Genomic DNA, 70,172 nt, shown 5'->3' with positions numbered 1-70,172 from the left:
AAAGCCCAGTGCTCTCCCCTGACAGGAAGTCTCTGGAGTCTCACTTGGGTGTCCCCTCCCGTGCAGGTCATGTAAAGCTGCCACCCGAGAAATTCGCCCTGAAGAGGCAGGGTGACGGGCAGGACCTGCCCACAGAGTCCAAGAAGCTGCCGCTGAACTCAGCCGAGGAGCTCTACGCTGAGATCCAAGACCGCAACTTCAACGCCGTGGGCGCCGTGCTCAGCAAGAAGGCCAAGGTGATCTTGGACGCCTTTGAGGTGACTGGGGCCTGGCGCCAGGCGGCAGGCGGGCTGTGGGCGCCCGGGGAAAGGTGGTGCCATGCCCTCTCCTGGTGTCAGGTCCTTTGCCAGTCATCATCTGCATTCCCTGTCCCTCCCTCCTTCCTCCCAGCTGCTGGCGGTGGCGGCATCTCCACTAGCTCCTGCATCTAGGGAATCCGGGTTCAGCCGGAGCAGGCTGGGAAGGCGTGTGATAATGAGAGCACAGTCCCCGGCCCCCAGCTTCCTTAGCACCTCGCGCCCTCCTGCTGCTCATTTATTTTGGGTTCAGCTCACTTTTGAAACCTGAATCAGTAAAATGATAGAAGCTGAATGTTTTAACTCTGGGGGAAGTTTTTAAAAATCACTTTTTCCCTTGAAGGCTGATTTCCTGATTTCATCTTTTTTAGGAGTTATCTCCACAATATCAGTATTTGTATTTCTTTGGGTTTTTTTTTGTTTGTTTTTTGAGGGGAGGCACACCCAGAGGTGCTCAGGGCTAACTCCTGGCTCTGCGCTCAGGGATCACTTCTGGTGGGCTGAGGCAACCACATGGGATGCTGGGGATCGAACCCAGGCTGGCCGCATGCAAGGCAAGCGCCTCGACACTGTTCTGTCACTCTGACCCCATGGTTGTTGTATTTCTGAAGTTGCTTTTGTCTCAGTTGGGTTTTGTTCCTCAATTTTTTATTTCCTCACCGTGACTTATAAAACTATGGATAAGAAGTGTCAGGCATTCACTGTTCCAGCTCCGAGCTCGCCATGGTGTCCAGTTCCCTCCCTTCCCGCTGCCAGTGCTCAGGGCTGGCTCCTGGCAGGCCTCGGGGTTCTGTGGGGAGGCCGGGCACTGAGCAAGCGCCTCCCACACTGTATAGCTTGGACCCAGTAAACGTTTTACACTTGATTTGCTATTGTTGAAGTCTCAGGCTATACGAGCGTTAGCTTTTGTGGCTTCAAGGCACAGTTTGCTGAGCTCCACATCTGTGGCAGGAACCATGCAGTGTCAGGTGTGGCCTGCGTGGGCCCTGGGCTCCCTCCCGTCCACATGGTCTCCCAGTGCTGCAGGATGTGGCTGTCGCAGTACCTGGACCCACCAACCTGCCTTTTCTATTTTCCTGTGGCTGTGGGATCTGGTTATAGCCTAATTCGTTTTGTGTCCATTTCTCACACTAAAAATTAAGTTGGGGGAGCCGGAGTGATAGCACAGCAGGTAAGGCGCTTACCTTGCATGCAGCTGACCTGGACTCACTCCCCAGCCTTCCATGTGGTCCCGGTGCATGCCAGCAGTGATTCCTGAGTGCCAGGCCAGAAGGAAGAGGGCAGAGCCATGCGTCAGCTCTGCACCACCAGGTCTGATCCATAAAGCTGTAGGGGCGGGGGTGGGGGAGAGAGAGAGAGAGAGAGAAGGAGAGAAGAGAGAGATTGGGAAATTGGGTAGAGGGTGGAGATGGCAGGGCTGAGCGGGGTAGGCTGGAGCACACTGTGTTCCTCCCCAAAGTCAAATCCAGGATGGCAGCGTGGAGGACGTTTGCCTTTAATGCGGCCAACCCAGGTTGTGATCCCTGAGTGCAGCACCAGGAGGGAGCCCTGAGCACCGCAGGGTATGGCCTCCGCCGAAACAAACAAACAAAAAGAGATCCCATGGCCCATTGGGCAGAGAGGAGTTGGTTGACTCCAGGTGTCGCTCTCGAATCCTCCACAGAACCCCACGGACATCTCGGCTATGCCTCCCTCAGCATGCGGCTGGCCCAGCTGCTCTCCCGGCCTGGTTGGCGCAGAATCGAGGAATTTCTGCACATCCTCCCGGGTCCCCACTTCGAGGAGTGGCAGCCGCTGCCCAGGTGCCTGCAGAAGAAACGTAGGTTTGTGAGTGATTTTGTTTTCGTGACCCGCCTTTCCCCTTGATTGAGTCTTGGCAAGACCTGAAGACTTTCATCTTACATTCTCATTTTTAGAAATAAAATTGCTTACATTTTTCATTCAAACTCTTGAGGTTCTGCAGTGTGACCTCAGGGCTGGGTGCAGGGTGTGCGGGAAATTCTGTTTCTCCCACACGCCCGTCCCAGCCTGTTTCCTACTGGTTATTTTCAGCACATATTTATTTGTTTGCTTTGCTTTGGTTTTTGCTTGGGGCTTCACCTGGTGATGCTCAGGGATTGCTCTTGGTGGTCCCCAGGGGTCCATATTTGACTCTTTGATGCCTGGGAAGCACCTTCGCACTGAACTATCTGTCGGGTCCCCGGGACATTTTCTTTTTTAAATGTTGTCTTTTTCTGAAAGGTGGATTTTTGTTTACAAATATGATTTTATATGTTTTGTTTACTATCTTTATGACAGGGAGCACTTCTGAAAACTTTCTCATTCGAAGTGTCAGCTTGGCTCTTAGGGGCGCCCAGGCCAGAACTCTGGCTCTATCTTCTGTGCGGTGAGGTTTCTCCATGCTTAGTCCCTTAAGAGTATCTGTAGACCCAAAAGCATTGATTTATGTGAGTTTTCAACCAGATGTTTTTCCTATGGCATATTCTTCACTGGAAATAGGGAAAATTGGGCATGGCTGGAGTTCTGGCAGGCCGAGTGAGACCCCCCACCCCCCAAGTGGGTAACCGCCATCTAGAGTGTGCGACCCTCAGCCTCAGCGAGAAAGGGAGGGAAAGGGAAAATAAATACTGGAATGAAGGGGAAGATGCAAGGGGGAAACACATCGGCTTGATAATATCTTCTAAAAACAGCGTACCAGGGCCAGAGAGATAGTAAGGTGGGTAGGGCACTTGCCTTGCCCCTGGCAGACCCGGGTTCGTTCCCAAGCACCCCATATGGTCCCCCAAGCCCGCCAAGTGTCACCCCCAGTGCCAAGCCAGGGAGTCAGCCTGAACCCGTGCACTTCCCCAACGCTTCCGGTGCCTGTCTGTGCCCTCTGTGCCCTCTGCCATTGGAAGCTTGTGCAGGTGTGTTTGAGATGTGACCGCGTTTCCCTGCTTTCCTGGGTGTGTGCGTTGATTTGTGGTACTGCTGCTGCTGGTCTCAAGACACGACCTTTCTAGAACGCAGGTGCATCACCAGATTTCCGGGCACCCTTTCCCCTCAGCATGTTGGTCTCAGCAGCACCTTAAGAGAAAGAACCCGGGCCTCGCTGTGCCATCGGCCCCTGTGGTTAACGTAAACAAATTTTTTATAATACGGAATTATGGCTGGAGCGATATTACAGTGGACGGGCGTTTGCGTTGCACGCAGCCAACATGGCCAACCCGAGTTCGATTCCTCCACCCCTCTCAGAGAGCCCGGCAAGCTACCAAGCGTATCTCGCCCGCCCGGCAGAGCCTGGCAAGCTCCCCGTGACGTATTCGATATGCCAAACTAAGTAACAACAAAGTCTCCAATGGAGACGTTACTGGGCCCGCTCGAGCAAATGGACGAACAACGGGAGGGCCTTTACTTTTTTCACTTTACTTACAGATTTCTGGGTGGTGTGGAGATAGCTTAGAAGGCTAGAGGCCCAGCATCACCTGGGGAGCCCCGGGTTCAGGACAGGAGGGACCCACACACCACCAGTTATGACCCTAGGGGCTTTTAAAGAGGAATTGCAAGGGCTGGAGCTATATACATTCGGAGGGCATTTGCCTTGTACGCAGCTGACCCAGGTTCAATCCCCGGCATCACATATGGTCCCCGAAGCACCACCAGAATAATTCCTGAGTGCTGAGCCAGGGGTATCCCCTGAGCCTCGCCGGGTGGGAGTTGTTAGAGGCGTCTCTGTAGTAATACGCCGTTTTTCAAAATGAATGTTTTGTTTGGGTGCTCGGGGCTGGGCAGGGCTGGGCAGGAGCCGGCTTAGCTGTCCGCAGGCAGACACAGTTCCCGCTCTGAACAGTCACCTGGGCCCTTGAGCAGTTCGAAAGATGCCCCCTAATGCTCTCCTTCCCCTGAATCATCCTCTCTACTCTGCTCCAATGCAGAGTTTCTGGTCCTTTTCTGAGGACTCTTTGGACATCCTGACCAGGGTGGCTTAGACTCAAGTGTGAGGCTGCACCCCAGACCTGGCGGACCCATCCTACGGAATCTTTGGGGATGTTATGCTCAGTCTGGGCCACTCTTTGGGAGGTCTCCCTCTGCACCCCGCCCCCAGTCTGCACATCTCCACGGTGTTATATTTTTATTGTTAATTTTTTCACCCGGTGATGCACAGGGGTTACTCCTGGCTCTGCACTCAGGATTTACTCCTGGCGGTGCTCAGGGGACCATGTGGGGTGCTGGGATTCGAACCCACGTTGGCTGCATGCAAGGCAAATGCCCTCACTGCTGTACTATCGTTCCAGCCCCAATACTAGAAGCTTCGGCCTGGGATTCTTGTTCCTTCGGGTCTTTTGCATGGAAGGGTGGGTGTGAGTCAGAACTGAGCGACTGTGGGCGTTGGGGGGATTCTATAGCATGTGGGGTGCCTGTGAGTCTTCCAAGGCATGTGAGGTCGCCCCTGGCAGGTTCTGCAGGGCAGCTGGGGCTAGGACCTGGGTTAGGCCAGAGACCCGCCTCACCTCCGGTCACCTTCTCTCAGTCCTGTTTGCCGGCTTGCTCTTCTCTACGAGCTCTTGCTAACTCTGATTTTTCCCCCTTACATGTGACAATTTCCTCTATCTGGATATTTTGAAGTTGAATGCCAGCGTGAGGTGGGTGACTGGGATGGCTGATGACATTGAGTAGGTGCCGTTTGCATATGTCCTGTGCCTTCAGGCTACATATAGTCTTGAACTGTGTCTGCAGCTCCTGACATTTTGTTTGGAACGAAAGACTGATATTTATGTAACTTCCTCATAGATCGGTGTGTGGTGCTGCCCATCACGCCACAGCTCCCAGGGCTGGTGTTTCCCTGTCCAGAAAATGCTGGACAGACGTGAGCCAAAGCTCTAGCTGGGAGGAAGCATTTGTACCGCGGGATGAAATAGAACTGCCTTTGAGTCAAGCTGACATTTTCAAGAGATACAAAACAGACTTTTTCCCCCCCATTTTTAGTACCAGAGCAGATAATCCCCTAAGGTTATTTGCTTCCCTGAAAGATATTTAGCTTGCCCTTTCAAAGTTCATTTAGAGCAGATCTTGGCGTTCAATCAGAGTTGGGTGGTAACTGAGGTCAGAGTGTTTGCTTATTTGTGGCCTTCTTTGTCTCTTAAGAGGAACCGTAGTTAGAGGCCACCAGAGAAAACAAAGCACAAGCACCCGCTTCCTCCCAGCTTGGTTCCTCTGTTCTCAACCCCCGGCCATGTCTATACATCTTCCCCAGAACAGGCGGGGGACAGAGGTAGAGGGAAGGTCTGAGAAGCCCCTGCATGGTGCTCCCTGAACAGTGCTCCCCATCTTTGTGGCTTCTGTTGAGGTTCTGAAATGAGTCATCAGGTGCTAGTGACAAATGTGTCATGTATGGCGTGACACAAAGATGGAGTTTGTGCCATCAGTCCCTAGGGTGGGAGGAGGGAGCATCGGGTTTTGGGGGTCAGTGGCAGGAGGATGTGACCCATAGCGTGTCGGCTTTATCTCGGGTGGGGGAAAACGGATCGTTTGGGGAGAAGTGTGCTTGGGGTACAGATTTGCCGCATTTTTCTGGATCTCTCTCTCTCTCTCTCTCTCTCTCTCTCTCTCTCTCTCTCTCTCTCTCTCTCTCTTTTATGTAGGAGTACTGCTATTTATCCAGCCACTGATTAGCTGATTGAACTGTGCATGAACTCCACCTTACTTTTTTTTTCACTTTTTATGATTTTATTTATTGAATCACCGTGAGAGCAGTTACAAAGCTTTCAGGTCTAAGTCTCGGTCATACAATGAAACACCCGTACCTTCACCAGTGCCCATTCTCCACCCCCAACAACCCCAGTATATCCCCATCCCACACCCTCCCCCTACCAGTGGGGCAGATGATTTCCACATTACTCTCTCTCTACTTTGATCACATTCAATATTTTGACACCAGACCCACCATTATTATTTGAGATTTTGCCCCAACACTCAGATCTGCTGAAAAGGCAACAGTAGACAATTTGTTTTCTATTGCTGGTTATGAATAACATATGATGTTTCGTGGCTGCAGTACTGGCCGCACGATTTTGAAATTCTGACATTTGAACACTTAAATCTGGAGGGATTTCTGTCAAAACCTGTTGGGTTCCCGAGAATTGCTCCTGAGTCTCTGGGATCATGGTCGTTAAGCAGCTTGATCAGGAGCCAGAAAGGCCGTTCGTGGGCAATGACTTGGGGTCTCTTGGGGACGGGGAGGACAGGACTGGCTCCACCCCCATCCTGTGAGGCCCAACAAGTTTTGTTACTGAGGTCCCAAGCCTGACTGTCCAGTGGCCTCTGGAGGATGGCGGCCACTGGGCCACCAGAGGGAACAGGCCAAGGCATGAAACCGTGGGCCCAGCACTGCAGGGACCAGACGCATTTCTGCCAAAAGCCACTGGGTTTCGAGATTTTTTCTGAGTCTCTGGGATCAAGGTCATTAAGCAGTTCAATCAGGACCCAGAGAGGCCATGCCTCCAATGATCTAGCTGAGCCAGAGGTGATTTGTGGGTGTGTTTCCCACATACCTAACTTTTGGCCATTTACTTTCTTGGTAACCTTTGCCCCAAGTTTTTGGGGTCTGGCCAAAGGCACAACAGCAATTTTGGGGTATCTGGAAGTGTGGAGGCGCCATCAGGCTGCTGATGCACTCGCCTCACAGGTACAGTGATTTTTGTTTCATGGTTTGTGTTTTTATGTAGGAGTACTGCTATTTATTCAGCCACTGATTAGCCGATTGAATTGGGCATGAACTCCACCTTACATTTTTTCCCATAATTTTCTTTCTTTCTTTCTTTCTCTCTTTTTTTTTCTTCTTATATTTATTTATTGAATCACTGTGGGAAAAGTTACAAAGCTTTCAGATTTAAGTCTCGGTCATACAATGACCAAACACCGTCTTCTTCACCCTTCACCAGTACTCATTTTTCACCACCAAGAACCCCAATATACCCCACCTCCCACCCACCCAATGCCTATGAGGCAAATGATTTCTAACTAACTCTTCTCTACATTGATTACATTCATTATTTCGACAAAAGATGCACCATGATTGCTTAGAATTTACCCCCCAACAATCAGAATGGCTGAAATGGCATTGTGAAATACATTGTTTTCTATATAAGGTTCGGAGTTCTGGGGCTGGAGAGATAGCACAGCGGGTAGGGCGTTTGCCTTTCACGTGGCCAACCCGGGTTCGAGTCCCAGCATCCATATGGTCCCCTGAGCAATGCCAGGAGTAACTCCTGAGTGCAGAGCCAGGAATAACCCTTGTGCATCACCAGGTGTGACCCAAAAAGCAAAAAAAAAAAAAAAAGTTTGGAGTTCCTCCCCTCCAAGTTTCGCTCAGCAAGCAGAAGGAAAGAAAAGAGCTTGGGCCCGGTGGTTGATGTAGATTGCTGGGCCAGGCCGTCGATCAAGGGAGATTTGGGGATCTCTGGGACCCATCCTCGGGCCCAGTGCTCGTCCCCTAGCTTGGTCGTGTCCTACGAGTTGGGGGCGAGCCTGGCCTTTGGGCTCGCGTTGTGTTTGGACGGGCAGGTGGGGTGTTCAGGGCCCAGCTGCTGACACCTGATCCCGCCCTGACCAGGTGGGAGGACGGAGATTGGCGGCTGGCCCCTGAGATGCCCAAGATAACTAGACAAGGAGATAACCAGAGTCAATCCCAGTCGAGTTGGGTGATAGGCTGAGATGACGCACCGAGCCGCTGAGGCAGATCCTGTCTGGAGACACTCGGGCACCTTGATCGCAGGCAGGCCTGACCTGGCGGGGGGCGGGGGCGAGTGGGCACCAACCTCGGCGTTTCCGTGGCTCAGAGCTTCCGTGCCTTTCGGCTTGCTCTGCTGTAGTTTTGTTTTTGGGTCACACCTGGACGTGCTCCGGGGTCACTCTTGGCTCTGCACTCAGGACTTACTCCTGGAGGTGCTCGGGGGTCCCTATGGGATGCCGGGATTGAACCCGGGTCAGTTGTGTGCAAGGCAAATTCCCTCCCCGCTGTACTAGACTTCTGGCCCCAAGGCCCAAAACTTAAAGAAAAATCCTTGCTGGGGTTTCCCCGTCCCTGGCGTCCTGTCAGCCTTGTGGGTCTGCACACGGCTTGTGCGACTGCCTCGAGTGGCCAGTGACAAGGGCGCCCGCGTGTCCTCCTGCTCCCCAGGGCTGCTCTCTGCCCGGTGCTCCCGGCCCTGCAGCCCTCAACTCCTGCCCTGTGTTCACTCCTCCTTTCTGTGGTGTCCCCCTCCTCTCTCGGTGGCCCTCCCCCTGGGGTCACCCCCCTTCCTGCGTGGTGCTGGGACAGCAGAGCTGCCGGGTTTGTGCCGGCTTTGTGCCAGGTGCACGGTTGACCCCGGGGGCTTGGATTCAGGACCTCCTGCTTGTGAGGCAGTGCTCAAAACCCCCTCTTGTACATTCCTCCCCTCCAAGCTGAAGGAACGGACTTGACCCACGTTCAGGCTCACACTTCTGCTTCCTGCCGAATCACTGCCGGTAGCCAGCAGGCCAGGACCCGTGTGCCACGCCTGTGTGAAGCAGGGACGTTCCAGGGCGTGAGCCTGCTAGCGTCTTTGTCATGGACACACGTGGTCCCATCACAGGATTTAGGGTCAGGGTCCAAACACAGGAGCATGGGGGTGGGGGGGGGGTGGGGGCTTGTTCAGGCCGGAGACTCTACTAGGCTCACACACAGCATTGAGTGCTCAAGTCTCAGGGAGACAGTGAGGCTCAAACACATTTTCTTTTGCGCTGTTTTTTTCTCTCTTTTTTTTTTTTTTGGCTTTTTGGGTCACACTCAGTGATGCTCAGTGTTGCCTACTGACCAAGTAAAAGAATGCTTGATTTTTCATTCCCCATTTGTCCTGCTCAAAGCTGGGCAACTTCCCAGTACAGGAGGTTTCAGTTTGGGGAAAATGCACACTCGTAAATGATTTGTAAATGGTGTATGAGGAACAGCACAATCTTTGCAGTTATGTCAAAGCTATATCAAAGCAGGTCGTTCTGACCAATAGCATTATGCCGAAAGGGTCACCAGGTGGCTGACCAACAGTGCATGGCTCTGCTCATTGTCCCATCCACTTTCCCACGTCCCATCCCCTTTCCTTCTTTTGGGTGGGCTGTGGAAACATACTTAAGTCTGTACTTATGCTCTGAATAAACGCAGGCATTCATGCCATCTCCTAAATGACGAACCCTGTGTGACTCGAGTGCTGATTTCACCCTGACGGCCCTCCCCTGGCTCTGCCCCGCAGCGCCGGACGTGGCACTCAGGAATTCCTCCTGGCAGTGCTCAGGACTGGTGATCGAATCTTGGTCAGCCGTGAGCAAGGCAAATCCCTCCCCACTGTGCTCTCACTCCAGACCCTCCTTTTGCATCTTTTTGTGTTATTTTCAGAATTGATTGATTTCCAAGTAGCGTTTGCTGGCCCTGATGTCCTCTGCAGAGTCCCTTGTTGCACACTGTGTTTCGTGGGCACCTTGACATGAAGACTTGGCGCTTGCCTGGTGCATGGCTGACCCCATAGGTCCCCTGAGCACCGCCAGGAGTGATTCCCGAGTGCAGACCCAGGAGTAACCCTGAGCACTGCCGAGTGTCCCAAAAAACAAAAGGAAAGAAAGAAAATACGTATCCTTGCCCGGAAGGGTAGCCCAGGGCCAAAGAGCCTGCCCTAACTGTGGTTGACCCCACCCCAGCCTGTACGTCCCTTCCCACCCAGGTCCTGCCAGGATGAGCTCCCATGACTGGATCAGAGTCAGCCCTGAGCACTGTCAGATGTCCCGTCCTCAGCCCCCAGGTTAGGTCACTCCGCCCTCCCCACCTCCCCCCACTCCCCGGTTCCCGCTCACTCATCCTCGAGGGGACCCGCACTCATTCAGCTTGTGCTCCCATCCGGAGCAGGCCAGGCCATACTCCTCTGTACAGCTCTCCGGCCTTAGTGGGATGGGCTACTCTCTGGCCACGGTGCGGCCGGTGTTGCTCACAGCACTGGGGTCACAGAGAGCAGGGCTGTCAGGGTCGAGCTCAGGGCCTCTGCCCTGTCGCTCTGCCCCCCCCCGACCCCCCCCCGGCTCACAGATTTCCTGGCCCGGCTCCTGAGGGGGGCCCTGGTCTGGGTCACTGGGTCCAGGTCCCACTCGGGGGATGCTGAATGACCTCAGTTGGAGATCTGTAACTGACAAACATTTGTCAAAAGTTTTCTGAAACCACTTTCACAGGGCCCGGGGATCCAGAACTGGGCCCCGCAGGGACCAGAGGCTCGTTGGCCATGTAGTGCTGACGTCTGCAAGGGCAGCCCTCCGGAGCCTCAGCCAGACACTGACATCACGAAGGGTGGCGCCTGCCCCTTTAAGAATGGCCCATGATGCCCTCCTCCTTGCTGAATTCTAGTTCTACCTCAGAACATTCTAGACTCCAACTGCCATTTTCAGTCTCTCCACGAGACTGGCACGAGCCTGTTTGGCAGAGCTCAGTACTGAAGCTGCGAGTGCAGTGTGACACAGGTGAATCTGAGTCTCTGGGCTTTCTGCCCGCGTGCGGGCGGCTTTTTTCTCTAACAGTTCTTTAGTGTATGATAGTTTTGAATCTTTAGTTAGTTTAAGTTTTTTTACTAGTTATATATATATATATATATATAAATATATATATATTTGGGTGGTGTGGGGGCGGGGTGGGGTGGGGTGGCCATACCTGGCTGTGCCCAGGGGTGACCCTGGCCGGCTAACGTCCCTGTGCTGACGGAGATCGAGCCCAGGACAACTGGATATAAGGCAAGTGCGCTCCCCACTGTCCTGCCTCTCTGCCCCTTGCGGACTTCTCTATTGAAATATGGAATGACTCTGAAGTCAGTGGGCCCTCATGGGGGGCTGATGAGAAGCAGAGGAGAAGATATCACTCCCCCGGGACTGGCTGGAGCGCTGGCACTGCTGAGTGCGATGAGCCCCGCCAGCCCCATGACGCCCACTAGGCCTTCCCGGGGTCTTGGGCCAGAGTGAGGGGTTGCCCTTTACAGGGAAAGGGAGTCGATCCTCGACCTCCTCAGGCCCCCGGGCTTTTGTCCTTCTCGCAGAAAAGCATTTCAGGAGATGAGCATGAAGCAGAAACATTTTATTTGGAGGCCTTTAGGAAGGGGAAGGAGGGAGGGAGTAACACGCTCGAGAGAGAGTGCGGCTTCTCCAGAGGTGCAGAAAGCCACTGAACATGTTATGTTGCTAGGTTGCATTAGGTCTGAAAGTCCACACCTCAGGAGGGGAGAAGCCCGTCACATGACCGACCTCATAGGCAAGAGCAGTACCTGGGCTCGGGCACACATGAGCGCCCTCCCTTGGTTCAAGGTGGCTAATCTAGGGATTTCCCCAGGCTGCCCCTGGTGGGAGTTTCTAGCTACCTACAGTCCGTTGCTAGGGTGGTTGCCAAGGGGGTAGAGTTGAGTGGTCCATGGTCCTCTTAGAAATTCCTTTCCTGGGCTTTGTTCCTATTCCCTCGGGGGGTCCAGCCTGCTCTGGGCCTCCTAATGTGGGTTAATTTTGACCAGACTTTGGGTTCCGTGCCCTCAGGTGGTCTTTTGGTGGCCATAAAGCTTTTGTTGACTTCCTCGGAGTTCCATTGCCATGGGGACGCTTCCCCCATCTACCTGTCTGCCTCAGTCCTGTGGGTTAAGAAATGGAGTTAATACTGCCTTGTGGTTATCCAACTTGGGCAGCGTCACAAGGAACGTAGGAAACGCCGAAAACTCCTTCGCTCCCCTTTGGCGCAATTTTTTTTTCTTTTTGGGTCACACCTGGTGATGCACAGGGTTACTCCTGGGTCTGCACTCGGGAATCACTCCTGGCAGTGCTTAGAGGACCATATGGGATGCTGGGAATCGAACCTGAGTCGTCCGCGTGCAAGGCAAATGCCCTTCCCACTGTGCTATCGCTCTCCAGCCCCCCATGGCGCAGTCTTGCTGGGCCCTTTTCCCTGGCAGTTCTCAGCCCATAGAAAAAAGTGTGCCTGTTGCTTGCCTTAGCTTCTACGTGTAACCCCGGGCCTCTCGCACATACACATACGCACACACGCACACAGAAGACCAGCCATCACTGCTGAGTCGCCTGCCGGCTCGTCAGTGTCTGGACGGGGAGGTGGTCAGTGACACTCGCGGTGCTTAGGGATGATTTCTGGCTCCTGAATGTGTTTGGTGGTGGGAGTGATGGCAGGGAGGGCGTGATGGTCAACTGCCCGCAGGGCAAGTACCTGTCCCCTCTGCTCTCTGGCCCTGAATCGGCAGTTGTTTGTTTGTCTGTTTTGGGTTGAGTTTTTGCGCAGGAATGACACTTGGTGGGCTCAGGGGGCTGTGCGGGAGACTGGGGGTCGCACTCGGGGTGGCGAGTGCCAGACTGGCAGCTCTCTGGGCTCCGGAAGCTGCTGTGGTCGCTCCCCTGAGACAGACTCTCTCCTCTGCTCTTCAGAGATTTAGTCCTGAGAACGAGTGTGCCTCAGAAGGCCCCACAGTGGGCTCGATGGTCGGGGCCTGGTAGTGGCCGCGGCAGCGTCTGACCGCCTGACCATGAGTCTGCTGAGGCCCAGCGGGCTGAAGTCCCCCACCAAGATCCTCAAGCATGGGAGCTGGGCCCTGAAGGCACCCTCGGCCGGTAAGTGCGCTCAGTCCAGGCCAAGGGAGACTCATTCCCACCCGTGAACCCCATCCCGAGTCCTCGCCCGGGAAGGACTCCCTGAGCTGTAGACAAGTCCATGGCTCTGGGGACAGCTCTCACACACGAGTGTCACGTTCTGTGAGTTTACTGTCACGGCAACCGGTGACAGCTGAGGCGACCAACACGCTCCCTTCTAACTGCTAGCTCCCTTGCCCAGGCTTGGGGACAGGCTTAGGGAGGTGGACTCACCTGGACTAGAGGGCCTCATTGCCGGCCAAAGCCACAGTACAGTGGGGAGGGCAACTGGCACCCCATGTGACTCTCCACCCTCAACCTCACCATGAGTAACCCTGAACGTAGAACCAGAAATAGGCCCTGAGCATTGGCTGGGTTGCTCCCCGCCCAAAAGAAAAAGAAGATGGGCCAGTGGACACAGCAGAAATAAGACACTGGGTTCGAGCTTTCACCTGGCTTGGTCCGTAGTATCACGGGGTGTATCCAAAGATTTCCCCTGAGCTGCCCAAAGTATGACTGCGGCCTGGGATGCTGCGGTAGGTGAGCACGTCCGCTTCACGGCAGGCCCAGCCAGGCTTCGCCACAAGCAGCCCCCGTCATTGGCTGGGAGTAATCCCGAGCACTGCTGGGTGTCCCTCCCCCCCAACCACACTTTAACTGGACCTGCACAGGCCCTTCCTGTCCCTTCTGACCCTTTCTGCTCTTCCAGCTGCTGCTCCCGTTGAGAAGACCATGCCTGGGGAAAAAACCCCCATCGCCCCCTCCTCGGAGATGCAGGAGGAGTTTGTGGGCGACTTCCAGGTCGGGGAACGAGTCTGGGTGAACGGGAACAAGCCTGGATTCATCCAGTTCCTCGGGGAGACCCAGTTTGCCCCTGGTCAGTGGGCCGGGATCGTCTTGGACGAGCCCATCGGCAAGAACGACGGCTCGGTGGCGGGTGTGCGCTACTTCCAGTGCGAGCCGCTGAAGGGCATCTTCACCCGGCCGTCCAAGCTGAGTAGGAGCTTGCAGGCCGACGATGAGACCAACTGCCGGCAGCCAGCGCCTGCCGCCTGGGCCACACCGCCCCTGTCGGCCTCCCCGGCCCCTGCCAGCACCGCGAAGGTGCCCCAGTCCCCCGCGAAGGAGTCACCGGCCACCCCTCACATCAGCAGCCTGACCAGGACGGCCAGCGAGTCCATCTCCAACCTCTCTGAGGCCAGCTCCCTCAAGAAAGGGGAGCGGGAGCTTAAGCTTGGGGACCGGGTGCTGGTGAGTGCCGAGGGCAGCGGTCGCGGGTGGCTGTCCATTCGCCTGTCTGGTCCATCAGTTCCTCCAGACTCGCGGTTTGGGTGGAAGCAGGAGCAGCCGGGACGCCTGGTCCTGCAGTTTCCAGTGTGATGGATGCGTGCGGGGATGCTGCCAGTTTTGCCAGTTTAGCCAAAACAGGGTGGAGGGGTCATGCCGTGGGGAGGGGTCATGCTTGGCACGCCTCTGACCCGGGGTTTAAGTCTTGGTCCCATGTACAGTCCCCCAAGCACATCCCGGAGGGATCCCTGAGCACCAAGCCAAGAGTAAGCCCTGAGCACTCTGACTGTGACTCAAAAACAAACCAATGAACAAAGTTGGATATCGGTTCTATTTCTCTGGTTTTCGATGTTTTTGCTTGGGGCGTCACAGGGTGGTCGCACACAAAGCCAGTGCCCTTCCCCTGGTTCTCCAGCCCTGTTTGTCAGCATTCCCATCATTGTCCAGCGCTTTGATTCTGTTTTGCTCTGTGTCCCGGGAGCCAAGCGTCAAGCCAAGGCATAGTGAAGGAGAACTGGAAAATCGAACTCTGCTAAGATACGAGCATAGTCACTTTCCTTTAGCTGGTTTCTGGCTTAATTGTTCTCCAGCGGTGGGGTTGCCACTGCTCCGCTCCCACACCCACGGGGCAGCGACCCCCTCGCCACACCAGGTGGCTGGCCTGGGTCTGAGATTCCCGGGGGTTTGGTCAGCCAGGCCACCAGTGACAGCGAGTGGGTGTGAATGCCGCTGCCTTGCCTGGACACTGAGCAGCAGTGTCTGCTCACCCTGTAGGGGTTGCGGGGGGAAATGGCACCTTGACCTTTGGGGTTTCTTCAGGAAATCCCGACTCTGAAGCCAGAATGTTCGTTTGCGGGGGTGGGGGCGCTGTGCGCAGTCCAGGGTGCCTGACCCACGTCCCTCCATCCCTCCGGCAGGTGGGAGGCATGGAGGCCGGTGTGGTGCGCTTCCTCGGGGAGACGGACTTCGCCAAGGGGGATTGGTTCGGCGTAGAGCTGGACAAGCCACTGGGCAAGAACGATGGTGCCGTGGCCGGAACGAGGTGGGTCCCCCTGCCCCCCCAGACAGCCTGGGGCCATGCAGGGTGCCCGGGAGGCGCTGAGGGGACTGCAGGCCACTTCTCTTGGTTCTTAGGCGGGGCCACTTCCGTTGGCACTCGGGGACCCTGCAGGGATGTGGGGACAGCCTGGGGCCCCCTACATGCAGCTGTGCTCGGGCCGCAGGAACCCCCGGGCCTGCTGTCGCCCTTCAGATGCCAGGGAGGCTGCTTGGAATCGCCCTTGGTTTGCGTGGTGGGGGTGGGCGGCGTGCGAGAGAGTGTGGGTGTCAATGTATGAGGGAGTGTGTATGTGAGCGTGTGAGTGTGGGGCTGTGAGAGTGTTGGTGGGGGCGTGGGCATGAGAGTGTTGGTGGGGGTGTGAGCGTGTTTGTGGGGGAATGAGAGCGTGTCAGTGTTGGTTTGAGAGCGTGCAAGTGTTGGTTGGGGTGTGCGTGTGTGTTACTGTGGGGCTGTGGGTGTGTGGAAGTGTTGGTTGGGGTGTGAGTGTGTGTGGGTGTGGGAGTGTCGGTGGGGTGTGAGTGTGAGTGTGTGTTGGTTTGGGTGTGAGTATGTGTGTTTCTGGGGAGTGAGTGTGTGTGAGTGTGGGGCTGTGGACATGTGGGAGTGTCTGTTGGGGTGTGAGTGTGTGTGTGTTTGACGGGGTGGGAGTATGAGAGTATGGGAGTGTTGGTTGGGGTGTGAGTGTGTTTGTTGGGCTGTGAGAGTGTGGAAGTGTGGGAGTGTTGGTTGGGGTGTGAGTGTAAGTGTGTGTTGGTTGTGGTGTTTATGTGTGGGAGTGTTGGTTGGGGTGTGTGTGTGTTTGTTGGGTTGTGAGTGTGTGTGAGTGTGGGCTGGTGGAGGGTATGATGTTTGTTGGGGAGTGAGTGTGAGTGTGTTTGTTGCGGTGTGAGTGTGAGTGTGTTTGTTGGGGTGGGAGTGTGAGAGTGTGGGAGTGTTGTTTGGGGTGCGTGTGTGAGTGTGTTTGTCGGGGTGTGAGTGTGTGGGCATGTGGGGCTGTGGGAGCGTGTTCGTTTGTGGGGGTGTGAGACTGTGGGACTCAGTGGACTTCTGGGTCGGCGCTTGTGTCTCTTGGTCTCTTGCCGAAGGTGTTTTTGTCCCCCCCTCCTCGTTGTCCGCAGGTACTTCCAGTGTCAGCCCAAGTATGGCTTGTTTGCTCCCATTCACAAAGTCACCAAGATCGGCTTCCCGTCCACGACGCCGGCCAAGGGCAAGGTGGCCGCTGTGAGGCGTGTGATGGCCACCACCCCCGCCAGCCTGAAGCGCAGCCCTTCGGCCTCCTCGCTCAGCTCCGTCAGCTCCGGGGCCTCATCCGTGAGCAGCAGGCCCGGCCGCACGGGACTAGTAAGAAGCCCCCCACCACTGCGGGGTGCTCGGGCCCCCACAGACTCCCACAGCCCCAGGGGCAAGAGGCGGAGCAGGAGCACGTGGGCTGAGCAGCTCCGGGTGGCAGGCGAGTGGCTTCCCAGCCACCACAGGTGACAGGAGCAGGGATGGGCCTTTCCTGGGGTGCTCAGGGCTCCTCTCTGGCCTCAGGCCACCTTAGGGATGAAGTGGGGTAGCTGAAGGGGTGCCTGAGGGTCAGAGCAGGGCCCAGAGACTCTGGGGAACGCTTGGCCCTTCATCTTGCTTCTTTGCTCTCTCCGTCTCTCCCTGCTCCCTCCTGTCCCTCTGCACCGCTGTCCACATGCAGAGTGGCCTCGACTTCTGTCCATTGCGGTGCCTCAATTCAAAGCTTGGGCCTCGTGGCTTCTCCCCTCACGTCTATCTGAGTCATAAACACTAAAGTGTGTCTGAATATGCAAGGGTGCCCTGAGATATTGTCCACAGGGAAACGGGCCCACGATGGAGAGTGTGTCCCGGGGGGATGACTTTGCTGGGGGCTGCGCTTCCTGCCGCTGCCTCTGCTCCGTGCATTGACCCTCGATGCGGAAGAGGAGGGAGTGAGTGTGTGTGCAACGGAAGATACAAAACAGATGACACGGGAACGGGAGCCAGGAGGCCACGCGCCGTGGGCACAGGCCTGGGGCCAGTCCTGTCTTGCTCGACCACCACCAGGTTTCCCTGCCCCACCTGCATCCTCAGGTCCGACTCCTCCTTCCCTTCGCCTCACCATTTAGGAGGGGAGCAGACTCAGAAGCCCCTCTCCTTCCCTCGCGAGCCAGCCCATTTGTGGAATTTGGTTTTGTTTTTCTGCTTGACTGTGGGCCATACCATACAGTGCTTCAAGGGGCCATTTGCAGTGCTGGGGTTGTGCCGGGGCCTCCCACCTCCAAGCAAGAGCCCCACGCCTGAGACGTATCTCCAGCCTCCCCCCGCTGTCTTGTTTTGTTCTCTTTTGGGGTCACACTTGGCAGAGCTCAGGGCTTTCTCCCACCTCTGTGCTCGGGATTATTCCTGGCGGGCCTCCGGGATTGACCCTGGGCAGCGCTGGGGCTTCGCTCTCCAGCTCTTTGGCCCCTGCCTTGCATATCTTTATGCAGGGTGGAGCTCACTCCTAAACTGAACATCACCGTTAGCGTCTATGACAGGAATATAGAAAGATTCTGTGTGGCTTCACGGAAGTATACCTCGACAACATAATTCCATAAGTGCACACACAAGCGTTCATACACACAGTCACTCATACATGTACACGTAGTGCATACCGTGTATACACAGGCTTATGGGTATACACACACAGGCACATACATGCATAAACACAACGTGCACATGCACACAGGTGCGTGTAGATATGCCCACCAGAACATACATGCATGCATACATACATGTACACGGGTCCGTGCGTGCCCTGTGGAGGCCTCCCTGTTCGTCTGTTGGCTGAGTTGCTCTTCTGAGGTACCAGGCTCCCACAGAAGGCCTGGCCTTGCTGGGATGGAGCCTGGGGCCTCACAAACCACGCGCAGGGCAGAGGCTTTGGCATCAGCATCCTGAGTTCAGCTCTTGGCCCCGACCTTACCCAGCCCCTCAGCACGCGCCTCCCCCCATGCTAGGGGTGCTGCTTTCTCCCTGCTCCGGTGCCTGAACCTCACAGTCTCGTCTCCATAGTTGGCTGAAAGAAGACCATCGCTCCTGTGCTGGTTTCCTCAGGGAGCTGTCTCGGGCCCAGGAAGCGCGTGCATCTGGCCTGCCCCACCCGCTCAAGCCAGGAGGCACAGGGAACACCGCCGCCCGCCTTTCCTTGTTTTTATTTTTGCTCTTTGGGGTTCACCTGGCAGTGCTCAGGGACTCCAGGCGTGGTGCTTGGGGGCTGCTCCCGGTGGAGGGGGGTTGAGCCCGGGTCTTGGTGTTAGACCCCCAAGGCTGGCAAGCTCTTCCCAGCCACCCCTTGAAATCCGAGTTGACCGCAGTTCCCGGGAGCACTGCGCATGGCTGGCCCGAGAGCTCGTGTGCTCCTAGAAATTTTAGTTATTATTTGGTTTTGGGGCCACACCCAGGGGTGCTCAGGGCTTATTCCTGGCTCTCTGCTTGGGGGGTGGGGTCACTCCTGATGGTGCTGGATCTTGAACCTCTGCAAGCACCTCCCCCCCCCCCCCAACAGACTCTTTGGCCCTGGGGAGGGCATCTAATCGGACCAGATATACTTTAAGTGTATCGGGAAATCACGGCCAGGTCCTTATGCACAGGCAAGGATGATCCCGCTCTCCGGACAGAACCAGGTGGCTCAAGAGCTCCCAGCAGGCAAAGCAGCAGTGGACAGCCTGGGCCCTGCTGGGCCAGTCGGTCAGGAGGCGTTTGGCAGCAGCTCAGATGATGCGGGAAAGTGGCAAGAGAACCTGTGGCTGGACCGCAGCAGGGCGATGGAACAGGGATGGCCGGGCAGAAGGAGCGGAAGTCCTGGCCACCCCCGCCGCAGCCCCCGCCACCATGTGCCCGAAGAATGAAGATCAGGTCCCGCCTTGTCCCCTCCTGCAGGGGCCGTTGTGCAGAGAGGGATCTGGGTCTGCAGAGCGACCATGAGCAACCACGAGCCCAGGATAGAACGGACAGGACCCCCGGTCCCCGCAGCCCTTCAGCCCACTCCCCTCCCCTCCTCACTGTCTTTGCCTCTTCTCTCCTTCCCTTTGTGCTTGGTCTTTCCCTGAGCTGCCCTTGCTGTCCTGCTCGCTGGGCGTGAGCCCTCACACATTCTCACCCACCACTTTTCCTTTTTTTTTCCCTGGACTTTGGCCATGCCCCAGCAATACTCAGGACTTACTCTGGACTCTGCACTCAGGAGTCACTCCTGGTGGGCTCGGGACCCTATGGGGTGGGTACCTGTTATCCAGCTCGGGTCAGCGGCATGCAAGGCCAGCGCCTTTCCCGCAACTTTATCATTCTAGCCTCTCATCCCCCATTTTCGAAGGCAGATGGCACAGGGGTCTTTTATAGGGTCACACCCAGTGACCCCCGGGGGCACGGGGCCATTCCCAGAGACAAGAGTCTCTGGTTACTGCTATTCAGGCATGGGGCGGGTGCCCGGGAGAGCGAGGTGAGCTGGAAGGAAAAGGAAGAGAGAAGGGACAGGCTGCCCAGGGAGACCCTGACGGACCTGCAAGGCTGAAGATGCTGGAGCTGGCCTCAAGCTCATGCCGAGGGCTCATCCTTAAGGAAGCTCAGGCCAGAGCGGACTGTGGAGGGGGCTGCCTCCGGCTCTGCAGAAGATCTCTGGATTCCCACGAGGCCCGAGGTCAGTGGAACCCAGGTCCCGTCCAAGGATCTTCGGGAAGGTTTCAAGACGTTTCTGCTGAGAGTCGCTGGCCCATATGCAAGGATGCAGCACTGCTCCATGTGCTTTGCCGAGGATCACCGCGAGCATGCCCGTGTCGGCCGGCCCCATCCCCTTCACGTCTCTTTTTCCTTTGCAGTTGCCGGAAACCTCCTCCCGCTACGCGCACAAGATCTCCGGCACCACCGCCCTCCAGGAGGCGCTGAAGGAGAAGCAGCAGCACATTGAGAAGCTGCTGGCCGAGCGGGACCTAGAGCGGGCGGAGGTGGCCAAGGCCACGAGCCACATGGGGGAGATAGAGCAGGAGGTGGCCCTGGCCGGAACGGGCACGGCCAGGTGACGTCTGTGCAGACGGCAGTGCTGGGGCCGCGAGACGCCTGCGGTAGAGGCTGGGCGCCAGATTGGTGCAGGCGGTGCAAGGAGAGGCCGTGGGGCCCCGTCTGCCGTCGTTGCGGTGGCATCCGGCGCGTGGTTTGATCGCATGCGCCTTCTGCTCGCCCTGTGGGGGTTTAGGGAGTGCCGAGTTGTCCGCATCGGTGCTTTCGTGGTGTGGTTCCCCTCTGGCCTTCCAGAAACGCTGTAGCTTAGGTGGGAGATGCATTCAGCTTGCCGTGGTGACAGATGGCGATGGCAGCCCACAGAGGGCTGTAGGGGGCGGGCGAGGCCACTCACGCGCCGTTGCCTCTACAGCACGTCCTGGAGCTGGAGGCCAAGAACGACGAGCTGCGGGCCATGCTGGAAGCGGCCGACTGGGAGAAGGTGGAGCTGCTGAACCAGCTGGAGGAGGAGAAGAGGTGAGGCCGTGCCCGGAGCTGGGGGCTCCCTCGGGTGGGGCACTCCTGGCCTTCCAGGACTGTGAGAACCAGAAACCAACGGGTGCCCAGTCCTGAACACGGCCTCACCGGGAGGACTGGGGGCGGAACTCAGTGGAGCCAAGCCACCCCCGGCCCTCCCTGCTGTGTCCACCTGGCCTGGTATTCAGGAGGCCTGTGCTGGGTGGCAAGGAACTGTCCTAACCCAGTGGGGCCCTGTGGGAGTCCCTGTGGTGAAATCCCAGGCAGGAGGAAACCCACAGTACCCATGGGGCACGACAGCAGACAGACATGGCTCAGGCTAGGCTGCAGACAGATGGATGTGGTGCTCAGGCCGGGGTGCAGACAGACAGACAAGGGGCTCAGGCCAGGCTGCAGACAGACGGACGCGGGGCTGAGGCCTGGCTGCAGACAGATGGACACGGGGTGCTGGCCGAGACCGCCTTTTCAGGTGGGCTCCCGGCATTGTGGTGCCCAGGGGCACTGCGAGTGCCTGGCTCAGCCCCTCAGCTCCACATGCCAACTCGACAGTCACTGGGAGCCCCTCCCCCCCGCCTCCCCCTCTCCCCCGCCCCCGAGTCATTGGCTGCTTCTCCCCCAGGGGCTCAGTTGTTGTCCTGATGTGGGGACAGGCGCTGGCTGGGAGGGACTGGCAGGCGCCGCGGGTCAGTTTTTAACCACCTCTGTTAGCTGCGAGGCAGAAAGGGTTGATATGACACTGCACCTGGTGTTGGCTCGGCCTAACTTCCTCCTGTAGCCTGCGGGTCCCACCCAGTGCTCGAAGCTGAGGGGACTCGCTGACTTTCTTTTTTTTTTCTTTTTGGGTCAACCCAGCGATGCTCAGGGGTTACTCCTGCCTCGGCACTCAGGAATTACTCCAGGCATTGCTCCGGGGTCCACAGTGGTATGCTGGGAATTGAACCCGGGTCGGCCACGTGCAAGACAAACGCCCTGCCTGCTGTACTCTCGCTCTGGCCCTCCCCGACTCTCTCAGCCCTCCTGTGTGTGGAGCCGGGGGCTGGGTCAGGTGCATCTACAAGATGGTGGCCCTCTTGGGGCGCAGCAGTGACGCCCCTCACAACGTCTCCCTCTCCCCCACAGGAAAGTGGAAGACCTCCAGTTCCGAGTCGAGGAGGAGTCCATCACCAAAGGCGACCTGGAGGTAAAGCCCGGGCAGGTCCCGGAGGCTTGCAGGGTGCAGGCAAGGATGCGGGGCAGCCTGGCCAACCCCGCCGGGACCACTTCTGCTGGAGACTCCGAATCAGACAGGGATACCTGGGTTCATGCACCTGGCAGGGCCTGGCTGACACATCTCTGCTGCTTGGGGCTGGAGGCTGTTCTTGATGAGCGTTTTTCTCTCGTTCTGACAGTCGGGTCTATGCCTTTGCCTCAGCTTTGATTTTCAGTCGAGCAGCACAAATCAAATCCTTTAGAACCCCATTTTTTAGAAGGTTTTCCTTAAAACAAGATGAAGCAAAGAGTCAGTTTGAAAAAGACAAATTTCTATTTCTGCTTCTTTTCCTTCCTGTTTTAAGTTCATGGAAATTTTGTTTTCCCACCAGATGGAGGTGAAGTCCCTGCAGGCGGCCTCTGAGAAGCTCGCCAAGGAGAACGAGTGCCTGAGGACCAAGCTGGACCATGCCAACAAGGAGAATGCGGACGTGATCGCCCTGTGGAAGTCCAAGCTGGAGACGGCCATCACCCCGCACCAACAGGCCATGGGCGAGCCGAAGGCATCCGTGAGCCAGGGCGTGGGCGCTGAGGCGGCCGAGCTGGCCGAGCTCAAGATGCAGATCGAGAGGCTACAGTTCGAGTACCAGCAGGAGGTGGAGAGCCTGAAGGCCCAGCAGGCGGCTGTGCGTGCAGCGCATGCCTCTGAGCTGAAGACGCTCAGGTCGCGGCTGTTCAGGATGGCCCAGGAGCAGAAGAACAGCCTGGAGGCCGCACGGGCCAAGCTCGACCAGATCGAGGACCAGCACCTGGTGGAGATGGAGGACGCCCTGAACAAGCTGCAGGAGGCGGAGACGAAGGTAAAGCACCTGGACGGGTTGTGGGCCGTGTGTAGTCAGCAAGCCCAGGCCCTGGCCAATGCCACGGCACAGCTGGAGGCCACCCAGCAGAAGCTCTTGCAGCTCGATGGGCTTTGGAAGGCCAGTTCCTAAGGTCAATTGGGAATGGAGAAGCTCAGGCAGCAGCTCCAGGTGGCTGAGCAGCAGATTCAGGAGTTAGAGAATGCAAAGCGGGCCGAGAGCTGCAGGTTGGTACTCGGGCGCCCTCGCCCACTTCCACGCTCGCTCCCTGCATGCTGTGTGTCAGTCTGCTCGCCGCCGTGTTCCGGCTTGGTGCTGACAGGTCTCCCGGTCACGTCCCGTGCGGTTCCCTCTGATGGGACTGAGAAGGTGTCGGCACGATTCTGGGGCTGTCATTGGTCCCCAGCACCCGGATGCCGTGCTAGCCTTGGCCCTGGCTAATCGGGCCCATCTGGGGTCTTTCTGAAACAGAGAATTCTTCACGAGGCCAGTGAGAAAACAAGATAGGAGCCCCCAGAGCAGACCTCTGCCCCCCACCCCTTGGGCCCGCTGCATACTCGCCGAGTCCGCCCAGACACTTGGGCTCGAGTCAGGCCGCGAGGGTATTTCCCTGACCTTGCTGACCACCTGCTCGTGTGACGGGCTTTGCCCTCCTCTCCCCGAGGCGCCTCAGTTCCCAGCTGGTGCTCAATGCCTCTGAGCCTCTGAGCTCCCTCAGGGCTGGTGACGTGACCCATCTTGGTATTTCTCATTGCCAGCCCCTCCCTCCCTGCAGCACAAGCCCCCACCCAGCCCTGCAGAGATTTCATCCCTTTCAGCCTCTAAGGGGTGCTTGGACCAAGTCCGCCTTCCAGCATGGCCCCCTGCTGGCCACAGGCATGGACTCTCATGGTAGCCCTGACCCTGGGGAAGGACGAGACAGTGAGATGTGGGCCAAGCCGAGGAAGCTGCAGTTCTCACCAAGGAGCCCCGAGAGATGCCCTTTTCCTCCTATAGGATTGTGGTGGCAGGGACGTGCCCTCAACCCCCCCCCCCCCGCTCCCCTCGCGCTGGGCACTTTGTTGGAGAAACTTCTCTGTTGGCCAAGATGGAAGGGCTGTGGGCTTTCTAGACAGGACTGACAGACATAACAGAAGGGCCCCGAGATCCCCGGGAGTTCCTCTCAGGACTCAGGACTCCTTGGCTGGCATTCCAGAAACATCGGCTGAAACAAATGGAATCAATTCCTAGGACACAGCAGGGGATAGCTGACCCACTTGTTCGCATCAAGATGTAACAAACGTCAAGTTCGGGTGACTGCTGTCTAGTGGATTAGAGGTTCTTCATTTTAAATTTCATATTGAAACCCCTCAAACTTTTAAAGTCACAGAAAAGAAACTACAAGATAGTAAATCTTGGGGGCCGGAATGATAGTACAATGGGAAGGGCATTTGCCTTGCACGCGGCCCACGTGGGTTCGATCTCCATCATCCCATAGGGTCACTGTCATTGTCTCTACCCTCCCGTTGTTTATCGATTAGCTCGAGGGGACCCAGTAACGTCTCCATTGTGACACTTGTTACTGTGTTTGTCATATCGAATACATCACGGGGAGCTTGGCAGGCTTTGCCTGCAGGCGAGATACTCTCGGTGAGCTGGCCGGGTTACTGCCAAGGAGAAATTCCTGAGCATTTAGGGTGACCGTAAAAGCCAAAAGAAAAAAAAAAGATAACCTTTTATTCCCTCCCTTCCCTCCCTTTCCCTTTCTTCCCTGTTTCCTCCCTCCCTCCTTCCTATCCTTAGCTTCCCTCCTCCCTTGCTTACTTCCTTCTTCCTCGCCAAGCCATGCTCTGGGCTCTGGGGTCCTCCCGCCCAGCAGTAGTGGGGCTTTTCAGCTTGTGGACCGATCTCAGTCTCGTCCAGTGGTGCTGCAGTTCCAACTCGGGCCTGGTGTGTACTCCAGCCCTTTGTGCCGTCTCCCCGGCCCTGGAAAGTCAGTCTTTCTCATAGGCTTTCTTATTTTCTGGTCATGCCAAAGTTAGGTCTAGAAAACGCCTCTGTTTGGGCCGTTTCCAATAACCACTAGACAGTCATCACCAGAACTGCCGGCGTCAAGCCCTTGGCTTCGCGAGCTTCAGGCAATCACGCTCACCTCACGCCTCTGTTCTTTGGGGTTGTGTTGGGTCATGGGATTCTCATACGTGTTTTCTGTTTTGTTTTCCCCTTCCCATTCCTGTTTGTCTCCTTGGTCCATTCACTCCATCCTTGTGACTCTGGTAGGCCGATAGCCTGGCCGAGGAGCTGCAGGGGAAGGGGCTAGCGCTTCATAGTCTTCAGGAGAACTTGAACGAAAGCGGCCAAGCTGAGGGGCCGTGTGTGCGCACGTGTGTGTGTACATGTGTGTTTGTGTGTGCATGCTGGTGAGCAGAGCAGAGGGGCTGTGTGTGTGCGAGTGTGTATGTTTGTGTGTTTGCGTTGTGTGTGTGTGAGTTCGTGTTTGTGCGTGTGTGCTGGGAGCGGGCAGGGGGCCGGCGGCTGACGGTGGCCCCCGGGTCCCCGCAGGAGGAGAAGGTGGACGTGAGCCGCAGCCAGTGCCAGGCTCTACAGGCCGAGCACGCCAAGGCCAGCGTGGAGAGCCAGGGGCAGCACGAGGAGGCGCCGCAGGCCCTGCAGCAGCTGCTGCTGCAGGCGAAGGAGAAGCTGCAGGCGGTGCAGGCGGAGAACGGGAGACTGCTGCGGGAGGTGGCCGAGCTGAAGACACAAGCCGACAAGGCCAAGGTGGGTGGCCGCAGTGCAGCGCCGCGGCTGATGGCGGCCATGGCCCGTGTGTGTGTTGGTGCCCGGCCGCTTTCCACCACGCACCGCAGCCAGGGCTACGTCTCCTCTCTGGACCACCTGCTGGCCCAGTTCTGTGGCCAGCAGCCTCGTGTGCATGCTCAGGTCAGTCCCATTCCGGTAACATGGCCGTCAGCGGTCAGCTGCCCAGCACACACCAGTAGCCTGCTGCGGCTCATGGCTGCTGAGCTGGACAGAGAAGATAGCCCTTGCTGCAGAAAGTTCTGGAAAGTACATGGCGATTCAACTGTGGTGTGCATTGAGACTCAGAAATGAAAACGCACAACCCGTTGCTGACGGGCAGGGAGAGCAGGTGAGGGAGACCCTGACCCGTGTGCGGCCAGTCCTCCTGGAGCCCCTAGACCCCTCCCAAATGACTGCAAACACTGCCCTCCCATTGCTCATCGATTGGCTCGAGCGGGCCCACTAATGTCTCCATTTTGAGACTTGTTACTGTGTTTGGCAAGCAAAAACTGTTGGCTTCAGTCTCCAAAGCTTGGTGGATTCGTCCGGATTTTCTATAAAGTGTATAACTTTTGGGACTAAGTCCATTTCCTGCCTCTGTTTGTCCCTGTGAAAATCGTTTGACAAGCAGTGGTTGCTTTTCCCTTCCCCTCCTGAACAAAGTTCCAAAACAAAATACTTTTTGTAGTTCTTTGAATTGTATTGAAAACTAGTTTTTGAATGCATCCCTTCTAGGACAGAGTGATGGATTTTATAACAGAAGAATTGAAGTGGGGGGAAAAATCTTATGCCCCAATGTCAAGATCCAACTGTACTTACACCTTCCGGGGAGCTGTCAGGAATCATTTCAGACGGCATTTCAAAAATCAACTCGGCTGATAGTAGAATGGGTAGGGTGCTGCCTTGTACTCGGCCAACTTGGGGTTGATCCCCAGCATCCCGTCCTCCGGCCCTGCCAGCAGTGATCCCTGAACACAGAACCCTGAGCGAGACCCGAACACCAGCAGGTGTGGGGCCCCCATCCACAAAATAGGCAGGTAGTTATGTTGACGCTAAGAAGCTAACTGTGTCTGAGCCTCTCCATCCTGAGTCTGTGTGTGTGTGTGTGTGAGTGTGTGCGCGTGCGCGTATACACGCGTGTGCAGGTAAGACTACTCTGCCATTTTCATTTCTGGTATTTAGGCCACATGAAGTGCTTGGCTTGCTTGTGCCTGCTTGATCTCATTCTTGTTTCCATTCTTCCCCGCTTTTTGTTTCTGCAGTCCTTAACTTGCTTATTAAGCTCGGCCAAAGAAGAGATGGAGCTGATGTCAGAGGATCGCAGGGCCCTGAGGTCAGAGAATGAATTGCTGGCGAAGGAGAAGCTCTGTCTGAAGTCCGAGAGAGGGTGGTTTCAATTGAAACTCAGAGAAGCGGAGGCCAAAAACTCTTCGCTGCGGGAAGAGCAGAGGAAGCTCTGGCTGTTGAACCAAGCGATTCGGTTGGATAAGGAGAAGGTCATCGAGGCCAGGTGGGCCGCGGAGAAGCTGTGCCAGCAGGAGCGGCTGGACCGAGAAGCCCTCGAGGCGGAGAAAGAGAAAGTGCTGGAAGAGGGCAGGGCGGTGCAGGAGGAGCTCCAGAGGGTGGGCGCGGAGAAGGACGCACTGCAGGTCGCCAAGCTGGGGCTGCAGGCCCTGGTGGAGGAGCTGCAGATGAGCAAGAGCAGCCTGGTGGCCGAGTGTAACAAGGGCCTGGAGGAGAGGGGCCAGCTGGAGGAGCATGTCAAGAAGCTGGTTCTGGACAACCTATCCCTGGTCAAGGACAAGGACAACATCATCCAGAAGCTGCAGTGCTCCTACGAGGAGCTGGCTCGGGATCAGAAGTCGCTGGTGCAAGAGATCGAGGAGCTCACGGCTGAGAAGGAGGAGGCCGCCCGCGTGGAGTCGGCCCTGCGTGAGCAGCTGAACAGCCTTGGCTCTGAGAAGGAGCTGCTGGGCCAGAAGGCCACGAAGCTCCAGCGGCAGCTGCACTGGCTGCTGAAAGACCAGGCGCTGCTGGAGGCGCAGCAGACCGAGCTGCTGGCCGAGCGGGAGGCGTCCCTGCAGGCCCTGGCCTCCCTGGAGGACACCAGGAACACCAATGCGATGATGCAGAGTAAGGTGGGTGATGGTAGTGACCAGGGCTGTGTAGGCCCGGCCTCAGCCTTGAGAGAAACCATATCCTGGGCCATAGTGATAGCACAGCGCGGAGGGCGTTTGACTTACACACCGAATTCCCAGGTTCAATCCCCGGCATCCCATATGGTCCCCTGAGCACCGCCAGGAGTAATTCCTGAGTGCAGTTGTAGGTGAGCCAGTGCCCTCTGAACTCACAGCCCCACTTTCCCGGGCTCAAGTGACGGCTGACAGCCTGAGCTGTTCCACCCTAGCCAGGAGTGATCCCTGAGCACAGAGCTAGGGTTTATTCCCTACCCCACCGGGTGTGGCCCCAAACAAACCAAACTGACTACCCACAAAGGTTCTAGATAAGCATGTATACATACACAGACATGTATATATGTATATATGCGTGTATGCTTCAAAAGAGTCGGGGAATATCTACCATTTAAAATATCCGAGAATGATGCCGGAGCAATAGCATAGCAGGTAGGGTGTTGGCCTTGCACATGGCCAACCCAGGTTCCATCCCCGGCATCCCATATGGTCCCCGAAGCACCGCCAGGAGTACTTCCTGGGTGCAGAGCCTGGAGTCACTCCTGAGCAACGCCGGATTGTGACCCAAAAACCCCCTCCCCAAATTAATTGATTCATTAAAATAACAGAAGCCAAAAAGAGGGAAGCTGAGGAAGAAGGGGCTGTGCTCCCCTGGCGCCCGTGAGAACCAGGGGCCGCGCACATGCTGCCTGAACCCCACCCCCACACGCTCCCAGCACAAGAGATGATGCTTAAGGAGTGAGAGGCCCCTTGGACAAGGACACATCCCTTCAGTCAAGGGGTCATGTCCTTGCCAGAGCCCTCCAATGCCCTTCCTCTTGCTGCTCTCCCAGAACCTGGGCTTCGGGCTCCTATCACATTGGCAAATCTTCACTTTGCCAGAGTCGAACACCACTTTGGAGGGCTTCTTCCCTGCCAGGAAGGTTCAGTCGCAAATGGAAACGCCCACCAGCATGTGGCTTTTCCAGCCTCTTTGCGCATGCTCTAGTCCCAGAGCTGGGGGAGTCTGGTCCTCTGGGCTGCCTTCCTGCTTCTTGCTCCTGTCAAGGGAGACAGCTGGGTGGGGTCCTCCGGGGTTTGCACACTTGGCTGCAGTCCGGTGCCTGCACCTACCATCACCAGGCTCGGGTCTGGCCTGCAGCAGAAGTCAGCCTTGGGGCCTCCTTGATGTCACTCCTTCCCCAACCCCCCTTCCATCCCACCCGGGTCTGCAGCGCTTTATCGTTTGAATCCTCTCCAAGGAAGGGGACCATCTGGGTCCCAGTGCCCTGAGGAGTTCCCGCACACCCTCACTTCCTGCACTTCTGTACTTAACAGCCGGTGGTCCTGGAGGGCACTTGTGGGCTGAAGTGAACTTTGCATGTGGGCTGTGCAGGTGGACCCTGTATGGGTTTGTTGGGAACTGAACATTTCCATGTTTTGTTTTGTTTTGTTTTGTTTTGTTTTCAGCTGGAGGAAGAGAGATCTGCGTTTCTTGGCTCTAGTGTGGGATGGCCTGGGCACTCTCAGAGATTGGCCATCAGAACTTGCCCTGAGGGAGAAAAAGAATCAGTCTGTTTTTCTGGTTTTATTTACACTTTCTTTGGGGGCCACACCTGGCGATACTCCAGGATTCCTCCTGGCTCTGAACTCATTAATCACTCCTGGCTGCTCTCCGGCGGCCCCTATAGGATGCCAGGAATCAAACCTGGGTTGGCTGCGTGCGAGGCAAGCACCTTTCCCGCTGTGCTATCACTCAGACCCAACGCGCCTGCCAGTTTTCAAGTGAAACATGAATGTTTGTGCCTACAGTCATGCTTGCTTTTGTAAAGTGGGATTTCCCCCCGCCCCATTCATTTGAAAGAAGTGAGTTTGTCTTTGTAGGAGAGGGAAGACCCCTCTTGACTCCCTGCTCTGAGAAGAACCGAGGGGTACCAGCATCTCTTCCTGGGGTCTTCCCTGGGCACCCGGGAGCTTGCGCTCAGGAAGGGAAAGGGGAGCTCTGGCTGCCTCCAACCCTGGGGCAGGGACTGGAAGCGGGGCCCAGCCTCCTCTGTGGCGGGCTCCCATGGCTCCCGCAGATGGCTCACCGTCTCACGCTCTCCTTGAACACAGATTGATTTCCTGAATTCCGTGATTGTGGACCTCCAAAGAAAGAATCAGGACCTCAACATGAAAGTGGAGATGATGTCCGAGGCGGCTCTCAAAGGGAACGGGGATGACCTCAACAATTACGACAACAAAAACTTCGGCCCAGCCACCTCATTCTCTGCACTCTGCAGAAATCTCCAGCAGTTCCTGGATTAGATAGCAAGCTACTTGTGAAACACCTAAAACAACCAATTTACTGTCTTTACAAAGTTTATTTTTTTCCACTGTGGTTTTAGATGAATGTATGATGAGAAATTCAACATTAATAATTTTGGATTTTCTTATCAGAAAAAATTAAATGAAGGACCTGAACCATCAGAAGTTTATCATCCAGTCTGAATCTCTTTATGTTCATTTGAATGTTTTCTAGTTCTGTAAAACGTGATAAATAATGTACCATCAGGGCTACATGGATTATAAGAACTTCTATAATTGTATATATGCTTTTGATGTATTTTCCTCTGGAGATTATCAAGTGTCTCACCAGTGAAAGATCGTAATCCATTGACATTTTGAGTAATAAACACGATTGAAATTGTTTCACAAACTATGTAAAGCAGTATTAAAATTAGAGCAAACAATGTTCTTTATCTACTTGAATAAAATTATTTCCTTTTTGCCAGTGATAACTGATTATTCTCCGGTTTATTTATAAAAGATTTTTGGCTAGCAATCAAGAACTATAGAGTCAAAGAAGTCAAAGAGTTTCTACAATGGAATTCTGATACACCAATTTCTTTTAGTTTCTTTATGTTTGTGCCACACCTGGTGATGTCTTAGCGCTTATTCATGGCTCTGCACTCAGGAATCAGTCCTGACAGTGCTTGGGCAGACTATACGAAACGTCAGGGATTGAAGCCAGATTGGCCAAAGCACATGCCCTACCAGCTGAACTATTGCTCTGTGCCTGTATGCCATTTTCTTAAAAGTGTTTATCTTGGGATAAAGAGGTAGTACAGTGAGTAGGTTTCTTATCTTGCATGTGGCTGATCTGGGTTGAACCGCAGGAATCCCATCCAGTCATCTGTGCCCTGGCAGGAGCAATCGCTAAGTGCAGAGGCAGGAGTAAACCGTAAGAAGCACTGGGTTGGGGGTATGGTGCCACCAGCAGGTCTCTCTGTACCTGTGAGGTGAATGCATCAGCAGTCTGATGGCGCCTTCAGACTTCCAGGTACCCCCTATTTGCTGCTGTGCCTTGGGCCAGACCCCAAAAACGTGGGGCAGAGTTTACCAAGAAAGTAAACAGGCAAAAGTTAGGTATGTGGGAGACACAGACACAAACCACCTCCAGTCCAGCTATATAATTGGAGGCATGGCCTCTCTGGTTCCTGATTGAACTGCTTAACGGCCATGATCCCAGAGACTCAGAAACAAATCTCGAAACCCAACAGCTTTGGGCAGAAATGTGTCCAGTCCCTGAAGTAAGTTACAGGCACTGGGCCACCCCAGGTGGGAATAGATTTCGTGCCTTGGCCCGTTCCCCCTGGCAGCCCGCTGGCCGCCATCCTCCAGAGGCCACTGGACAGTCAGGTTTGGGCTCACAGTGACGAGACACGTAGGGCCTCACGGGATGTGGGTGGAGCTGGCCCTTTCCTCCCCAACGAGACCCCAAGTCATCACCCACAAACGGCCTCTCTGGCTGCTGATTTCATCTTGGAACCCAGCAGGTTTTGGCAAGAAATTCCTCCAGATTTAATGGTTAAAATTGTGGAATTTCAAAATCGCGCAGCCACTACTGCAGCCACGCGATGTCATATGTTATTCATAACCAGGAGTAGAAAACAAATTGTCTACTGTTGCCTTTACAGCAGATCTGAGCACCAAATAATAATGGTGGGTCCGGTGTCAATATATTGAATGTAATCAAAGCAGAGAGAGTAATATGGAAATTATCTCCTCTACAGGTAGGGGGAGGGTGTGGGATGGGTCTATACTGGGGTTTTTGGTGGTGGAGAATGGGACCTGATGAAAGTACGGGTGTTTCATTTTATGACCAAGACTTAAACGCGAAAGTTTTGTAACTGCTCTCATGGTGATTCAATCAATAAAATTATAAAAAATGAAAAGAAAACCACTGGGTGAGGTTTAAAAGCAAAAAAAAAAACCCCAAAACAAACAAAACCTTTCTTGCATTATTGCAAAGCTTCCTAGTCAATGTACCTTAAAATGAATGCCTTCAGTGATTCTTCACAAGACAAAAATGAAGGGACACCAAGCAGTACAAACACCATCAATCCATAAAGTCTGGGAAAGAACTGGACATTGCTATATTATTAACCCAAAATGAACAGAACCAAATATGCTTATAAGCACCAACTCCTGTACGTTTGAAGCACATGTCCTCACGTTGAGATTTCTGGAAAAAGAACTTGAGTAGGACTGTTACTGTCAGCCTTCATAATACCCAATAGCAGTCCTTGACCTTAGAATCTATGGTAGGGAATTCAAACGGTCTATACATGAATCATGGTTACTTTGCAGGATATCCAAATATTATTACATCGTACTGTGAGTATTCTGTAATACTACGTTGTAAGTAAGTAAACTGTAGATTGGAGAGAGAGCCCTGGGGCAAGGCTGATGCCTAGCAAGCAGCAAACCCAGATTCTTTTCCCTGGCACTTCATAGGGTCCCCAGTAACCCCTCCAGGAGTGATGCCTGAGCAGAGCCCAGAGGAGCCTCAGCACTGCTGGATATGATTCCCAAGTCCCTTCACAAATATAAGTAAGCACCCATATTGTGGAATATGATATATATGGTCACAGTCCTCCCGTTGTTCATTGATTTGCTTGAGCGGGTCCAGTAACGTCTCCATCGTGAGACTTGTTGTTACTGTGTTTGGCATATTGAATATGTCAAGGGTAGCTTGCCAGGCTTTGCCTTGCGGGCGAGATACTCTCGGTAGCTTGCCAGGCTCTCCGAGAGGGGCGGAGGAATCGAACTCGGGTCGGCCATGTTGGCTGCGTGCAAGGCAAACGCCCTACCCGCTGTGCTATGGCTCCAGCCCATAATACACACACACACACACACACACACACACACACACACACACACGAGATTGATATCCAAGGCTAGAAAAATGGAGGCCAGGAGGCCTTGTCAATGATTGGAGAAAACCACACGTGTAGGTGACGGAGGATGCTTAGGACAAAGTAGGGACCAGTATGGCAATAATGGTTGTGATGTAGGCAGGTAGATGGGGAAAGGCCCTTTGCAATGAAACAAAGTTTCATGGAAGAAGAATTCTAGGAATGACCCACCTTGTGGATACAGAAAGCAAAGGCCCGATAAGACCATCCGCAGACCCTGAGGATAAAGGCCTCCTCCCCATGAAATTCCTCTTTTTGGACCTCCCTGGTAACCTCCTTAGCAACGGATTTTTACTTGGGAAGAAGCCCTACGTGGGGGCAGGTTGGAGAAACCCTATAAAGGCCACCTTGAAAAAAGGAGCCCATGTGCTGCTTAATTCCTGCACTCTGTATGGTCCCCCGAGCACCGCCAGGAGTGTTCTCTGAGCACAGAGCCAGGGGTAAGCCCCGAACACCGCCAAATGTGCCACAAAAAAGAACTATCTTGTTACAGATTCGTTTTCTGCATGTACTGTTATGACTAAGGAGAACAAAAACTTCAACCAGAGTATCAGGAGAAAAAGACATACTTCAACAGGATGGAAAAAATCTTGAACTGAGGTGGGGCAGATAGGCCCAGAATTTGAACTTCCTGCAGAAATGCAAACGAATGTCAGAATGAAAAGGACAAATAGGGGAAGTGCAGGATAGCACAGCGGGCAGGGAACTTGCCTTGTTTGAGGCCAACCCAGGGTCGATCCCTGATCCCCAGCATCCCAAGTGGACCCTCCCCCACCAGGAGTGATCCTTGAGCGCATCGCCAGGAGGAAGCCCCTCACATCACCAGGTGTGGCCCCAAAACAAAAGAAAAGAAAAAGGCAGATGGGCCTAAGCATATCTGAGCTTTGCTCTGAAGTCTGGGGCCACAGGGAGCACAGGCTTTGCAGGAGGCAGAGTTCCCTCCCTCCACCCAGCCCCCAGCAAGGAGCCAGGAGTATCCCCAAGGCCAGCCCACTGCCAGGCTGCCGAAGATGGAGGACACAAGGAAGGGAAATGCGTTTCCCATGAAATCTACTGTGCTGTAATTCCCTGTGACACAGCGCACCCCCCCCACCCCACCCCCATCGTCTGTTCTGGTTGCGGGGAGGCCCCCTCCTCTGTACTCTTGAGTGGCGATTGTCGGGGTCTGCTGCGCGTCCACGGTTGCCTCCCATCTCAGGTCCTTCCATCCGATCATCCTCCCAGCTCCCCACAGCTGGTCCCAAATGGTCGGTTCATCCCTGGTGCTATTTGCAGGAGACAACTCCCAAGTTGGGGGCACACAGACACCAGAGTCCCATCCTCCCCCGCGCTCCCCACAACGCACAGCCCCCCAGAATCAAGGCTGGCGCCCCTGGCTTGAGGAGGAACCATCAGTCAGAACGGGAAGTAGTTTTTTGTTTCATTTTGGTTTTGTTTTTTAAGACACTCGTCTTGGCATGCAACTTAGTGCTGGAGCGGTAGCACAGCAGGGTAGGGCCTTGCACGCGGCCGACCCGGGTTCGATTCCCAGCATCCCATATGGTCTCCTGAGCAACACCAGGAGTAATTCCTGAGTGCAGAGCCAGGAGTAACCCTGTGCATCACCGGGCGTGACTCCCGGCAAAAATAAATACACAAATAAATTTTAAAATATAAATGACCCATTTAACCACTTGTCCATTTCCCTCTGCTGTCTCATCACCTCTGTTCCCCTTCTCCCCCTATGTCCCAGGAATGTTTATGCAGCCATCCATGGAAAGTCACTCTTTCAGGGGCCGGGGAAGTCGTAGAACTGGTACTATCTTGTCTTGTACACAGCTGAGCTGGGTTCAATCCCTGGCACCCCATGTGGTACCCTGAGCCCAGAGCCATGGTAAACCCTGAGCATGGCCAGGTGTGCACCCATCCACCCCGAAGGAAAAAAACTTTCAGTGAATCTAAGGAACAAATGATGACTTTATTTTTTTTTGTGGGAATAAAAAAATTTAAAACTATTAAAAAATTTTAAAACAAATATTGAACTGTTTCTTCTTGTTAATCATGGCAAGCTGTGTCTGATTCAGAAATCTGAAGACAACTCAATTGTAGCTAATCTCAGGATCTTCATCGCCAGGTAGAGATTGTAAAGGATTCAGATGTAGGTCTGAGTGTGATGGTACATAAAGTGCTAAAAGGAATTTGTTCTGCTCTCAGGTTGAAAGCCTAGAAGGGTTTAGGTCCAGTTTCCCTGGGTTCATGCAGAAACCGCTGCCTGCCCCCAAGGGCCTTGTTGGCGTGCAGTCCTGATGGCGGAGGCTCTCGCCATCCTGGACTCCCACATGGAGGCGCAGAACTGCTGCCTCTGAGAGAGGAAGTCGCCTACACTCACCCAGCCCCTGGGTTTGCTGCGGGTTTTCCCCAGACTGTAGTTATCTCCAGCTTAGCTGCACGCGATGTGTGCCAAAGGTGTGTCTCTGCACTTTGTGAAAGTCAGCGTTTCTTTCGGGAGCTTGTCTCCAAGTTAGGTTTTCAGACAGGTTGAAAACAGGTCCAGATCTGTCGGGATGGGAGATTTGTGATGAAAGTAGATAATGGACCAAACATGATGACCTCTCAGTGTCTGTATTGCAAACCATAATGTCCAAAATTAGAGAGAGAGTATGGGGAATATTGTCTGCCATGGAGGCAGGGGGAGGGTGTAGAAGGGGGGCGGTATACCTGGGAGATTGGTGGTGGGGAATGTGCACTGGTGGAAGGATGGGTGTTTGATCTTTGTGTGATTGTAGCCCAAACATGAAAGATTGTAAGTTTCTCATGGTGATTCAATAAAAATAAATAAATAAAATTTATAAAATAAATAAATAAATAAATAAAAAAGAAAACAGGTCCAGCTGCGGAAGGCAGGGCCAGTCCTGCCCTGCTCCGATCACTGCTAAAGCCCAGAGCAGACGGGGGCGGGGTGGTCCTGTTCGGCGTACCACACTTCCCTGACGGCCAAGGACCGACACCAGAACCAGAATGTCAGGCGCGGGCTTTGGTCAGGAACTCGGCGGGGCCCGGAGGCAGCCTCCGTGGTCCTGAGCTCACTGTGGGTGCTGATGTCTGACTGTCTCCGCGCTCACGCGCTGCCGTGCTCACCTCACCCTCTCTTTTTCCTCCCACTCCTGCTTCCTTTTCTCTATCTGTGTGTCTTTGATGGAAAGACTAAAGAAACTCTATCCACGTTATAATAAATTTCATATTTTTTAGTTTCTAATATTTGGTTCTTGTTTTTTGCATTTTGAAAGGCTGCCCAGTAACACTTTAAGGCATTTGCATGATGACTGAGATTTATTTCTTATGAAAGTCGTAAGGAAAGAATCTGGATAGTGTGATCCCTTGGGAAAGGTTTCTGGCCCCGGACACCTCCCTTCCGGCTCTCCTCCCTCTGCTGTTGCTCATGACACCAAATCTAAAGCGTGTGGCTTTAAAGGGGTCCACGTATTTGTGACTCGGGCATCGGTAAAGAGGCCCGATGTCCTCCAGCCACTTGTGGATTGCACGGTAGAAGTCAGAGCTGAGAAGAGACCAAAGGAATTAGCCGTGAGGACTGGTCAGCAGGAGCAGCTGCCGGGGTCTGTTTGGCCGTGTCCATGTAGGGGTCGCCACACGTGCCCACTCGAGGAAAGGCTGCCAGGTGATTGTGCAATGTTCCAGGCTTGTGTCAGGAACGTACCAAGGAAGCTTCCCTCCCCTCCTGCCTTAGAGCTGATGGCTCAGGCTAGTCGAATAGTCCTGACCAAAGAATGGGAATGTGGGACTGGAGCGACATTCCAGCGTGGAGAGCGTTTGCCTTGCACACGGCCAACTTGGGTTCGATCCTTGGCATCCCATATGGTCCCCCAAGCACTGCCAGGAGTAATTCCTGAGTGCACAACCAGGAGGATCCCCTGAGATCTCTCAGTATGACCCCCTGCCCCCCCCAAAAAAAATCGGAATCTGCTCACGATCACGATCACAACCATCCTGTTGTTCGTCGATTGCCTCGAACAGGCCCCAGTAATGTCTCCTTTGTCCTAGCCCTGAGAATTTTTTAAAAAGTGCCATATTCAAGGCTCTTTCCGCGTTAGTAGAACGAGCCTCATCATTGTTACTGGTATTTGGCATATTGGGTAAGCCACGGGGTGTTTGCCAGACTCTGCCGTGTGGGCAGGTTACATTCGGTAGCCTGCCATTTTGTCCAAAGAAAGATTGAGATAATAAGATGCTTCCGGGAGCTGGGTTTTATAGTCTCTGGGTCTTGGCCATTGATGGGATTACAGGGCACAAGGGGGCCAGTTGTGGGTGTAACCCCTGCCTACTGGAATATGGAGGATCTGAGTGGAGGATGCTCAGCCCCAATCTGAGCAGGCTTGGAGATCTCAGCCCCAGGACACGCATGCATTTGTTCCTCTGTCAGTACCTTCATGCCTGTGGAGAGTGGTCTCAGCATGGTGGTGGCTGGTTGTGGAGGTCTTTGGCTGCCGGAGCCCTGGTCGGGGTGGGGAGGGAAACTCAACCTGCTCCCCTCCAAGGGGTCCCGGCGAGGACAGTCAGGCGCGGGGGCAGGAGACTCTGCTCATCCTCCTTAAACCCCTTCACTTGGAATAAACATTTAAAATCAGATTTTCTAAGTATGTGTTAGATTTAGAGCAAGGAACTCTTAAAATAATCTTTGGTTGGATCAGTTACCAAGTAAGTTTGTTTTGTTTTGCTTTGGGGACACAGTGCTCTTCAGTCATTCCTGCCTCCAGAGACCATGCAGTGCTGGGGACCAACTCAGCTCTCCTGTCTGTGAAGCATAGACCCCAGCCCAGCCCCAAACACATGCCATAGGAAAGTCAAGATTCCTGACCCTCAGGGTCGCATCAGAGATTTCCTTTCCACTAAAACGCTCTTATTTCCACCTAAACAAGATCCTATTCCCTAGCGAGGTGTTGCTCATGTAATAGCTTAACTGCACAGAAGTCCACCCTTTCCGGTGTATTTCCAGCCCTTGGGTGTTGAATTCAGGAGATCTCTGTTAGTCTCAGATTCTTTGCTTTCTGTTTAATGATCTGGAGTGTAAGTGTGAGCCAGGCGCTGAGAGAAATACACAGTTCTCTTTTCATCTCTGTGAGAATTCCCGTTTGCCGTAAACCCATGAGAATTCTGTAATGTGTGTGCGGATATCTTGGGTCTCACTAAGCAGACATACATTCTGCCATTTCTAACGTGGGCCTCAGTCTCCGATTCCTCCTGTCAGTTTTCGGAGGCATCTGACACTCGGAACATGCTCTTCCTTCACCCACTCACCCGGGGACCAGAGAGACTCGGCTTGTTGCTGTAAGTTACGCCTCATTCAATGTGTCACCTGCCCGCATCACTGGTGCTATGGCCCAGAGCATGTGATCTAAACATGCATGACCCAGTGCCGCAAGGTGGGATGGAGGGAGTACCCAGTGGCCCTGCCGGCTTCTCCCAGGGGTGCACATTCCGTCCATCCCCAAGGCACACAGATTCGAACCACTTAGTAGGACACGAACATCCACAGCTGTCCTGGACCCCAGACTTTAATGAGATCCCCCACTTCACACGCACCTCTGTCTCTGTCCAAATATGCATCCCAGGAGCCACACTTCTGTCCCCTCTCATGTCCTTTCCAGGCTGTGGCATTGCCCAGTCTTGACTGAACGTCTGTCCCCACCCTGTGCTCCCCCACACACGTCCTTTTGTGTGTGTTTTAATTGTTGTCATTGCTTGGTAATAATTTATTCAAGAAATAGCACTTCTTCCTGGGATTAGGTGTTTAAAAGAATTCTTTTTTGGGGGGGTGGGGTGGGGCTGCAACAAGTTCTTTTTTTTTTTCTTTCTGTTCTCCATCTTGCAAAGGTATTAACTTGTTTCTTTAAATTCAAATGGACACAATGATACGCTGGTTCTGGCATGTACACACAGGCAAACTTTTTCTCCCTCACAATCAGTAAAATTTTACTAAACTTCTGCAAGCATCAAAGCCTGGGCCCCTCACACCGCAATAGTCCTGGGAGCCGTTGAGCATCAGTTCTAGGGCAGTTGTGCACTGGCCTCTCTCTGGGTTGATTTCTGGTACAGGAAGGGAAGTCGAGGCCCCAGGGGCCATGAGGACCCTCAGCGCCTGTGACCAGCAATTCGTGGCCAGCGGGCCCTAGGAGGCTCAGTGGGCTGGGGGTTTTCCCCCCTGGAGTGGAGGGCGCCCCTGAGCAGGCGAGGGGGTGCGTGTTGAGTCTGGGACAGGGGCGCTGCAGCGGGGACAGCCCCCTGCGGCAAGTGCGGGCCGCCCGGGCCGCCGCTGACCCCCATCTCCTAGACCGCGCTGGGCAGGGTGCCCCCCCCCCCACGAGGGAGATGCGAAGCCCTAAGCCTGAGCCCAACGCTACTGCTGGACCCAGACCCAAAGCCGCTCGCCAGGGGCCCCTGCCCGCCCCACCCGAGGGGCCGGGCGCCGAGGCCGCCGTCCAGTCCTGCTGCTGCCGCCCCCTACCCCGCCCAGCCGCCCGGGGCCGCGACAGACGCCTCCGGACTGAGACCCCCCGCGCCTGGGGTCCGCGCCCGCGCCCCAGGACTCGCGCGCCCTGTGCTCCCTGAGGCCCGCCCGCCGCTGCCCCCAGGAAAGACGGTCACGTGGCCTCGGGGTGCGCCTCGCTGGGCGCCGGGGGCTGGGGTCCTCCCCGCGCGGGGAGACGGGCGCCTGGGGTCTCCCGCCGGGAGTCGCCGGCCGTGCTCTGGCCCCCCCAACCCACCTGGCGCCACGGAGCTTGGGCATCCGGCCGGCGGCCCCCCAGGGACCGCTGCGCGTGCAGCGCCCCCTCCTGTGGCTCAGCAGCCACGGGCCGGCCCCCGAGGGGCGGGCAGGGAACCCCTGGGACGCGGGAACACGGGCCTGAGCGAAGCGCTGCTCGGTGCGCGTGGGCGGGACCCCCGCGCCAGGCAGGGCTCGGCACCTGTGCAGTTCGCATGACGGCCATCAGAGGGCGCCGCGAGCCGCTCACCAGCCTGCTAGGGCTGCAGGTTGGTCCCCCACTGGGAAGGACCAGGCGATGGCCAGAGGAACCCGAGGACACATGACACTGTCCCAGCTTTCCAAATACTCTCAGAATTAAGATACCTATGGGATACCTACACGAGAGGTTTTCATTTGATAGACGCTGGATTATATGACGCCTGTTACATGCTGGGTTGAACGGTTTCCTTGGCAGTTCACCCACGGGGTTCATGACCCCGGTCTGACCCCAGGACACTGCATACACACTCTTTGTGGATGACAGTGAATGTGCTTCCGTGGCCAGTAGCACCCCTTGCCCTGACACTGTTTTTCTTCAGGCCACAGAATATGAGTGTGGTCAGCTATTGCTAACTGCAAGTTTTGTTTGTCCAGAGTTTGCAAATGACTGTTGTTTGCTGTTGGCCATTACTGAAATTGCTTTTACTAAAAGAATGGGATGCTTCTCTCTCCCGCAGGCAATAGTTTGAGATGAGTATCTCACAGGACCATTTGGCTTGATTGCACAGTACTCACTTCTAAAGGTAAAAAGGTTTTGGTTATTATTATTTTTTTGAAACTGTCATTCTGGACTCTAGCAAGAGTAATATGATGTTCCACTTCTGGAGTAAGTGGTGTGCAGAGCTGTCTGGTTTTTAGAATCACTGACGCTGTTATGAGTGGTAAATGTTTTATCTTCTGTGGCCCTTTTGTTTATTTATTTGAAGTAAAAAAAAAACATTTTATTTGGTGACCTTTAGGAAGAGGACGAGCGGAGAGAGAGTAACATTTCAGGAGAGACCGTGGGCTTCTCCAAAGGCAGAGAGAGCCCCTACACACATCCCAACATTAGAAAGGAAAGCACAAAAGTCCCCATCTCAAGGAGAGCTGCAGGCACCACGTTTGCTCAGCTACATGGGCACAAGCAGCTCAGGGGCTCGGGCAGCATAGGAGCCTTCAGTGGACCTTTCAAGGGTGGGTGTGCACCCCCCTCTTCTCCTTGACGGAGCGGCATGTCTTCTGATTGTTACTTCATGTGGCTCCAAGTTTTTCAGACACAGGATTGGTTACTTCAGCCTGAATTTATACACCTGGCTTTGGGGAATCTAAATTTTTATCCTAAAGTGGTTTTGAATTTTATTTGGGGGCTCGTGCCAGGCAGTGCTCAGGACTTACTCCTGGCTTTGCACTTAGGATCACTCCTGGCAGTGCTCAGTGGACAGTATGGGGTGCTGGGGATAGAACCCCGGGTCAGCTGAATGCAAAGCAAGCACTGAGATAAATACACACTTCTCTCTTCATCTCTGTGAGAATTCCCGTTTGCCGTAAACCCATGAGAATTCTTTAATGTGTGTGTCGATATCTTGGGTCTCACTAACCAGACATACATTCTGCCATTTCTAACGTGGGCCTCAGTCTCCGATTCCTCCTGTCAGTTTTCGGAGGCATCTGACACTCGGAACATGCTCCTTGTTCACCCACTCACCCGGGGACCAGGGAGACTCGGCTTGTTGCTGTAAGTTACGCCTCATTCAATGTGTCACCTGCCTGCATCACTGGTGCTATGGCCCAGTGCATGTGATCTAAACATGCATGACCCAGTGCCGCAAGGTGGGATGGAGGGAGTACCCAGTGGCCCTGCCGGCTTCTCCCAGGGGTGCACATTCCGTCCATCCCCAAGGCACACAGATTCGAACCACTTAGTAGGACACGAACATCCACAGCTGTCCTGGACCCCAGACTTTAATGAGATCCCCCACTTCACACGCACCTCTGTCTCTGTCCAAATATGCATCCCAGGAGCCACACTTCTGTCCCCTCTCATGTCCTTTCCAGGCTGTGGCATTGCCCAGTCTTGACTGAACGTCTGTCCCCACCCTGTGCTCCCCCACACACGTCCTTTTGTGTGTGTTTTAATTGTTGTCATTGCTTGGTAATAATTTATTCAAGAAATAGCACTTCTTCCTGGGATTAGGTGTTTAAAAGAATTCTTTTTTGGGGGGGTGGGGTGGGGCTGCAACAAGTTCTTTTTTTTTTTCTTTCTGTTCTCCATCTTGCAAAGGTATTAACTTGTTTCTTTAAATTCAAATGGACACAATGATACGCTGGTTCTGGCATGTACACACAGGCAAACTTTTTCTCCCTCACAATCAGTAAAATTTTACTAAACTTCTGCAAGCATCAAAGCCTGGGCCCCTCACACCGCAATAGTCCTGGGAGCCGTTGAGCATCAGTTCTAGGGCAGTTGTGCACTGGCCTCTCTCTGGGTTGATTTCTGGTACAGGAAGGGAAGTCGAGGCCCCAGGGGCCATGAGGACCCTCAGCGCCTGTGACCAGCAATTCGTGGCCAGCGGGCCCTAGGAGGCTCAGTGGGCTGGGGGTTTTCCCCCCTGGAGTGGAGGGCGCCCCTGAGCAGGCGAGGGGGTGCGTGTTGAGTCTGGGACAGGGGCGCTGCAGCGGGGACAGCCCCCTGCGGCAAGTGCGGGCCGCCCGGGCCGCCGCTGACCCCCATCTCCTAGACCGCGCTGGGCAGGGTGCCCCCCCCCCCACGAGGGAGATGCGAAGCCCTAAGCCTGAGCCCAACGCTACTGCTGGACCCAGACCCAAAGCCGCTCGCCAGGGGCCCCTGCCCGCCCCACCCGAGGGGCCGGGCGCCGAGGCCGCCGTCCAGTCCTGCTGCTGCCGCCCCCTACCCCGCCCAGCCGCCCGGGGCCGCGACAGACGCCTCCGGACTGAGACCCCCCGCGCCTGGGGTCCGCGCCCGCGCCCCAGGACTCGCGCGCCCTGTGCTCCCTGAGGCCCGCCCGCCGCTGCCCCCAGGAAAGACGGTCACGTGGCCTCGGGGTGCGCCTCGCTGGGCGCCGGGGGCTGGGGTCCTCCCCGCGCGGGGAGACGGGCGCCTGGGGTCTCCCGCCGGGAGTCGCCGGCCGTGCTCTGGCCCCCCCAACCCACCTGGCGCCACGGAGCTTGGGCATCCGGCCGGCGGCCCCCCAGGGACCGCTGCGCGTGCAGCGCCCCCTCCTGTGGCTCAGCAGCCACGGGCCGGCCCCCGAGGGGCGGGCAGGGAACCCCTGGGACGCGGGAACACGGGCCTGAGCGAAGCGCTGCTCGGTGCGCGTGGGCGGGACCCCCGCGCCAGGCAGGGCTCGGCACCTGTGCAGTTCGCATGACGGCCATCAGAGGGCGCCGCGAGCCGCTCACCAGCCTGCTAGGGCTGCAGGTTGGTCCCCCACTGGGAAGGACCAGGCGATGGCCAGAGGAACCCGAGGACACATGACACTGTCCCAGCTTTCCAAATACTCTCAGAATTAAGATACCTATGGGATACCTACACGAGAGGTTTTCATTTGATAGACGCTGGATTATATGACGCCTGTTACATGCTGGGTTGAACGGTTTCCTTGGCAGTTCACCCACGGGGTTCATGACCCCGGTCTGACCCCAGGACACTGCATACACACTCTTTGTGGATGACAGTGAATGTGCTTCCGTGGCCAGTAGCACCCCTTGCCCTGACACTGTTTTTCTTCAGGCCACAGAATATGAGTGTGGTCAGCTATTGCTAACTGCAAGTTTTGTTTGTCCAGAGTTTGCAAATGACTGTTGTTTGCTGTTGGCCATTACTGAAATTGCTTTTACTAAAAGAATGGGATGCTTCTCTCTCCCGCAGGCAATAGTTTGAGATGAGTATCTCACAGGACCATTTGGCTTGATTGCACAGTACTCACTTCTAAAGGTAAAAAGGTTTTGGTTATTATTATTTTTTTGAAACTGTCATTCTGGACTCTAGCAAGAGTAATATGATGTTCCACTTCTGGAGTAAGTGGTGTGCAGAGCTGTCTGGTTTTTAGAATCACTGACGCTGTTATGAGTGGTAAATGTTTTATCTTCTGTGGCCCTTTTGTTTATTTATTTGAAGTAAAAAAAAAAACATTTTATTTGGTGACCTTTAGGAAGAGGACGAGCGGAGAGAGAGTAACATTTCAGGAGAGACCGTGGGCTTCTCCAAAGGCAGAGAGAGCCCCTACACACATCCCAACATTAGAAAGGAAAGCACAAAAGTCCCCATCTCAAGGAGAGCTGCAGGCACCACGTTTGCTCAGCTACATGGGCACAAGCAGCTCAGGGGCTCGGGCAGCATAGGAGCCTTCAGTGGACCTTTCAAGGGTGGGTGTGCACCCCCCTCTTCTCCTTGACGGAGCGGCATGTCTTCTGATTGTTACTTCATGTGGCTCCAAGTTTTTCAGACACAGGATTGGTTACTTCAGCCTGAATTTATACACCTGGCTTTGGGGAATCTAAATTTTTATCCTAAAGTGGTTTTGAATTTTATTTGGGGGCTCGTGCCAGGCAGTGCTCAGGACTTACTCCTGGCTTTGCACTTAGGATCACTCCTGGCAGTGCTCAGTGGACAGTATGGGGTGCTGGGGATAGAACCCCGGGTCAGCTGAATGCAAAGCAAGCACTGAGATAAATACACACTTCTCTCTTCATCTCTGTGAGAATTCCCGTTTGCCGTAAACCCATGAGAATTCTTTAATGTGTGTGTCGATATCTTGGGTCTCACTAACCAGACATACATTCTGCCATTTCTAACGTGGGCCTCAGTCTCCGATTCCTCCTGTCAGTTTTCGGAGGCATCTGACACTCGGAACATGCTCCTTGTTCACCCACTCACCCGGGGACCAGGGAGACTCGGCTTGTTGCTGTAAGTTACGCCTCATTCAATGTGTCACCTGCCTGCATCACTGGTGCTATGGCCCAGTGCATGTGATCTAAACATGCATGACCCAGTGCCGCAAGGTGGGATGGAGGGAGTACCCAGTGGCCCTGCCGGCTTCTCCCAGGGGTGCACATTCCGTCCATCCCCAAGGCACACAGATTCGAACCACTTAGTAGGACACGAACATCCACAGCTGTCCTGGACCCCAGACTTTAATGAGATCCCCCACTTCACACGCACCTCTGTCTCTGTCCAAATATGCATCCCAGGAGCCACACTTCTGTCCCCTCTCATGTCCTTTCCAGGCTGTGGCATTGCCCAGTCTTGACTGAACGTCTGTCCCCACCCTGTGCTCCCCCACACACGTCCTTTTGTGTGTGTTTTAATTGTTGTCATTGCTTGGTAATAATTTATTCAAGAAATAGCACTTCTTCCTGGGATTAGGTGTTTAAAAGAATTCTTTTTTGGGGGGGTGGGGTGGGGCTGCAACAAGTTCTTTTTTTTTTTCTTTCTGTTCTCCATCTTGCAAAGGTATTAACTTGTTTCTTTAAATTCAAATGGACACAATGATACGCTGGTTCTGGCATGTACACACAGGCAAACTTTTTCTCCCTCACAATCAGTAAAATTTTACTAAACTTCTGCAAGCATCAAAGCCTGGGCCCCTCACACCGCAATAGTCCTGGGAGCCGTTGAGCATCAGTTCTAGGGCAGTTGTGCACTGGCCTCTCTCTGGGTTGATTTCTGGTACAGGAAGGGAAGTCGAGGCCCCAGGGGCCATGAGGACCCTCAGCGCCTGTGACCAGCAATTCGTGGCCAGCGGGCCCTAGGAGGCTCAGTGGGCTGGGGGTTTTCCCCCCTGGAGTGGAGGGCGCCCCTGAGCAGGCGAGGGGGTGCGTGTTGAGTCTGGGACAGGGGCGCTGCAGCGGGGACAGCCCCCTGCGGCAAGTGCGGGCCGCCCGGGCCGCCGCTGACCCCCATCTCCTAGACCGCGCTGGGCAGGGTGCCCCCCCCCCCCCACGAGGGAGATGCGAAGCCCTAAGCCTGAGCCCAACGCTACTGCTGGACCCAGACCCAAAGCCGCTCGCCAGGGGCCCCTGCCCGCCCCACCCGAGGGGCCGGGCGCCGAGGCCGCCGTCCAGTCCTGCTGCTGCCGCCCCCTACCCCGCCCAGCCGCCCGGGGCCGCGACAGACGCCTCCGGACTGAGACCCCCCGCGCCTGGGGTCCGCGCCCGCGCCCCAGGACTCGCGCGCCCTGTGCTCCCTGAGGCCCGCCCGCCGCTGCCCCCAGGAAAGACGGTCACGTGGCCTCGGGGTGCGCCTCGCTGGGCGCCGGGGGCTGGGGTCCTCCCCGCGCGGGGAGACGGGCGCCTGGGGTCTCCCGCCGGGAGTCGCCGGCCGTGCTCTGGCCCCCCCAACCCACCTGGCGCCACGGAGCTTGGGCATCCGGCCGGCGGCCCCCCAGGGACCGCTGCGCGTGCAGCGCCCCCTCCTGTGGCTCAGCAGCCACGGGCCGGCCCCCGAGGGGCGGGCAGGGAACCCCTGGGACGCGGGAACACGGGCCTGAGCGAAGCGCTGCTCGGTGCGCGTGGGCGGGACCCCCGCGCCAGGCAGGGCTCGGCACCTGTGCAGTTCGCATGACGGCCATCAGAGGGCGCCGCGAGCCGCTCACCGGCCTGCTAGGGCTGCAGGTTGGTCCCCCACTGGGAAGGACCAGGCGATGGCCAGAGGAACCCGAGGACACATGACACTGTCCCAGCTTTCCAAATACTCTCAGAATTAAGATACCTATGGGATACCTACACGAGAGGTTTTCATTTGATAGACGCTGGATTATATGACGCCTGTTACATGCTGGGTTGAACGGTTTCCTTGGCAGTTCACCCACGGGGTTCATGACCCCGGTCTGACCCCAGGACACTGCATACACACTCTTTGTGGATGACAGTGAATGTGCTTCCGTGGCCAGTAGCACCCCTTGCCCTGACACTGTTTTTCTTCAGGCCACAGAATATGAGTGTGGTCAGCTATTGCTAACTGCAAGTTTTGTTTGTCCAGAGTTTGCAAATGACTGTTGTTTGCTGTTGGCCATTACTGAAATTGCTTTTACTAAAAGAATGGGATGCTTCTCTCTCCCGCAGGCAATAGTTTGAGATGAGTATCTCACAGGACCATTTGGCTTGATTGCACAGTACTCACTTCTAAAGGTAAAAAGGTTTTGGTTATTATTATTTTTTTGAAACTGTCATTCTGGACTCTAGCAAGAGTAATATGATGTTCCACTTCTGGAGTAAGTGGTGTGCAGAGCTGTCTGGTTTTTAGAATCACTGACGCTGTTATGAGTGGTAAATGTTTTATCTTCTGTGGCCCTTTTGTTTATTTATTTGAAGTAAAAAAAAAACATTTTATTTGGTGACCTTTAGGAAGAGGACGAGCGGAGAGAGAGTAACATTTCAGGAGAGACCGTGGGCTTCTCCAAAGGCAGAGAGAGCCCCTACACACATCCCAACATTAGAAAGGAAAGCACAAAAGTCCCCATCTCAAGGAGAGCTGCAGGCACCACGTTTGCTCAGCTACATGGGCACAAGCAGCTCAGGGGCTCGGGCAGCATAGGAGCCTTCAGTGGACCTTTCAAGGGTGGGTGTGCACCCCCCTCTTCTCCTTGACGGAGCGGCATGTCTTCTGATTGTTACTTCATGTGGCTCCAAGTTTTTCAGACACAGGATTGGTTACTTCAGCCTGAATTTATACACCTGGCTTTGGGGAATCTAAATTTTTATCCTAAAGTGGTTTTGAATTTTATTTGGGGGCTCGTGCCAGGCAGTGCTCAGGACTTACTCCTGGCTTTGCACTTAGGATCACTCCTGGCAGTGCTCAGTGGACAGTATGGGGTGCTGGGGATAGAACCCCGGGTCAGCTGAATGCAAAGCAAGCACTGAGATAAATACACACTTCTCTCTTCATCTCTGTGAGAATTCCCGTTTGCCGTAAACCCATGAGAATTCTTTAATGTGTGTGTCGATATCTTGGGTCTCACTAACCAGACATACATTCTGCCATTTCTAACGTGGGCCTCAGTCTCCGATTCCTCCTGTCAGTTTTCGGAGGCATCTGACACTCGGAACATGCTCCTTGTTCACCCACTCACCCGGGGACCAGGGAGACTCGGCTTGTTGCTGTAAGTTACGCCTCATTCAATGTGTCACCTGCCTGCATCACTGGTGCTATGGCCCAGTGCATGTGATCTAAACATGCATGACCCAGTGCCGCAAGGTGGGATGGAGGGAGTACCCAGTGGCCCTGCCGGCTTCTCCCAGGGGTGCACAGATTCGAACCACTGAGTAGGATACGAACAGCCACAACTGTCCTGGACCCCAGACTTTAATGAGATCCCCCACTTCACACGCACCTCTGTCTCTCTCCCAATATGCATCCCACGAGCCACACTTCTGTCCCCTCTCATGTCCTTTCCAGGCTGTGGCGTTGCCCATTCTTGGCTGAACGTCCGTCCCCACCCTGTGCTCCCCCACACACGTCCTTTTGTGTGTGTTTTAATTGTTGTCATTGCTTGCTAATCATTTATTCAAGAAATAGCACTTCTTCCTGGGATTAGGTGTTTAAAAGAATTCTTTTTTGGGGGGTGGGGTGGGGCTGCAACAAGTTCTTTTTTTCTTTCTGTTCTCCATTTCCCAAAGTTATTAACTTGTTTCTTTAAATTCAAATGGACACAATGATACGCTGGTTCTGGCATGTACACACAGGCAAACTTTTTCTCCCTCACAGTCAGTAAAATTTCACTAAACTTCTGCAAGCATCAAAGCCTGGGCCCCTCCCTCCGCAATAGTCTGGGAGCCATTGAGCGTGGGTTTTAGGGCAGTTGTGCACTGGCCTCCCTCTGGGTTGATTTCTGGCACAGGAAGGGAAGTCGAGACCCCAGGGGCCGTGAGAACCCTCAGGGTCTGCGACCAGCAGTCCGTGGCCAGCGGGTCCAAGGAGACTCAGTTTGCTGGGGGTTCCCGGAGGTTCGTGCCCAGCTGCAGCAACAGCAGGGCGCGGTGGGGAGAGGATGGTTGGCCCCCTCCCCTTCTGCCGAGACCTGCCCCCGGGGCCAGGTGGGAGGGCGGGGGGGGGGGGCAGAGGTCGGGCCCTCCGACTCGGAGAATTGGATGCAGGAGAGACCCCCAACCTCGGGGTCAGAAGAAGCCGAGCCCGTCCACGCCTTGCTGCTTACATTTGAGCCTTAGTTTCCCCACCTGGAGTGGAGGTTGCCCCGGAGCAGGCGTGGGCGTGGGTGGTGAGTTTCGGGCGGGGGTGCTGCAGCGGGGACAGCCCCCTGCCCGCATGTGCGGGCCGCCGGGCCACCGCTGACCCCCATCTCCTAGACCGCGCAGAGCCGGGTGACCCCAAGGATGGAGACGCGGAGCCCGAAGACTGAGCCCGACGCCGCCGCCGGACCCGGACCCTGCGCCACACTCCAGGGGCCCCTGCCACCCGCCCCGCCCAGCCCGAGGGGCCGGAAGCCCAGGCCGCCGCCCAGGCCCGCAGACAGACGCCTCCGGACTCAGACCCCCGCGCCCGGGTGCCGCGTCCGTGTCCCAGGACTCGCGGGCCCTGCGCTCCCCGGGGCCCGCCCACCGCTGCCCCCAGGAAAGACGGTCACGTGGCCTCGGGGTGCGCCTCGCTGGGCGCCGGGGACTGGGGTCCTCCCCGCGTCGGGGAGACGGGCGCCGGGGGTCGCCCGCCGGGAGTCGCCGGCCCTGCTCCGGCCCCCGCCAACCAACCTGGCGCCACGGAGCTTGGGCATCCGGCCGGAGGCCCCCCAGGGACCCCTGCCCCCTCCTGCGGCTCCGCAGCCACGGGCCATTCCCCGAGGGGCGGGCAGGGAACCCCCGGGACGCGGGGACCCGGGCCTGAGCGAGGCGCTGCTGGGTGCGGGTGGGCGGGATCCCCCCCCAGGCAGGGCCCGGCACCTTGCAGTTCGCACGGCGGCCAGCAGAGGGCGGGGCAAGCCGCTCATCTGCCTGCTGGTGCTGCAGGTCGGTCCCTCACTGGGCAGGACCCGGCGATGGCCAGGGGAATCCGAGGACACCCTGAGACCGCTCCCAGGAGCCCGGGTGGGGCGGGGGCGGGGAACATGCCCTCGCAAGGCCAGCTGGCAGTGCAAGGGAGATGACGCCAGGGCGCCCTCGTCCCCCCGCCCCCAGCTTCCCGGGAGGGTCCCTCCGAGGGAGCAGAGGCAGCGCTGTGCCCTGGCTCTGCTGGGGGCCTGGGGGTTCTGTACAGCCCCCGGGGACCGCTGATTCTTGGCGGCCTGTGCCCTGGTTCGGTGGGTGGGGCACCCTCAGCGCCCCTAGCGGGATGGTGGGAGATGAGGGGGCATGGGGCCCTGGGGTCAGAGCTGGGGGCTCTTCTGCTTCCGCATGGGGGTCACAGAGACCTTGGTGACCTGGGCCCTCTGGGCTGGGGCCCGCCTGCAGCCCCTGCTGTAGCCTGGGCGGGCGAGTCGCGGGGGCCATCCCAGCTGCAGCAGTGCTTGGGGACCATGTGGCGCAGACCCCTGTGCTGCCTCTCTGCCCCCATGTTCTTGGTTCTTTAAAAGAAGCGTGTGGGAGCCAGAGACACTACAGTAGACAGGGCACTTGCTTGGCGTGCAGAAGACGCGGGCTCAAATCCCGGCACCCCATAAGGTCCCCCTGGGTCTGCCAGGAGTGGCCCCTGAGCATCGCCAGGTGTAGCCCCAACGGTCCCCGTCACTGACACTGTTCATCGATTTGCTCGAGCGGGCCCAGTAACGTATCCACTGTGACAATTGTTACTGTGTTTGGTATATTGAATAGGATACATCACGGGTAGCTAGCCAGGCTTTGCTGTGCGGGCGAGATACTCTCGGTAGCTTGCCGGGCTCTCAAGAGAACTCGGGTCGCCATGTTGGCCGCTTGCAAGGCAAACACCCTTTTTTTGGACCACACCCGGCAGTGCTCAGGGCTTACTCCTGGCTCTGCACTCAGGAATTACTCTTGGTGGAGCTCAGGGACCCTATGGGAAGCCGAGGATTGAACTCAGGTTGGGTCATGTGCCAGGCAAACGCACCTGGGCATTTGGGCCTCTCCCTCTGCCCCCACCCCCAGGAAAAACTTAAAAAAAATAAACTGATTGTGCAGAAGCCTTCCCGGCACTCGGGGGCAGGGACTGGCAGCATTGGGCTGGCAGCCTGCAGGCATTAGGGCCTGGGCCCTCGAGGTGACACAGCACCTGCCCAGTGCTGGGCCACACCCTGCAGTCCTTGGGGCTATACCCAGCAGTGCTCAGGGCTACTCCCAGCAGTACTGGTGGACTTACTCAGAAGTACTGGGGCTTTAATCCAGTAGCACTGGAGATATTCCTAGGAATACTGGAACTCTTCCCAGCAGCGCTTGGAGCTTTAGCAGTTCTGGGCAGTTCCAAGAAGTCCCTGGGACCTAGGGCTCAGACCGGCAGGCTCCAGGGCGGGGGTGCCCGCAGCATGGGTCCTTTTCTGCCTTTCAGCACACGGGGTGTAAGCTCTAACCTTGATCTCCTTGCCCTGATTCTTTTTTGCCCTACTTTTGGTTTTGTTTTGGGCCACACCCTGTGGTGCTCGTCCAGTCCTGGCTCACTGCAGGGCGAGGATATATTGGCTGCTCCTGGGGGTACTTGAGGGACGCAGTACTTGGGTGCAAGTCCTTCCATCTCCCCAGCCCTGATTTTTAGTTCTTTTTTCCTGGGGAGGCGGGGGTCACACCCACCAACTGACCCCCTGGCGCCGTATAATCCCATCAATGGCCAAGACTCAGAGACTATAAAAACCAGCTCCAGGAATCGCGCGGCCGCATTTGCGGCCGTGCGACATCTTATTATAACATCTTATTATCTCATTCCTACTTTGGACAAACTGGCAGGCTACCAAATGTAACCTGCCCACACGGCAGAGTCTGGCAAACTCCCCGTGGCGTACCCAATATACCAAATTCCAGTAACAGTGATGGGTCTCATTCTATTAAAGAGCCTTGAAATAGCACTTTCTTAAAAATCTCAGGGCTAGGATGAAGGAGACATTACTGGGGCCTGCTCGAGGCAATCCACGAATAACAGGATGGTCATGATTCGTGAACTCTTTTGTCTTTTAGAGAATCCGAGTTCATAAGAGACTCCGATGAAGAGAAAGCTTCCCTGCAGAAATCCATCAGTATTACCAGTAACATGCTCACGGAGAAGGACACAGAGCTGGAGAAGCTGAGGAATGAGGTTGAGTCCCGGCCCCGCCCACTTGGACCCGAGCCAAGCCCATCTCCGCCAGGGCCACGCCTACATGACCGAGCCACGCTCATCTCACTCTGAACCACGCCCAAATTGGCCTGAGCCATGCCCACTCCGGCTTGAGCCACTCCCATGTCGGCCCAGGCCACACCCACATGGGGGTCACAGCCATGTGGGCCTAAGCCACACCCCTGTGTTGCAGGTCTCCCTGTTCAGGGCAGAAAATGCCTCTGCCAAGTCCTTGCTTTCAGTTGTTCAGTCCCTGGAATCTGACAAGGTGAAACTGGAGCTCAAGGTCAAAAACTTGGAGCTTCAACTCAAAGAGAACAGAAGGCAACTCCAGATTTCTGCAGGTAAAATGCTACCGCTGAGGGTTGCCTGCTCTCTGCCCTCCCCCAAACCTCCGGGGGCCCCAGCCCCCCCTGCCCTGCCCCCCTCCCCCCAGCTGGCTGCACAGGAGGGTGAACTTGGGCACCTGCCCGGAGCATGGGCTCACGGTAGCATCCCTGGGTCCACAAGCACTGGCGCCAAAATAAGAGCCCGAAACAAGGCGAAAAGGCACTTTGGGGATGGGGGTCAGTTTGGTTTTGGGGTCACACCTTGCGGTGCTCAGAATTTACTGCTGGCTCTGCTCAGGGATCACCCTGCTCAGGGGACCATTCAGGGGACCAGAGATCTAACCCCCTACCTGCTGAAATGTTGCTGCCCCCAAAAGGCACATTTTCAAAGACCTACACTCACTCTTTGTTTTTTAACTAAAAGGTAATTCTGATTCTCGAGCAGATGAGGACGAAAGGGCCCAGGAGAATCAGGTAATATTTCTTTGCTGTGTTGCTTCCTTGTTATGTTTTATTTTGCCTGTTAGTTTGGGGACCAAACCCCGTGGTGCTCAGGGCTTACCCCTGGCTCTACACTCAGGAATCGCTCCTGGTAAGGCTTGGGGAACCATGTCGGGTGCCGGGGATCAACCCAGGTCAGTGGGGTACAAAGCAGATACCTAAGCTATTGCTCTGGCCCTTGTTGGGTTCTGTTGTTGCTGTTTTTGTTGTTTCATAAGGTTGTTCACATTATTTGATTACATTCAATATTTCAACACCAATTTATTTGATTACATTCAATATTTCAACTCCCGTTGTTCATCGACTTGCTTGAGCGGGTCCAGTAACAACTCCATCGTGAGACTTGTTGTTACTGTGTCTGGCATATTGAATACGTCACGGGTAGCTTGCCAGGCTTTGCCATCCGGGCGAGATACTCTCAGTAGCTTGCCGGGCTCTCCGAGAGGGGCGGAGGAATTGAACTTGGGTCGGCCATGTTGGCTGCGTGCAAGGCAAACGCCCTACCGCGGTGCTATGGCTCCAGCCCATAATATATATATATGTATATATATTCACATATATATATGAGATTGATATCCAAGGCTAGGAAAATGGGTCCAGGAGGACTGGTCAATGGTTGGAAGCTACCACAAGCATCGGGGACAGAGGATAGTTATGATAGAGTAGGGACCAGTCTGGCAATAATGCTTGGAAATGGTTGGAAATCACTTTGGACGGAACTGGGTGTTGAAAGTAGGTAAAGAGATATACATAATAATCTTTCAATATCTGTATTCTAAACCAAAAGGCGTGTGTCAGAGACAGGGGGAGAGAGAAAAGAGGGAGAGAGGGAGTGGAGAGAGAGCACTGCAGAAAGGAGGAGGGAGAGAGAGGTGCCTTGCCTGCCTGGGGGCGTAGGGAGACTGGGAACATTGGTGGTGAGCAATGTACACTGGCGAAGGGACAGGTGTTGGAACATGATATGACTGAAATCCAATCATGATCAACTCTGTATTTCATTAGGATTTAAAAAATTCAAAAGAAAATAACATTTTTAAAAAGAAAAAACAAATTTAAGTCAATCTTGAAATTTTGAGCGAGCAGCAGTGCAGTGGGCTGGTGAGTGATGCTAGCAAAGCCTCACCGGGCAGCTGTGGTGGGAGTCAGTTCCCACGCTCCAGAAGCTTCCGAAGCTTGGCGCCTCTCCCTGGTCCAAACGGAGCCTTAATCATCAGCGTTCTTTGGGGGGCTGCAGGGGCTGAAGCATATGAAGCATATCCCGCCTGCAGGCAAATGCCTTAATCCCTGTACTATCTCCAGCCCCCGAAGGTGAGACTTTTAAGCAGGACGAAGACCAATTTTATCTTTAGTCATTTCGTTTCTTTTATTTATTTATTTTGCTTTTTGGGTCACATCGAGAAATGCTCAGGGCTTACTCCTGGCTCTGCACTCAGGAATTAAGCCTGGTGTTGCTTGGGGGACCCTATGGCATGCTGGGGATCAAACCCGGGTGGGCCGTGTGCAAGGCAAACGTCCTAACCGCTGTGCGGTCGCTCTGGTCCCTTCTCTTTATTTTATTTCAACCAAAGAAACAAAACCAATGTTCTGCGCCCCACCGGCGGTGTGCAGGGGCTGCACGGGCAGGGGTTGCCCCGACATCTTAGCACCAGCGCTGCTGTCTCTGACACCAGTTCTCGGCTCCCGGGGGCTCGCGGGCCGCGGCGGGGACCTTGCGGGAGCCTTGGTCCCAGGGTGGGATGGTCCCGGGCAGGGTGGAACCAAGAGGTGGAGGGCAAGACCAGAAAGAGGCCCGGGGACTCCAGTGGCTTCTAGCTTCAGAAGGCGGTGTGATGTCACTCTTTTCACGTGACCGCGGCGTCACGTGGGGGCGGGGCTGGACGGTGCCAAGGCCAAGCACCTGTCCTTAGAGCAGGTGACCTGAACTTGCTGTGCAAGTTCCTGGACAAGTGCGGGGGCAGCAAGCTGAGGGCCCGGGTGGGCAGCGGCCTCTGGGGCCGGGGGCACCCACAGTGCCAGATGCCCAGAGAGAGGGGGCGTTGCGCTCCCCGCCCCTGCGGCTCGGCTCTGGGAAGGAAAACGGTGCCGACTCGAGTCGCTCTCCACAGGAAGAGCGCAACAACACGTCCAGGCACTCCCCGCTGTCCCCGTGTGCGGGGTGTCACGGCATGCTACCCTGGGAACCACTTTTCCAGATGCCTGTTCCTCCACAGTTTCCTTGGCAGTTCACCCATGGGGTTCATGACCCCAGTCTGACCCCAGGACACTGCATACACACTCTTTGTGGATGACAGTGAATGTGCTTCCGTGGCCAATAGCACCCCTTGCCCTGATGCTGTTTTTCTTCAGGCCACGGAATATGAGTGTGGCTCATATGCAGCTATTGCTAAATGCAAATTTTGTTTGTCCAGAGTTTGCAAATGACTGTTGTTTGCTGTTGGCCATTACTGAAATTGCTTTTACTAAAAGAATGGGATGCTTCTTCCTCCCGCAGGCAATAGTTTGGGATGAGTATCTCACAGGACCGTTTGGGTTGATTGCACAGTACTCACTTCTAAAGGTAAAAAGGTTTTGGTTATTATTACTTTTTTTGAAACTGTCATTCTGGACTCTAGCAAGAGTAATATGATGTTCCACTTCTGGAGTAACTGGTGTGCAGAGCTGTCTGGTTTTTAGAATCACTGATGCTGTTATGAGTGGTAAATGTTTTATCTTCTGTGGACCTTTTGTTTATTTATTTGAAGTAAAAAAAAAACATTTTATTTGGTGACCTTTAGGAAGAGGACGAGCGGAGAGAGAGTAACATTTCAGGAGAGACCGTGGGCTTCTCCAAAGACAGAGAGAGCCCCTACACACATCCCAACATTAGAAAGGAAAGCACAAAAGTCCCCATCTCAAGGAGAGCTGCAGGCACCACATTTGCTCGGCTACATGGGCACAAGCAGCTCAGGGGCTCGGGCAGCATAGGAGCCTTCAGTGGACCTTTCAAGGGTGGGTGTGCTCCCCCCTCTTCTCCTCGACGGAGCGGCATGTCTTCTGATTGTTACTTCATGTGGCTCCAAGTTTTTCAGACACAGGATTGGTTACTTCAGCCTGAATTTATACACCTGGCTTTGGGGAATCTAAATTTTTATCCTAAAGTGGTTTTGAATTTTATTTGGGGGCTCGTGCCAGGCAGTGCTCAGGACTTACTCCTGGCTTTGCACTCAGGATCACTCCTGGCAGTGCTCAGTGGATAGTATGGGGTGCTGGGGATAGAACCCCGGGTCAGCTGAATGCAAAGCAAGAACCTTAACCACTCTACTTTCTCCCTAGCCCCAGATCTCCTGAGCACTGCCCCAGGGCACCTCCTGGTGGTGATTCTTAGCACTTCGATGAGGCTTGGCGCTGTGGTGGCAGGGATATCCCAGGCCACTCCAGTGGCCTCTCTTGGGATGCACATGGCAATGCTTGAGACCCTTGTGGTGCCAGGGGGCGAAGTTGGCAGTCATGTGTCAGGCATGTACCATAACCCCTGCATTCTCTGACTCAACACTAAAGTCTACTGTGCTTTGGAGTGGGAGTGTTAGAACACCTGAGTTTTTGTTGTTGGTCTGTTTTGTTTGGGCCACCCCAGGCAGTGCTCAGACTTACCCCTAGCTCTGCACTCAGGAATGACTCTTGGTGGTGTTTGGGGACGGAGTGGGAGACCGGCAATCCAACCCGGGTTGGCTGCCTGCAGTGATGTCCAAGTTTGGGTCGGCTGCTAAGCTTTAGGGGTTCTGTTCACCATTTGTATGTGTGCTTTCCTAGGAACATGAGGTGGAGAAAATGTTCACACTCAAAGGAAGCTGGTGCAAGCAGCGGATGTCAAGAATATCATTTTTTTGTCAGACGCCCACTAGAACTGATGGATATAATTGCTGAAAATGTACTTAGGTATCTCAGAGCTGATGCTTGATCCATACGGAATCATTCCTCTGGTGGTTTTAGTGCTCATCAGGACACCTTTGCTTGCCAGCGCTTTAGGAAGTGGATCTTTGGACAGATGTGAGAGTGTGTCAGAGGAGAATGGGGGGTCAGGAGTAGGATACTCTGCAGTCAGCCAAGGATAGATCCTCGGAACCCAGTGTGGTCCCCAAGTCTTCCGGGAGTGACTTCTGTGTGCATAGCCAGGAGTTATCCCTGAGCACCTGCAGGTGTGGCCCAAAAACTATAAATAGAGAATGGGAAACTTTGTAGATTTGGGCTTGGGGAGGCAGGGCAAACCACAGAAACCCACTCTCTCAGGACAGTAGAAAGCTCCAGCCTGTCGCAGTAGAAGGACCCAAATTTCTTTATAAAAAGAAAAGCAGCTAATGGTTCTTCTTCAAGTACTGATACCATATGCCAAAATTTCATAAGCAAAGTCAGGAGAAGCTGATTAAAATTTAATGCTGCAACATCTATGGAGGAAGTGCACCAGCCCAGTCTGCATTACGTTTGATCGACATGGCCCCTAAGGACTTAAAAGCATGCGGGGTATTTGCACAAGATCGGGCACGGTGTGGAGCAACCTTTTATTTTCCTAGCGACACCGCTTGATTAAATAGAAACTTTTTTTTTTTCTGCAAGAAACAGATGTCCATTGCAATAACCCTGAGAGGTTTTTGGGTTTTTTTCCCTCTTTTTGGGTGACACCCAGCAATGCACAGGGATTACTCCTGGCTCTGTACTCAGGAATTACCCCCGGTGGTGCTCAGGGGACCATACAGGATGCTGGGAACTGGGAATCGAATCCGAGTCGGCCGCGTGCAAGGCAAACGCCCTACCCACTGCACTGTTGCTCCAGCCCCAACCCTGAGAGTTTTCATGTCCCATCAATGGCCCAAGAGAAAGCAGCACTTCTCTTTGGCAGAGCACAGGTCAGCGGTTTCCAGTAAAAGCATCACATCAAGAGAGCAGGAAAACTTGAAACTTGGGCCGAGTCAGTAGTGGGGGGTTAGCTCATAAGCGTCTCTTTAGAGCCCACTGTGTGTCAGGCACAGGTGGGGCCCTGGGGAGCAGTCCTCGCGTCGGGGCCTCGGGCCAAGGCACGGTCCTTCTCTTGCAGTGAAGACAGACGTGGCCCCACAAGAGATTTCCACATTTTGTTTGTGCCCCGGCGTAGCCTGCTGTGTGAGCAGCGGCTGAAGGACCTGGGCGTCCTGGGCTCCTTCATCCGTAGGGAGGAGTACAGCCTGGACCTCATTCCCTTCGACAGGGACCTTCTCTCCATGGAGTCGGAGGGCGCCTTCAGAGTAAGTTCAGTGTTTGCCCTTTGAACTTGACACTCGTTTCTGCCTCTTTTGTGATGGTGACACTCACGCTGGCATTTTAGTGATTCCTGGAAGCGTCCAGTTTCTTCCTTTTGGGGAGAGATGGGAGTTGGTCCACACCCAGCAGTGCTCAAGGTTTACTCCTGGTTCTGTGCTCAAGGATCACTCCTGCGCATGCTCGGGGACCATATGTGGTACTGGGGCTAAAACCCAGATTGGCTGCGTGCAAGACCAGCGCCTTCCCCTGTGCTGTCTCTCCGGCCGCTGCTCCTCTTGCTTATGGAGAACCTCCTGTTCCAACAAATTGGCTTAAAATTGTTGTTGCCCTTACTGAATTCTCAAAAATCAGTTGTCCTTAAATGTGTTGATTTCTGGTGTTTCTCTGCTGCTGTTCGATATTTGTCCTTGTGCCTGTCACACCCTGAATTCACTGTGGCTGTGGAGGAAGCTTTGAGAGTGGAAGGCAGGGCCGCTCCAGCCAGAAAGAGTCAAGTCTGTCACTGCGTTTTTCCAGTTAGCCCTTTGTGAGTGATTTTGTTTCCATGACTCGCCTTTCCCCTTGATTGAGTCTTCGCAGGATCTGAAGACTTTTATCTTACATTTTCATTTTCTAGAAATAAAATTGCTTACATTTTTCATTCAAACTCGAGGTTCTGCAGTGTGACCTCAGGGCTGGGTGCAGGGTGTGCGGGAAATTCTGTTTCTCCCACATGCCCGTCCCAGCCCGTTTCCTACTGGTTATTTTCAGCACATATTTATTTGTCTGCTTTGCTTTGGTTTTTGCTTGGGACCTCACCTGGTGATGCTCAGGGGTTACTCTTGGGGGTCCTCAGGGGTCCATATTTGACTCTTTGATGCCAGGGAAGCACCTTCCCACTATACTATCTATTTGGGCCCCCGGAGTTTTTCTTTTTTAAATATTGTCTTTTTCTGAAATCTGGATTTTTGTTTGCAAATATGATTTTATATGTTTTGTTTACTATCTTTATGACAGGGAGCACTTCTGAAAAATTTCTCTTTCAAAGTGTCAGCTTGGCTCTTAGGGGCACCTGGGCCAGAACTCTGGCTCTTTCTTCTGTGGGGTGAGGTTTCTCCATGCTTAGGCCCTTAATGGAATCTGTAAACCCTAAGCATTGATTTATGTGAGTTTTCAACCACATGTTTTTCCTATAGCATATTCTTCACTGGAAATAGGGAACATTGGGCATGGCTGGAGTTCTGGCAGGCCGAGTGGGACCCCTCTCCCCAAAGTGGTAAACACCACCTAGAGTGTGCGACCCTCAGCCTCAGCGAGAAAGGGAGGGAAAGGGAAAATAAATACCAGAATGAAGGGGAAGATGCAAGGGGGAAACACATCAGCTTGAAAATGTCTTCTAAAAATGGCGTACCAGGGCCAGAGAGATAGTAATGTTGGTAGGGCACTTGCCTTGTCCCTTGCAGACCCGGGTTCATTCCCTGGCACCCCATATGGTCCCCAAAGCCCCGCCAGGTATGACCCCCAGTGCCAAGCCAGGGAGTCAGCCTGAACCCATGCATTACCCCAACGCTCCCAGTGCCTGTCTACGCCCTCTGCGCCCTCTATCATTGAAAGCTTGTGCAGGTGTGTTTGAGATGCGACCGCATTTCCCTGCAATCCTTGGGCGTGTGAGTTAATTTGTGGTACTGCTGCTGCTGGTCTCAAGACACGACCTTTCTAGAATGCAGGTGCATCACCAGATTTCCGCGCACCATTTCCCCTCGGCATGTTGGTCTCAGCAGCACCTTAAGAGAAAGAACCTGGGGCTCGCTTGGGTTCTGGGCTGCTGTCATCCAGCTGCCTGTGGGTTTGCTCACGTCTCTGGGCTTAAGCCTGTGGAATCCAGAACTTTCCTGGGCTCCCCCGATGGTCTCTCCCAACCCCAGTCATGAAGCAGGGAGGGGCTTGCATGCCCTTGTTTGGTGACAGGACACAGGCCTGCATGCCTCTGTGTATTAATAGGATATGGGCCTGCCTGCCCCTGTGTGGTGACAGAACAGGGGCCTGCCCGGCCCTGTGTGGTGACAGGACTAGGGGTTCGCCTTCCATCCGAGCCATTGCAGGTCTGGGAGCGGCCTCTCTGCTCCCTTTCCCAGTCGGCAGTGCGAAAGCGTTGAGGAAGCGGCTTGGTCAGCCCAGCTGAGGATAGGAGCTGTCTCGGTCACACCCAGGGTTGGTCCTGGCCCTGCGTGGGCGGGGCAAGGCCATCCGAACAGACAGACCTGAGACAGGTCGGAGGCAAGGGCCCCACTCGCCCCCGTGGATGCTGCATTCACGCCTTCTCTCCCGCCCTGAGCCACTATGGCCCCCGAGCCCGCATCACCTGGGGAGCCCCGAGTTCAGGACAGGAGGGACCCACACACCACCAGTTATGACCCTAGGGGCTTTTAAAGAGGAATTGCAAGGGCTGGAGCTATATACATTCGGAGGGCATTTGCCTTGCACGCAGCTGACCCAGGTTCAATCCCCTGCATCCCATATGGTCCCCGAAGCACCACCAGAATAATTCCTGAGTGCAGAGCCAGGGGTATCCCCTGAGCCTCACTGGGTGGGAGTTGTTAGAGGTGTCTCTGTAGTAATACGCTGTTTTTCAAAATGAATGTTTTGTTTGGGTGCTCGGGGCTGGGCAGGGCCGGGCAGGAGCCGGCTTAGCTGTCCGCAAGCAGACACAGTTCCCGCTCTGAACAGTCACCTGGGCCCCTGAGCAATTTGAAAGAGTCCCCCTAATGCTTTCCTTCCACTGAATCTTCCTCTCTGCTCTGCTCCAATGCGGAGTTTCTGGTCCATTTCTGAGGACTCTTTGGACATCCCGACCAGGATGTTTTGGACTGAAGTGTGAGGCTGCACCCCAGACTTGGCAGAGACATCCTACGGGATCTTTGGAGATGTTATGCTCACTCTGGGCCAGGCTCTCTGGGAGGTCTCCCTCTGCAGCCCGCCCTCAGTCTGCACCCCTCGTCCTCACGCCTTTGGGGTGCACGCCTGTTGGCCGCTGCCTTACAGAGGTTCAAAGATTCCACGATGAGGGGCTGGAGCAATAGCACAGCAGGTAGGGCATTTGCTTTGCATGCGGCCGACGCGGGTTTGATTGCCAGCATCCCATATGGTCCCCCGAGCACCACTAGGAGTAGTTCCTGAGTGCATGAGCCAGGAGTAACCCCAGTGCATTGCCGGGTGTGACCCAAAAAGAAAAAAATCAAAAAGAGAGTCCTGCGATGGGCACCAGCAGTGCCGCCCCATCAGGTGGAGTGCAGGTGAAGCGCGTTGTGTGATTTCCCTCCTCTGCTCTCTGCACTTGCTGGATGAAGGGATTCAGGCACAGGAGAGATCTTGAGGCCCCGCTGGGGACCGTGTGTGCTCCGTCAGCCCTGCTGAACCGCCCAGCTGTGGGGCGTGTGTGTGCTCTTTGCTCTTTCTGGGCCAAAGATGTTTCTTTTTGTCTGTGTGTTAAATGGACCTTGTGGCCCTTGTCCGAGACCGTGGCTGCCCTCCTGCTGTCCCCTGTGACACTCGCTGCTGTATGTGGGAGAGGCTGCCTGCCCTTCCACAAGCCCAGAGTGTTCTGCTGTGTGGTCACGCGGGCATGCGGAGGCCAGCCTTTCCTCGCCCGCCCACCAATGCTTGCCCCCAGTCGAGGTGCTGCCTTGGGGCCTCGGCGCTGACTCACAGAGCCTGTGCCCGCCTGGCCCTCTACCACAGGAGTGCTACCTGGACAGCGACCAGAGGAGCCTGTACCACGCGGCCAAGGGCCTGATGACGCTGCAGGGCTGTGCGGGACCATCCCCTAGATCTTCTGCAAGGGTGAGTGCGCCAGGGTGAGACGGGGCGGGGAGGGAGGCCTCTCTCCTGCGGGTGGGGTTTGGGGCTCCACCTCGCAGTGCTCTTGGCTCTGTGCTGGGGCCACCAAACTGAGGCTGTCTGCGTGCAAGGCGTGACCCCTGGCCTCTCTGCTGTCTCCCAGCCCTCTTTCCTTTTCTCTTTTCTGTTCTTTATCTTTTCTTTTCCATCCCTACTCTCCCTCCCTCTCTCGTCCTCTCCCTCCTCCCACCCTCTCTGTACCCAGCAGTGCTCGGGGCTCACTCCTGGCAGGGTTTGAGGGATCGTATGTGGTGCCAGGAATTGAACCTGTGTCAGTCACCTGCAAGGCAAGCATCCTACCCACCATACTGTCTCGGGCCTGTCTTGTTTAATTTTATTGTTCCATTTCTTTCTGTCTTATTTTTAAATTTTGAATTGCCGGGCTCCTTTTAGCTTCATTTTAAAATCCGCCCATTGCTAAAAAGGCTCTGCCTGATTCTGTACTTTGTTCCCAGCAAGTGGCCAATATGATGATCAGGATGAAGGGAGAGTTTACTGAAAGTCAGAATTCAATATTTCCTGTTTTTGATAACCTCTTGTTGCTTGATTGAAATGTGGATTTATTAACACCCCTTGCGACTCAGCTGACATATGAAGGACTCATCGATGAAATTTATGACATCCAGAACAGTAAGTGAAGTGACATCATTACTAATAGGTTAGCTGAGTAAAATCAATCTCAAAAGTGTCTGTTTTTAAAGGTGTGGCCTTTGTGTGTAAGTCAGAATACTTGAAAATGTCAGGCACTGACTTTCAGCCCAAGGTTAAAGCGAGCTCGAGCCAGGACACCATCGGGGAAACTGAGGCGAAGGCCTTGTGCAGAGGGCCATGCGGTGTGCAGCCCCGCTGCTTGGGCCGCCCAGGGAGGCGTGAGGAATAGAGCGTTTCTGAGGGGTGCCTGTGTCCGAGGTCAGGGGGCTTTGGCCCCGGATGTTAGATTCTGTAGCATTTCAGATCTGAGTGGGGGCTAGGAAAGCTCACGGGGCTAGTGCCAGGCTCACAGCCAGCGCTCGGTTCCATCCGCGCTCCTGCCTCGTCCAGTGAGCACTGAGCCTGGAGTAGCTCCTGCTGGGATACAGTCTGAGAAGTTTCCCACAGTCTGATTCGTGTCTTTTCTTCAGAACAGGGAGCCCCAGGCCGCAAGAGGGGTAACTCCGGCGCCTTCAGGAGGGGCCCTGGCCGGAGGCTGGGGAAACTGCCCTGGGGATAGAGCCCCGGTCTGGAAGGACAGGGATGCAGCTAACTGCATGGGGGCTCTCTGGGGACACAGAGCCCTGCAGCTGCTGAGTGCTGGCCGAGTCCAGACAGTGCTGTCTGTCCAGTGTGCCAAGCTGGTTATCGCAGAGTGGATTGCGATGGCGTGTGTGTGTGTGTGTGTGTGTGTGTGTGTGTGTGTTCGTGTGTGTTAGTGTGTATGTCACTGCAGTGGTGAATGCGTGGCTCAGTGACAGCGGCCACGGAAGCAGAACAGGACCACACATGGAGGCATTTCCACACAACAAAGCGTTTTCCTGCTTTTTAGTGATTATGGGGGTGTTTTCGGTTTGTTTTTTACTAGTTGTTCTGAAGGATAACTTCTTAAGTTGCTTCTTTTTGTGGGGACAGTCGTAAGCAGTGCCCAAGGGACTGTGGGGCTGATCTCGGTGATTTTCTGCTCTGTGGGCCCAGTCCGTGGCCCTGGGGCCACCGGGGCTGTGCCTGGCAGCAGCTGGGGGTGATGCCACACACACAGTCCCTCCCCAGACTCCTGCTACGAACTTTCACTGGCACGGGAGCACCCATTGCGAGGGGTCCCCACCTCCTGGTGCTTCTGCAAGTCCCTCGATGGATCTGGCAGAGGTGCTAGGGTTGCTGGTGCGGAGGTGTGAGAGATGGGGCTTGTGGGGTGCCTCCGTGGGGAAGGAGTTTCGGGAGCTCATAGTCTCTTCACATCACACACTTACTTCTGATCAAACATTTAATTAAGGGAGAGGGCTGGAGTGATAGCACAGAGGGTAGGGCGTTTGCCTTGCACGCGGCTCAGCCCGGATTCGATTCCCAGCATCCCATATGGTCCCCTGAGCACCGCCAGGAGTAATTCCTGAGTGCAGAGCCCGGAGTGACTTCTGTGCATTGCTGGGTGTGACCCCCCCAAAAAGAAACAATTAAGAGAAATCTAAAAAACAAGGGGAACTTGGGCTTCCTCATTACCCCCCAGCTCTGCGCCCGTGGCTGTACCGAGGGCGATGGCAGGCCCGTGTAGGAGCTGCGTGCAGGCTGCCTGGGCCAGCGGCTGCCCCTCTGCTTTGAGCTGGAATGCGAGGTCTTGCCGACCTTGTGTATCTCAGCATGTGCTCAGGCCCTGGGTCCCGCGGCCACCGTGGCGTGCTGTCTCCAGACGCTGGCGCCCGGGCTGTTCCGAGGGGCTTAGGATTTGGAAAGCATCCGAGAAGTATTTTTCTTCCGTCGGTCACTTTCTCTCCCCACATTCTCCGATGCAGGAGTTCTTGTTGTTGCTTTATGATTCTCAGCACCCACCCCACAGTGCTCAGGGCCCACACGGGGCAGTGCTCAGAGGAACAGACAGCTGGACTTGAACGTGCGCTGCCCCCGATGACCCGTCTCTCTGGACCCACAGCAGTGGAGCTGATTGTGTGTAGACACGTCGGGATTTGTGTTGAAAGTGGAGGAGATGATTTTTTGAAAGGAACCAAATTGGAGCTAGAAGCAGTGCAGTAGCTAGGGTGAGTTTGGTCCCCAGGACCACATATGGTTCCCCCAGTCACTGCCAAGAATTAGCCCAGAACACAGAGCCAGGAATAAGCCTTGAGCACTGACAGGTTTGGCCCCAAAATCAGAGAAAGGAAACAGAAAGGAAAGAAGCCATTGGAGCTGTCTCCCGCCCTCAAGCACACTTCCATGCTGAGATGATTCCTGGGATCTTGGTTTTTTTTTTTTTTTGTTGTTGTTGTTTTTCTTTTTTTTTTTTTTTCCGGAGAGTATCTTGCCTGCAGGACAAAGTCTGGCAAGCTACCCTTGACCTGTTCTATATGGCAAATAAAGTAACAAGTCTCAAAATGGAGACTTTACTGGGCCCACTTGAGCAAAATCGAATAACAATGGGAGGACAGTGACAGGGGTCACACTTGGCAATGCACAGGGGTTACTCCTGGCGCTGCACTCAGGAGTTACTCCTGGCTGGTGGGAAAGCGCTGCCCTTGCAGAAGCCAGGACTGAGTGGGGTTTTTGGGGGGATACTCTTTGAAAATGGGGGCTGGGGGTGGGAAGCGGGGGCCCTTCTCCACTTAGGCCTCAGGGCGGGGAAGGCTGGTCTGGACTCAAGGAAGCCTCTGGTCATGGAAAAGGCCAGCCTCAAGTAAGAGGATTGGGGACCAACACAACTGACTCACTGTGGGCAGTTGGGGCTGCTGGACTCAGAGTTACTGTGAGAGAGGGGGGGTTTCAGACTGGGGGTGACTGTGATGCTGGGGGCTGTCACTCTCACCCTTGGGAGATTTGGGCTTGGCTGTGCCCTGGGGCCTCGCCCCCTGGAAGAATGCCTGAGAGTAGCTTGGCTGGACTTAGAGCTCTCCACATTCCCTCCCCCCAGTGGGCCAAGTTTCTATAGGAGAAGTTTCTCACCAAATCGATGAACAGTTTTTCTTCTGTGGGGGTCAGATGGAATCTTTCCCGGGCAGACAGTTGAATGTTCAGATCCAGCGGTGCTGGGGTTTGGCGACGCACCTGCCCTCTGCACGTGCTGCCGGGCACTGGCACCTTCCAGCACACAGGGGCACCAAGCAGCTTTCTGAGATTGGTTTGAGACAGAAGGACTCAGGGCCAGGAGAGGTGAGGGCAGAGCCATGCGTCAGCTCTGCACCACCAGGTCTGATCCATAAAGCTGTAGGGGTAGGGGTGGGGGGGAGAGAGAGAGAGAGAAGGAGACAAGAGAGAGATTGGGAAATTGGGTAGAGGGTGGAGATGGCAGGGCTGAGCAGGGTAGGCTGGAGCACACTGTGTTCCTCCCCAAAGTCAAATCCAGGATGGCAGCGTGGAGGACGTTTGCCTTTAATGCGGCCAACCCAGGTTGTGATCCCTGAGTGCAGCACCAGGAGGGAGCCCTGAGCACCGCAGGGTATGGCCTCCGCAGAAACAAACAAACAAAAAAAGATCCCATGGCCCATTGGGCAGAGAGGAGTTGGTTGACTCCAGGTGTCCCTCTCGAATCCTCCGCAGAACCCCACGGACATCTCGGCTATGCGTCCCTCAGCATGCGGCTGGCCCAGCTGCTCTCCCGGCCTGGTTGGCGCAGAATCGAAGAATTTGTGCACATACTCCCGGGCCCCCACTTCGAGGAGCGGCACCCGCTGCCCAGGTGCCTGCAGAAGAAACGTAGGTTTGTGAGTGATTTTGCTTTCGTGACCCGCCTTTCACATTGATCGAGTCTTGGCAAGACCTGAAGACTCTTTTTTTACATTCTCATTTTTAGAAATAAAATTGCTTACATTTTTCATTCAAACACTTGAGGTTCTGCAGTGTGACCTCAGGGCTGTGTGCAGGGTGTGCGGGAAATTCTGTTTCTCCCACACGCCCGTCCCAGCCTGTTTCCTACTGGTTATTTTCAGCACATATTTATTTGTTTGCTTTGCTTTGGTTTTTGCTTGGGGCCTCACCTGGTGATGCTCAGGGGTTACTCTTTGGGGTCCTCAGGGGTCCATATTTGACTCTTTGATGCCTGGGAAGCACCTTCGCACTGAACTATCTGTCGGGTCCCCGGGACATTTTCTTTTTTAAATGTTGTCTTTTTCTGAAAGGTGGATTTTTGTTTACAAATATGATTTTATATGTTTTGTTTACTATCTTTATTACAGGGAGCACTTCTGAAAAATTTCTCTTTCGAAGTGTCAGCTTGGCTCTTAAGGGCGCCCGGGCCAGAACTCTGGCTCTATCTTCTGTGCGGTGAGGTTTCTCCATGCTTAGTCCCTTAAAAGTATCTGTAGACCCAAAAGCATTGATTTATGTGAGTTTTCAACCAGATGTTTTTCTTGTGGCATATTCTTCACTGGAAATAGGGAAAATTGGGCATGGCTGGAGTTCTGGCAGACCGAGTGAGACCCCCCATCCCCCAAGTGGGTAACCACCACCTAGAGTGTGCGACCCTTGGCCTCGGCGAGAAAGGGAGGGAAAGGGAAAATAAATACTGGAATGAAGGGGAAGATGCAAGGGGGAAACACGTTGGCTTGATAATGTCTTCTAAAAACAGCGCACCAGGGCCAGAGAGATAGTAAGGTGGGTAGGGCACTTGCCTTGCCCCTGGCAGACCCGGGTTCGTTCCCAAGCACCCCATACGGTCCCCCAAGCCCCACCAAGTGTCACCCCCAGTGCCAAGCCAGGGAGTCAGCCTGAACCCGTGCACTTCCCCAACGCTTCCGGTGCCTGTCTGCGCCCTCTGCGCCCTCTGCCATTGGAAGCTTGTGCAGGTGTGTTTGAGATGTGACCGCGTTTCCCTGCATTCCTTGGGCATGTGAGTTGATTTGTGGTACTGCTGCTGCTGATATCAAGACACGACCTTTCTAGAATGCAGGTGCATCACCAGATTTCCGGGCACCCTTTCCCCTCAGCATGTTGGTCTCAGCAGCACCTTAAGAGAAAGAACCCAGGCCTTGCTGTGCCATCGGCCCCTGTGGTTAACGTAAACAAATTTTTTTTAATACGGAATTATGGCTGGAGCGATATTACAGCGGCAGGGCGTTTGCGTTGCACGCAGCCAACATGGCCGACCCGAGTTCGATTCCTCCACCCCTCTCGGAGAGCCCGGCAAGCTACCAAGCGTATCTCGCCCGCCCAGCAGAGCCTGGCAAGCTCCCCGTGACGTATTCGATATGCCAAACTCAGTAACAACAAAGTCTCCAATGGAGACGTTACTGGGCCCGCTCGAGCAAATGGACGAACAATGGGAGGGCCTTTACTTTTTTCACTTTACTTACGGAATTCTGGGTGGTGTGGAGATAGCTTAGAGGGCTAGAGCCCCAGCATCACCTGGGGAGCCCCGGGTTCAGGACAGGAGGGACCCACTCACCACCAGTTATGACCCTAGTAGCTGTTAAAGAGGAATTGCAAGGGCTGGAGCTATACACATTCGGAGGGCATTTGCCTTGCACGCAGCTGACCCAGGTTCAATCCCCGGCATCCCATATGGTCCCCGAAGCACCACCAGAATAATTCCTGAGTGCTGAGCCAGGGGTATCCCCTGAGCCTCGCCGGGTGGGAGTTGTTAGAGGTGTCTCTGTAGTAATACGCCGTTTTTCAAAATGAATGTTTTGTTTGGGTGCTCGGGGTTGGGCAGTGCCGGGCAGGAGCCGGCTTAGCTGTCCGCAGGCAGACACAGTTCCCGCTCTGAACAGTCACCTGGGCCCTTGAGCAGTTCGAAAGATGCCCCCTAATGCTTTCCTTCCCCTGAATCATCCTCTCTACTCTGCTCCAATGCAGAGTTTCTGGACCTTTTCTGAGGACTCTTTGGACATCCTGACCAGGGTGGCTTAGACTCAAGTGTGAGGCTGCACCCCAGACCTGGCGGACCCATCCTACGGAATCTTTGGGGATGTTATGCTCACTCTGGGCCACTCTTTGGGAGGTCTCCCTCTGCACCCCGCCCCCAGTCTGCACATCTCCACGGTGTTATTTTTTTATTGTTAATTTTTTCACCCGGTGATGCACAAGGGTTACTCCTGGCTCTGCACTCAGGATTTCCTCCTGGCGGTGCTCAGGGGACCATGTGGGGTGCTGGGATTCGAACCCAGGTTGGCTGCATGCAAGGCAAATGCCCTCACTGCTGTACTATCGTTCCAGCCCCAACACTAGAAGCTTCGACCTGGAATTCTTGTTCCTTCGGGTCTTTTGCATGGAAGGGCGGGTGTGAGTCAGAACTGAGCAACTGTGGGCGTTGGGGGGATTCTATAGCATGTGGGGTGCCCGTGAGTCTTCCAAGGCATGTGAGGTCGCCCCTGCCGGGTTCTGTAGGGCAGCTGCGGCTAGGACCTGGGTGAGGCCAGAGACCCGCCTCACCTCCAGTCACCTTCTTTCAGTCCTTTTTGCTGGCTTGCTCTTCTCTTCGAGCTCTTGCTAACTCTGAATTTTCCCCCTTACATGTGACAATTTCCTCTATCTGGATATTTTGAAGTTGAATGCCAGCGTGAGGTGGGTGACTGGGCTGGCTGATGACAGTGAATAGATGCCGTTTGCATATGTCCTGTGCCTTCAGACTATATATAGTCTTGAACTGTGTCTGCAGCTCCTGACATTTTGTTTGGACCAGAAGACTGATTTTTATGTAACTTCCTCATAGAACGGTGTGTGGTGCTGCCCATCACGCCACAGCTCCCAGGGCTGGTGTTTCCCTGTCCAGAAGACGCTGGACAGACGTGAGCCAAAGCTCTAGCTGGGAGGAAGCATTTGTACCGCGGGATGAAATAGAACTGCCTTTGAGTCAAGCTGACATTTTCAAGAAATACAAAACAGACTTTTTCCCCCCCATTTTTAGTACCAGAGCAGATAATCCCCTAAGGTTATTTGCTTCCCTGAAAGATATTTAGCTTGCCCTTTCAAAGTTCATTTAGAGCAGATCTTGGCGTTCAATCAGAGTTGGCTGCTAACCGAGGTCAGAGTGTTTGCTTATTTGTGGCCTTCTTTGTCTCTTAAGAGGAACCGTAGTTAGAGGCCACCAGAGAAAACAAAACACAAGCACCCGCTTCCTCCCAGCTTGGTTCCTCTGTTCTCAACCCCCGGCCATTTGTGTATGCATCTTCCCCAGAACAGGCGGGGGACAGAGGTAGAGGGAAGGTCTGAGAAGCCCCTGCATGTTGCTCCCCGAGCAGTGCTCCCCATCTTTGTGGCTTCTGTTGAGGTTCTGAAATGAGTCATCAGGTGCTAGTGACAAATGTGTCATGTATGGCGTGACACAAAGATGGAGTTTGTGCCATCAGTCCCCAGGGTGGGAGGAGGGAGCGTCGGGTTTTGGGGGTCAGTGGCAGGAGTATGTGACCCATAGCGTGTCGGCTTTATTTCGGGTGGGGGAAAACGGATCGTTTGGGGAGAAGTGTGCTTGGGGTACAGATTTGCCGCGTTTTTCTGGATTTCTCTCTCTCTCTCTCTCTCTCTCTCTCTCTCTCTCTCTCTCTCTCTCTCTCTCTTTTAT

General features: G+C 54.8%; 1 protein-coding gene across 1 annotated transcript; it reads left to right on the top strand.

Moving 5' to 3' along the window:
- The first annotated feature begins 12,832 nt into the window (after positions 1–12,832).
- On the top strand, positions 12,833–62,550 carry LOC130024563 (CAP-Gly domain-containing linker protein 1-like). Its single transcript, XM_056115280.1, is given in 17 exon segments — positions 12,833–12,917; positions 13,645–14,186; positions 15,140–15,264; positions 16,401–16,623; positions 20,127–20,301; positions 20,304–20,323; positions 20,678–20,781; positions 21,901–21,955; positions 22,359–23,060; positions 25,089–25,154; positions 25,377–25,586; positions 36,292–36,305; positions 51,884–52,001; positions 52,216–52,366; positions 52,776–52,843; positions 61,841–61,942; positions 62,455–62,550. Coding segments are annotated over 17 exon segments (2,856 nt in total).
- Positions 62,551–70,172: the final 7,622 nt, after the last annotated feature.

Source organism: Sorex fumeus, unplaced genomic scaffold (assembly GCF_029834395.1).
Source record: "Sorex fumeus unplaced genomic scaffold, SorFum_2.1 ptg000029l, whole genome shotgun sequence".
Classification (NCBI taxonomy): domain Eukaryota; kingdom Metazoa; phylum Chordata; class Mammalia; order Eulipotyphla; family Soricidae; genus Sorex; species Sorex fumeus.
This window is presented reverse-complemented; position numbering and strand designations above follow the sequence as displayed.